Raw genomic sequence first — 72,089 nt, forward strand, 5'->3', positions numbered from 1 at the left:
GCACTGCAGAAGTAAGTGGTCTGGACTACCTCATTTATAACACTTCCCTGAACCAAACATACATGCTCCAGGATGGCGACGTGAGCACTTAGGGCAAACTGGGTGCTCAAAAGTCCTCGGGGCTGGGCGTCCCCGCTGCTGCTGCTGCTGACCTCTGTTTCTAGGTGGCCCGTAAAAAGGTCCTATTGTGCTGCTGCTGATGCTGCTGAGGAGGAGGGCGGTGTGGTACCTTGACTGGGCGCTTCCCTGGCGGTCTCTCTCGAACTTGGCTTTAGCATCATTCGCGATCAGGGGCACAAAATGACAACCCCTCTCAAACTTACGGATAAACTCTGTAACAGTCAGATCTCCCTGTCTCAGGCTAATGAATTCCGTGGTCAACCTTGTGCGCACCTCCTCAATGAAATATTTGGAGTAGAATACCTCCGTGAAGCATGTCCAGCTCAGCGTAGCCAAGTTCAGGGCCATTGACGCTCCTTCCCACCATAAGCGGGCATCTACTCCGAATAAGTAGGTGGCACATCGAACTCTGTCTGCATCTCCAAGCTCCATGAACTCGAAGATAACCTCGAGGAACTTGATCCAGCCCTCGACAATCATGGGGTCCGTCGTTCCTGAAAACTCCTTAGGACGCATCTTCATGAATCTCTCATAGACAGCCTCGAGCCCTGTCGGCCTGGTCGCCATAGCATGGTTCCCCGCAAACTGTGCGAAGAACTGAGTCATCCTTGCTAGCATCTGGGCATTCATGTCCGGTGGAGGTAGAGGTGGTAAATCTCTCTCCTGCCTCTGCTCCTCCCTGTCCTCTTGGCAAGGCTCATCATTTCTAGTGCGCTCGATAATGCGTCTAGGGGGCATACTGTTCCATACATAACCAAAACATAACCAACATGTAATGCCCGAGATTTGAGTGTGATACTTATGAATTGGTATATATTATGAATAAGGCGATAGAAGAACAGACGGGAAGAAGCGGCGTTGCAATTTGAGTGTTTTGGCAAAGAGAGACCGCACCCGCGCCAAGAAATTCTACCACATCCGCGGTGACTGGCCAGTAGGGTACGTTATTGGTGAAAGAAGACAACACACCCGTGGTACCAGACAGAGTGCCCCCGCGGTGTTGCTACAGTAAGGTGAACGCACCCGCGGTATAAAGCATAGCGCACCCGGGTTCTTGCTTCTGGAAAAATTGATGTATATCAGTACACCGAGCGCACCCGCGGTCCAAGGTATAGCGCACCCGCGGTGCAACGTGCAGTATGAAGATTTAGCCACATGTTTTACATGCAATTGAGATATATATATAGATCTTGATTCCGCACGATTTCAGCAGAAGAAATCGTGATTTTCCCTCAGCAAATTCCTCAAATTTTCCCATACCTTTAAATCGTGATTTTGAAATATCCGTGTATCAGAATTTGAATCTGAACGCAGTATCGTGCTCCTCTCGCTATCAGCTACAACTGGACGTAAGTTTTACTACGTTTTGATATGATTTAAAAATATGAGGTTGATGGAATCGAATAGGATTCATATATGGTGTTCTAGACATAGTAGACATCGTAGAATCGAAACTGGATTGAAGAACATATATGGTATGGAATTATTATGAATTTCAGAATATATTGAGTAGGAATCGATATCAGATTTGTATTGTTACTGATTATGAATTGAGAGTTGATTATTATTATGTGTGCTGGATTACTGATCAGTATGTATTTGAAGTCAGATCGAAGAACAGACTGTTTATACAATTGTTATAATTTATCAGATTTGATAGGATTGAAATGATGCCGATTTAGTATCAGATTATGTTAATCGATTGATTATGAGTTATGGAGATTGATATACACAGATCTGTACTATCGGTACTTGGAAATTGGACCATTGTGCCATCAAAATTTGATAAGACTGAGAGATCTTAAATTGAATTGAATATTGATACAGTAGATTGGATATTAATCAGAACAGAGTTTGAATTAAGCTATACATTGATACAGTGTATTCGATATTGTTATTGCCAGATTGTTTTGGACAGGCAGTGAGTTTGACACTTCGACAGAACGAAAAGAAAGGTATAAGTCAGTGTTAACCGGGAGATCGACTTGAGTCAGATTAGACTTGAGTTTCCCTAAACCACATACGTGTATGTTATTGTTTTCATATTTTTGTATGCTTTGTCTAAGTATGTTGATTTTATTGATGTATATAGAAGCAGTGAATAACAGATAGTTATTGAGTGTGAGTCACTGACAGAGGGGCTAGATTTTGACAGAGCGATCACTGGCCCATTGCACCTTGTCAGAATAGGATTGGCAGACATGCCAAGTCTTTGGCAGATCTGCGAAGACACTGGACGTCTGTTGTATCGACGTGCTTAAGAGACAGAGCAGGTCCTTATTGCTGATAATTCGATACAGATCAGACCAAAGTCCAGAAATAGGAACGTACCGCCACCGCGAACGGGAGGGTAGGTGGGAGACTTGCTGCGTTCTTATTCAGACCGGAATCCCTAGATGAGAGATGAGTCGAGTCTGAGAGATTGAGTCAGAGTCTTAGAATCACAGAGTGTGATTCAGAGTCTATATTGATTTTTATTTCTTATGTGATACATGTTCAGAGTATGAATTACTGTTTGATATCAATTATGATTTCAGATTATGATACATGTCTTGATATCTATTTCATGCTTTTATATATGCTGTTATATGAAATGCATGTATACATGATTTATACTGGATTAAATTCTCACCGGAGTTATCCGACTGTTGTCTTGTTTGTATGTGTGCATGACAACAGGTGGGACATGATCAGGGTCGAGAAGATGATGAGAGATCGAGATTAGAGTGGTGATTCCGGACTTTGATGTAGATAGGTTTCATTACTTGATTGTAGTAGTTGAACCTTAATTTGGAACTAGAATGCATGTTGTACAAAACTTGTAGTTTTATACTGTTTGTATATTAGATTAATCCCATTACGTTCCGCAGTTTAAAGAAAAAATTTTATGGCCCTAATTACTTGATTAGTAAATTGATCCTAATAACGATTAAGAAGATAATTAGATAATTAGCGTCCAGATCCCCACAACAGGTGGTATCAGAGCGATAGATCCTTTAGATTGAGATAGAAGATAGAATGAGCGGGGTAGATTGAGTTTTCTTTCCTTGCTCGTGATTGCTAGCATGATTTATTGCTTTAATACTTGATTTCATGAATATCTGAATTGATTTGATAATATATATGATTGAGAATGAATCGGACCCGATTCTTGATCAGCTGTAAGATGATCGGAGGAGGATTGAAACAGAACTGTTATATCTGGTTACTGATGATTTTGATAATCAGATCTATCTCCTCGAGGAATCACAGAACAGGGAAGTATCTTTGATTGATCAGATGGATGTGTCAGAAACTCTGATGGAAACACAGTTACAGAGGTTTCAGTCATTTCAACCGTCGATTTTAAGGGGTACTGAGACATTTATTGATTGCAAAAGTTAGCTAGATGATATAGAGATACTGTTTGATTCACTTGAGTATCCAGAGGAACGAAGAGTTAAACTGATTGTACATCAGTTACGGGAAGTCGCAAAGAGCTGGTGGATTGCAACCAAGGAAGTCTTAGAACAGCGTGGTACAGTGATTTCTTGGAAGATCTTCAAAGTTGAATTCTATCGAAGGTTTTTCCCAGCTTCGTACCGAGAGGACAAGAAGGCAGAATTTGAAAATTTGAAACAGGGTCAACTAAACATTGCAGAATATGTTGCCCACTTTTCTACTTTGCTACGTTTTGCTCCTCACGTGGCTGAGAATGATGAAGCTGTGACTGATCGTTTCATCAAGGGATTGAATCCTGAGATATTGACATTGATAAGTGTGAGCCGACCCTATACTTTTATTGATATTTTGAGTAAAGCTAAGAGAGCCGAAGCTAGTCTAATGAGACGGAAAGGAGCTTCGTTTGTACTTCCAACATTGAGACCACAACAACCACCTCTCAGACTTGAGATTGGTGGCAGCAATGGTGGAAAGAGAGATTATTTGGAAGCCAGTGGAAGACAGTTCAAGAGGTCTGGCAGCAGTTTGTCTGGTTCCAGTAGTTCTAGCCAGAGTTATACTTGAGTTTATTGCAGCGCTTGCGGAGGGAGACATCCCACAGAGCAATGCCAAGGAGTACTTGGTAGTTGCAACATTTGCAAACAGCAAGGACACTTTGCTAGAGTATGTCCACAAAGAGATTCCCGAAGAGTCCAGGGAACAGAAGCATCTGGTGACAGTGACCGAAGAACAGACCCCGGATGCACTTGATGATATAGTGACAGGTAGTTGTTCTTTATGATTATCCTGTATTGGGATTGATAGATACTAGTGCATCCTATACGTTATTTTTGAACGAATTGCATTGATTTATGTATTATCTGTTAGTACTTATCTGCTGTAGTAGTTTATCTCTTCAGTTTTGGGAAGCGATTTGATATCAGTAAATTCTGTAAGCATCGTATACTACAGTGAGGTGAGAATGAGATTGAGTTAGCTGGTATTGTACTTGTGTGTCTGAGTATGACTGCATTACTGATATGGCTATGCTGATCAAGTACAGAGTTACCATAAACGGATTTTAGAAGATGGTAAGATTCGGACCTGAAATGGCCGAAGAATGAATATAGTACGGTAAGGATTCTAGATTTAGAATTCCTTTGATATCCGTGTTATTTATGATTTGAGTATTATCGAAAGGATCAGAGGGACTCCTTATGTATTCAGTTGATTTACTGAAGCTATGTTCATTTTTGGTTAATTTACCAGTAGCATGAGAGTTACTAATGTTTTCTTCAGATAAGACTCCAGGCTTGTTTCTAATCAGGAAGATTGATTTCAGTCTTGATTTGGGACTAGGTACTGTTTTATTTTTAAAACATCGTACCGAATGATATTGACTGAATTGAAAGATTTGAAAGAGCAGATAGAAGAATTATTAGCCGAGAATTATATTTGATTTAATGTTTTTATTTTAGAGGTATCAGTTATTTTTGTGAGTTGATAAACTCTGTGCTCAGAATATTTTGATGATTTTCTGATTAGTTGATCTATGATATTCTGGTATATTCGAAGAATAGGACTGATTTTGTTGAATATTTGAAGACGGTATTGAATATTTTGAAAACGGAGATATTGTATACAGAAACTGTTAAAATGTGAATCTTGATTGAGACAAGTTATATTCAGGGCTTGTTATATTCAAAGATGATATATCTGTTGATCTTAGCGGAGTGAGATTGTGATTAATTGGTCAAAATTGACGTCAGTGTTAGATATTGGCAGTTCTAGGAGTATTAGCAGGCTATTATCTATAACTGATGTTCTGAATTTGATTTGATATTTCGGTTGTTCAGAATGAATATTTGAAACAGATGGTAGACTGTAGAAATTTGATATTGTGCCAGTTGAATCAGAACTGATTTTGAGAATTAAAGCGACTCAGAAAGTTGATCAGAATGTTCAGAAATTGATATCGATAGTTGGAACGGGGTATCGATCAGAATATCAGGTATGTGGTACCGTATAGTATGTGAATAACTGACTTATTGTGTCAGATGTTTCGGATTTGAAACGAAAGATATTGTCAGATATGTACATAAGTAATTCAGTATTCATCCTGGTGATCGAAAGAAAGAAACCAGGAAATTGGTTATATAGTTTATCGATTCCTTAATGGAAATAAGATCACATTTCCAGGGAAATCGTGATGAAGCTATTGCAATGCTGCCAAAAGAGAGCATTGATTTGAGTTAAGAATGACCAAGTCTGCGAATTTTAATTCGTACATAAGAACGTACAGACAGGACCCGATGACAGAGATTTATGTCAGAAAAGTGGTCAGATTGAATGAAATGCCGGAATTGATTGGATTAGATCATAATTTTCGGTTTATTTGTACATTGGCACAGTTTACAGTAGGTTCTAGGTACAAAGTTACAGCTGAGTACCATATATCATCCTCAAACCGACAGATAGTAAGAGTCGACTATCTAGACATTAGAAGATATACTTAGAACTACAGTGCTTGATTTTGGCACTAGTTGGCAAGATTCTTTGCCATTTTGTGAGTTATCATACAGCGCAGCTATCAAACGAATATTGAGATGGAACCGTTGTACAGAAAGAAGTGCAGATTCTCTATTTATTGCGATAATATCTCTGTGGTACCTGAGATTGAACCTGACATAGTCAGAGATATAACAGAAAATTGGAATTGATTCGGAAGAGGATAAAGACAGATCAGTATAGACTTGATAAATATGCCGATATCAGTCGACAGCTGTTGGTAATTACAACAAGAGTTTAAATATTGAATGGATTTGGCACTAAACAGACTTGGTAACAGATGATGGTGTTGATCTATTTTGAGTTGTTGATTAGTATATACGGATATGGTATAGCCAGTATTTTGATATCGATTATATCATAATTACCTCAAGTCGTATTATGACATTATACTTCTTGAATTAATATTCCAGATTGGAATCAGAATCAATAGAAGAAGAATAATTCAGAATGAAGACTATTCCACTGCTGAAAATTCAGTAGAATTATTAAGGAATTGAAGAAGCTACTTGGGAAACAAAATCTGATATGAGACAGGAATTCCAAGAATTATGGCTCTGATGTGAGTATTTAATTCAGCTTCTATTATTTCTTCCTGTTTATTGCATTGGATCTTATTGCTTAGGAGATGATTGTCTGTGATTTCGAGGACGAAATCATTTCTTAGAGGGGGAGAAATGTAATGCCCGAGATTTGAGTGTGATACTTATGAATTGGTATATATTATGAATAAGACGATAGAAGAACAGTCGGGAAGAAGCGGCGTTGCAATTTGAGTGTTTTGGCAAAGAGAGACCGCACCCGCGCCAAGAAATTCTACCGCACCCGCGGTGACTGGCCAGTAGGGTACGTTTTTGGTGAAAGAAGACAGCGCACCCGCGGTACCAGACAGAGCACCCCCGCGGTGTTGCTACAGTAAGGTGAGCACACCCGCGGTATAAAGCACAGCGCACCCGCGGTTCTTGCTTCTGGAAAAATTGATGTATATCAGTACACCGAGCGCACCCGCGGTCCAAGGTATAGCACACCCGCGGTGCGACGTGCAGTATGAAGATTTAGCCACATGTTTTACATCCAATTGAGATATATATATAGATATTGATTCCTCACGATTTCAGCAGAAGAAATCGTGATTTTCCCTCAACAAATACCTCAAAGCTTCCCATACCTTTAAATCGTGATTTTGAAATATCCGTGTATCAGAATTTGAATCCGAACGCAGTATCGTGCTCCTCTCGCTACGAGCTACAACTGGACGTAAGTTTTACTACGTTTTGATATGATTTAAAAATATGAGGTTGATGGAATCGAATAGGATTCATATATGGTGTTCTAGACATAGTAGACATCGTAGAATCGAAACTGGATTGAAGAACAGATATGGTATGGAATTATTATGAATTTCAGAATATATTGAGTAGGAATCGATATCAGATTTGTATTGTTACTGATTATGAATTGAGAGTTGATTATTATTATGTGTGCTGGATATACTGATCAGTATGTATTTGAAGTCAGATCGAAGAACAGACTGTTTATACAATTGTTATAATTTATCAGATTTGATAGGATTGAAATGATGCCGATTTAGTATCAGATTATGTTAATCGATTGATTATGAGTTATGGAAATTGATATACACAGATCTTTACTATCGGTACTTGGAAATTGGACCATTGTGCCATCAAAATTTGATAAGACTGAGAGATCTTAAATTGAATTGAATATTGATACAGTAGATTGGATATTAATCAGAACAGAGTTTGAATTAAGCTATACATTGATACAGTGTATTCGATATTGTTATTGCCAGATTGTTTTGGACAGGCAGTGGGTTTGACACTTCAACAGAACCAGATCGACAGAACGAAAAGAAAGGTATAAGTCAGTGTTAACCGGGAGATCGATTTGAGTCAGATTAGACTTGAGTTTCCCTAAACCACATACTTGTATGTTATTGTTTTCATATTTTTGTATGGCTTTGTCTAAGTATGTTGATTTTATTGATGTATATAGAAGCAGTGAATAACAGATAGTTATTAAGTGTGAGTCACTGACAGAGGGGCTAGATTTTGACAGAGCGATCACTGGCCCATTGCACTTTGTCAAAATAGGATTGGCAGACATGCCAAGTCTTTGGCAGATCTGCCAAGACATTGGACGTTTGGTGTATCGACATGCTTAAGAGACAGAGCAGGTCCTTATTGCTGATAATTCGATACAGATCAGACCAAAGTCCAGAAATAGGAACGTACCGCCACCGCGAACGGGAGGGTAGGTGGGAGACTTGTTACGTTCTTATTCAGACCGGAATCCCTAGATGAGAGATGAGTCGAGTCTGAGAGATTGAGTCAGAGTCTTAAAATCACAGAGTCTGATTCAAAGTCTATATTGATTCATATTTCTTATGTGATACATGTTCAGAGTATGAATTACTGTTTGATATCAATTATGATTTCAGATTATGATACATGTCTTGATATCTATTTCATGCTTTTATATATGCTGTTATATGAAATGCATGTATACATGATTTATACTGGGATTAAATTCTCACCGGAGTTATCCGGCTGTTGTCTTGTTTGTATGTGTGCATGACAACAGGTGGGACATGATCAGGGTCGAGAAGATGATGAGAGATCGAGATTAGAGTGATGATTCCGGACTTTGATGTAGATAGGTTTCATTACTTGATTGTAGTAGTTGAACCTTAATTTGGAACTAGAATGCATGTTGTACAAAACTTGTAGTTTTATAATGTTTGTATATTAGATTAATCCCATTACGTTCTGCAGTTTAAAGAAAAAATTTTATGGCCCTAATTACTTGATTAGTAAATTGATCCTAATAACGATTAAGAAGATAATTAGCGTCCGGGTCCCCACACAACATGCATAATTCCATAATTTATTTAAATTTAAATACTGAACAATGAAAATATGGACGTAAAATATTTCATGAAAACATGCTGTTAAATAATTCATGCTTTGAATAAAATGCATAAATGTAAAACTTACAGACCTAAGACGTGACTTCATGAGCTTCTCATGGTCAGTAGTAGTACAACCCTTTACAGAACCATTGCTCTGATACCAGCTATAATGGCCCGAAAATTCGTGCTTGAAAATTTGCGGAAAAATTAAAAATTTTCTTTGTAAAATAATTAAAATGCCTCATTCACAAAATAAATTGATAAATCAAGTTTAATGTTTAAAAAAATAGCAGCGGAAGAAATTATTGCTCACAAAATAGCAAGTAAAGTAATCCAAAAACTGATAAAAATGTTTGAGCATAAAAATGGCAAGTACTATAAATGAGGTCCTCGGGTTCCACTACTGCCGACCCAAGCTAGCTCACTGGTCCCCGCCCTCGACCCCGACATCATCAGTACCTACAACAATCAAGTCTAGTGAGCCTAAAGACTCAGCATGCATGTATCGTAAATAACGAGTAAATAATATAATAAAGTTGCATGGGAGTAAAAATATCATGTCATGAGGCTTAACGTGAAAATAACTTATCATGAGCAATTATAATAAGTGCATAATTGTGTGGGGACCCGGTCTTTAACTCAATTCTTTTCGGGATTAATCGGATCCTCGTTCAAAAATACGGGTCAAAATTTTGCTTTTAACATTAAATCAAATGTTTATAACTCAAGTACAAAATAGTTCTTTATTTTATTTCAATAAACATCATTACATGTCTTGTTTTAATACATTCATACAAACTAGTGTTCAATCCCAACCAAAATCAAAATATGGTACATGTCTAGTAAAAGAAACCACTAGTAATCTGCTGCGCCCGAAGTCACCACGCTATCTCGATCTCTCATCTCTGTCGTGACCCTGATCCTGCCCCACCTGTTGTTATGCACACATACAGACATAACAACAGCCGGAAACTCCGGTGAGAACAAATCCCAGTATAAAACATGTATACATGCTGATACGAAATCATAAATCATGCATGAAAGCAATAACAAGGGCTTCATAGTCTATGAAACCGATCTATCTAAACATGCAACTCAAATCAAATCATGTCTTGACTCGAATCGACTCTACTCTAGGGATCCCGGTGTGAATAAGACGTCACTGTCTCTCACCTACCCTCCAAATAGGGGTAACTGTACGTCTTATTCCTAGACTTCGGTCATGTCTGTATCGAATGTCTACAATCGGAGGATGTCTGCTCCTATGCGTCGATACACCGAACGTCTAGAAGTTTGGCAAATCTGCCAATGACTCTCCTATCTCAAATGCATGAATATAAATCTATAAATGCATAATCATATCAAAAGATTTGAATACAATCCATAAACAAATCATAATCATGTCAAAAGACAAGCAACTAATCTAGTATGTGGTTTTGTTGGGAAACTCAAATTGAATCTTATTTGAGTCGTGTCTTCCCCAAACAAAACATGCATTATACCTTCTTGTCGTTCGTAGCAGTCGAAGTCTCATTGTCGAATCTGTCAATATCAATCTGAAACGACATACTCAAGACGCATTCTATCAATCTCTAACTCAATTCAGTACACATACGGATCAATATTCAATCTCAGTACAATTTAACGGCATAACGACGTAATCTTGCGATACCGGTCGTCCAACTATCAACATATATCAATAATTCATAGGTCAATCATCATAGGTATATGATAGTACTCAAAATCTGCACAAGTTAACTCTCTAAATATGATGGAAAATAGTTACAATAGCATACAACGTCCGTTCTTCGATCCGGTTGTGTATATACTATGCACAATATGTCAAGAACACGATATAACTATCATATTATAATTCTTTCAACATATGGAATCTAAATCATGCTGAAATTTAACCAAACTTACATCCTTAGATAGCTCTTGATACAAGGAACACAAATTTATGCTTGTATTGAAGTTTGGATGAGTATCTTTTGCACAACTTCAAGTCTAAATGAAAGAACCCTTTCACTTCTTATGGAATGGCTCTCGATTTTCTCCAGCAAGTCTGAAGAAAGAATGACTCAGCACAAGTGTATATATATATATGCCATGCGTCTTCCTAAGAATTAAGGGTGGCTTTCTCGCAAGCAGCATCGCGGGTGCGGTCACTCTTCACCGCGGGTGCGCTGTGCCCACGACATGCCTTTCATTTTTTTGAAATTCGACGACCGCGGGTGCGGTACATATAAGACCGCGGGTGCGGTGACATTACCGCGGGTGCGGTTACGTTTGCACCGCGGGTGCGGTTTCATTTCTGTAAATACTTTCCAACTCTCTGTCCATCAACCGCGGGTGCACTCCTTCTTGGACCGCGGGTGCGGTGACCCTACTGTAACATGACCAATTTTCTGTCCACGCACCGCGGGTGCGGTGATTCTCTAGGCGCGGGTGCGGTCCCTTTCTTCAAGCAACACTTCATCTTTTCATTTTATCCACATCCAATCTAGGGCATTACATTTCTCCCCCTCTTAGATATTAGTTCGTCCTCGAACGTGAAATCAATTAATCAAAGTATGTAAAAACAGCAGTAAAATCAAAAGCTGAATAAATACTCACATCATGAGAATAAATCGGGATATTTCTGTCTCATATCTGCTTCTGTCTCCCAAGTCGCTTCTTCGGTGCCATGACGACTCCACTGGACTTTCACTAGGGGAATAGTCTTCGTTCTGAGCTGTTTCTCTTTCCGATCAAGAATCTGTATCGGTTGTTCAACATAACTCAATGTCTGATCCAGCTCAGCTTCGTCCGGCCGAATGACATGGGAACAATCTGGCATGTATCTACGCAGCATCGATACATGAAAACGTCATGTATCCCGGATAGAGAAGGAGGAAGAGCCAGTCGATATGCTCGATCGCCAATCTTTTCAAGAATCTCGTATGGACCGATGTATCTAGGAGACAGTTTCCCGCGTTTGCCAAATCTGACAACACCTCTGAAAGGAGAAATCTACAAAAATACTCTGTCTCCCTGTTCAAATACTAACGGTCTACGTCTGATATTGGCATACTTGGCCTGTATATCCTGTGCTGTCTTCATTCTTTTCTGAATGATCTTCACCTTCTCAGTCATTTCCCGAATCATATCAGGCCCAAGTTCTGGTACTTCAGATATATCATCCCAATATAAAGGAGATCTGCACTTCTTGCCATATAACGCCTCAAACGGTGCCATCCCTATGCTCGTTTGTTGTACGAGAATTCACACAACGGTAGTGAATCTTGCCAACTAGTGCCAAATTCTAGCACTACAGCTCTCAACATGTCCTCTAAAGTCTGGATAGTCCGCTCTGACTATCCATCTGTCTGGGGATGATAAGCAGTGCTCAGGTGTAATGTCGTACCTAAAGCCTGCTGCAGGCTGTTCCAAAAGTGAGAAGTGAATCGTGGATCACAATCTGATACGATAGACTTCGGCACACCAAGTAATCTGACTACCTCTCGGACACATATCTCAGCCATCTGATCATGTCTGTATGTCATTCTGTACGGAATAAAACACGCTGATTTGGTATGATATCTCTGAGGCACCAGAACTTGGGCCTGATATGATTCGTGATATGACTGAGAAAGTGAAGATAATCCAGAAAAGAATGAAGACGGCACAGGATAGACAGGACAAGTATGCCAATATCAGACAGTAGACCGTTAGTATTTGAACAGGGAGACAGAGTATTCTTGAAGATTTCACCTTTCCGAGGCGTTGTCAGATTTGGCAAACGCGGGAAGTTGTATCCTAGATACATCGGCCCATATGAGATTCTTGAAAAGATTGGCGATCGAGCATATCGATTGGCTCTTCCTCCTTCTCTATCCGGGATACATGACGTTTTTCATGTATCAATGTTGCGAAAATATATACCTGATGATTCTCATGTCATTTAGCCTGACGAAGCTGAGCTGGATCAGACGTTGAGTTATGTTGAACAACCGATACAGATTCTTGATCGAAAAGAAAAACAGCTCAGAACGAAGACTATTCCGTTAGTGAAAGTCCAGTGGAGTCGTCATGGCATCGAAGAAGCGACTTGGGAGACAGAAGCAGATATTGGAAAGAAACATCCCGAGCTATTTACATGTTGTAAGTAATTCTTCAGTTTTGATTATATTACTTTTTATTTATGATTCGATAGATTGCCTGCAATTCGAGGACGAAATCATTTCTTAGAGGGGGAGAAATGTAAGGCTTGAGATTATTAGTCTTCATTGATGTGATACTCGGAAGATATGAGTATGCATGACATGCAACGGGAAGTATTAAGTGAGATGAGATGAGGAAATATTCAAAATAGGACAGAACAGATGGCGCACATGCGCGAAGAAATGCGCGCACCTGCGCGACAATTCCAGAAGCATCGGCGCACATGCGCGAGATAAGGCGCGCATATGCGCGACATGTCCAGAGACATTGGCGCACATGCGCGTGATGAACCGCGCATATGCGCGAGGTGTTAAGATTTGCATTGCCGAGACCAGTAGGTCTCGCGCATATGCGCTGGTGATGTCGCGCATATGCGCGAGACGTGTACTCCAAAGGATGAGCCATGTGTTCTTAGCCATGCAATATATATATATATGGATTTGTTTCATTCTTCCTCAATTCATCAGCAAGAACCGAACGACTCCTAGAGAAAAGCTTCACTTTTCTTAGGCTCTTAAATTGTGATTTTGAAAGATTCATACATCCAAACTTTAATCCGATTTCGGTTTTGATCTCCTCTCTTCAAGGGCTACAAGAGGATGTAAGTATCTTTAAATTTCAACATGTTTTTAAATGTGAAAGTTGAGGAAAGATTGATATTGTGGGGACCCAGGCTCTAACTCAATTCTTTACGGGATTAGTCGGATCATTGTTCAAAAATACGGGTCTAAATTATGCTTTTAACATTAAATCAAATGTTTATAAGTCAGGCAAAAGATAATTCTATATTCATTTCATTACAACAAACATAATATACATGCTTCGTTTTATTCATATTCTACAAACCAGTAATTAAATACAGTGCATATCAAAAGTACAACTACTAGTTCGTCAGCTACGCCCGTGATCACCATGCTATGTCCATCTCTCATCTCTGTCGCGACCATGATCCTGCCCCACCTGTTGTTATACACACATACAGACATAACAACAGCCGGAAACTCCGGTGAGAACAAATCCCAGTATAAAACATGTATACATGCTGATACGAAATCATAAATCATGCATGAAAGCAATAACAAGGGCTTCATAGTCTATGAAACCGATCTATCTAAACATGCAACTCAAATCAAATCATGTCTTGACTCGAATCGACTCTACTCTAGGGATCCCGGTGTGAATAAGACGTCACTTTCTGTCACCTACCCTCCCAATCGGGATAACTGTACGTCTTATTCCTAAAGTTCGGTCATGTCTGTATCGAATGTCTACAATCGGAGGATGTCTGCTCCTATGCGTCGATACACCGAACGTCTAGAAGTTTGGCAAATCTGCCAATGACTCTCCTATCTCAAATGCATGAATATAAATCTATAAATGCATAATCATATCAAAAGATTTGAATACAATCCATAAACAAATCATAATCATGTCAAAAGACAAGCAACTAATCTAGTATGTGGTTTTGTTGGGAAACTCAAATTGAATCTTATTTGAGTTGTGTCTTCCCCAAACAAAACATGCATTATACCTTCTCGTCGTCGAATAAATCGAAATCTCGCAGTAGGGATATCGAATCTGTCAATCCAAATCTGAAATGACAATGTTGAGATGCACCATATCAACTTCTATCTCAAAAGGATACACATATGGAGCAATATTCAATCTCGGTACGTTTTGGCGGCATAACGTCGTAGTTTCTCGGTACCGGTCAACTCAAACTTCAATAATCAGTAACCATAACTCATAATCCTCATCATAAACACATGATAGTACTCAAAATCTGCATATCTTAACACTAAGCATGCTGGAAATAGCAACAATAGCATAAAATGTCCGCTCTTCGATCCGGTTACGAATATACGTTGCTTAAAATCTCAAGAACATATTATGGAGCTCAATTCATCATTCTCCCAACACATATATATCAAAACATGTTGAAAGTGAACAATACTTACATCCTTTTGTAGCTTTTGATGCCAGGAGCATAAATCCATGTTTGGATTGAAATTTGGTTGGTTGGATGTTGCACAATCTAATTTCTAAGACATGATGAATACTTGAGCTTTCATGGAGTTCCTCTCGATTCTCATTCTGTTGAGGAAGAGTGAAGGAAAGACAACACACCTTATATGCATGTCCAAGGACACATGCTTTATTCTTCAATCAACACGTATTACCGCGGGTGCGGTAGTTCATGGACCGCGGCTGCGCTCAAGCTTCGGCAGTCCATCCAACTTTGCATAAACGTCGACTGCGGGTGCGCTACATATAAGACCGCGGGTAGCGGTGTCATTTCTGTAAATACTTTCCAACTCTCTCTGTCCATCAACCGCGGGTGCACTCTGTCTTGGACCGCTGGTGCGATGACCCTATTGTAAAAATGGTTAACTTTCTGCCCATGCACCGCGGGTGCGGTGCTTCTCTAGGCGCGGGTGCGGTCCCTTTCTTCAAACAACACTTTATCTTTTCATTTTATCCAGATACAATTTAGGGCCTTACATTTCTCCCCCTCTTAGATATTAGTTCGTCCTCGAACTGTGAAATCAATTAATCAAAGTATGTACGTACAGCAATAAAGTCAAAAGCTGAATAAATACTCACATCATGAGAATAACTCGGGATATTTCTGTTTCATATCTGCTTCTGTCTCCCAAGTCGCTTCCTCGGTGCCATGACGACTCCACTGGACTTTCACTAGCGGAATAGTCTTCGTTCTGAGCTGTTTCTCTTTCCGATCAAGAATATGTATCGGTTGTTCAACATAACTCAATGTCTGATCTAGCTCAGCTTCGTCAGGCCGAATGACATGAGAACAATCTGGCATATATCTACGCAGCATCGATACATGAAAAACGTCATGTATCCCGGATAGAGAAGGAGGAAGAGCCAGTCGATATGCTCGATCGCCAATCTTTTCAAGAATCTCGTATGGACTGATGTATCTAGGAGACAATTTCCCGCGTTTGCCAAATCTGACAACGCCTCTGAAAGGAGAAATCTTCAAAAATACTCTGTCTCCTTGTTCAAATACTAGCGGTCTACGTCTGATATTGGCATACTTGGCTTGCCTATCCTGTGCTGTTTTCATTCTTTTCTTAATTATCTTCACCTTCTCAGTCATCTCTCGAATCATATCAGGCCCAAGTTCTGGTACCTCAGATATATGATCCAAATATAGAGGAGATCTGCATTTCTTGCCATATAACGCCTCAAACGGTGCCATCCCTATGCTCGTTTGATAGCTGTTGTTGTACGAGAATTCACACAACGGTAGTGAATCTTGCCAACTAGTGCCAAAGTCTAGCACTACAGCTCTCAACATGTCCTCTAAAGTCTGGATAGTCTGCTCTGACTATCTATCTGTCTGGGGATGATAAGCAGTGCTCAGGTGTAATGTCGTACCTAAAGCCTGCTGCAGGCTGTTCCAAAAGTGAGAAGTGAATCGTGGATCACGATCTGATACGATAGACTTCGGCACACCAAGTAATCTGACTACCTCTCGGACATATATCTCAGCCATCTGATCATGTCTGTATGTCATTCTGTACGGAATAAAACACGCTGATTTGGTTAATCTGTCAATAATGACCCAAATCGCGTCACAGCCTCGGGATGATCGAGGTAACTTCGTCACGAAATCCATGGAAATGTGATCCCATTTCCATTCTGGAATAGACAAACTCTGAAGTAAACCTCCGGGCTTCTTTCTCTCAGCCTTCACCTGTTGGCAATTTAAACACTTAGACACAAATTCGGCAATGTCTGACTTCATCTGTTTCCACCAGAACTGTGTCTTCAAGTCGTTGTACATCTTTCTGCCACCAGGGTGAATGCTGAACCGACTACAGTGCGCTTCTGACAAAATCTGTTGCTTCAACTCTACAACATCTGGCACTACAAGACGGTTATTCACATACAGAACAAAATCATGTACCTGGTATTCTGACTGATGTCCTGATCTAACAATCTGAATCGACTTCTGAATATTCTGATCAGTTCTCTGCGCTTCTTTGATTCGCAAAATCAAATCTGGTTCAACTTGAATCGAAGCAAGTAGCAATGGTCTACTACTTGTATCAAATGCTAATCCAGACAAACAACAGTCTTCAATCATATTAGTCACACCTATGGTCGATAATGATAAAGCACAAACCTTTCGACTCAAGGCATCTGCTGCTGCATTTGACTTCCCTGGATAGTACTTGATCTCGCAATCAAAATCTTTCAGTAGATCAAGCCATCTACGCTGCCTCATGTTCAACTCTGACTGAGAAAATAGATACTTCAGGCTTTTATGGTCAGAGTAAATCTCAAATTTCTCACCATAAAGATAATGACGCCAAATCTTCAGTGCAAAAACAATAGCCGCCAATTCAAGATCATGAATGGGGTATCGAATCTCGTGTGGCTTCAGCTGTCTAGAGGCATATGCGATCACCTGACCACGCTGCATAAGAACACATCCCAGCCCTCTGTGAGATGCATCACAATATACAACGAAATCACCAGTACCCGAAGGAATCATCAAGACAGGTGCACTGGTCAGCCTCTTCTTCAACTCTAGGAAACTAGATTCACAATCCGCAGACAACACAAATGGTGCATTCTTCTGTGTCAACTGGGTAATCGGCTTCGCAATACTGGAGAAATCTTTAATGAATCGTCTATAGTACCCTGCTAAACCCATGAAACTGCGTATCTCTGGCACAGAAGTCGGTCTCGGCCAACTGATCACAGCTTCCACTTTACTCGGATCTACAGAAATATCGTCTCCAGATATGATATGACCCAAGAAGACAACCTGTCTCAGCCAAAACTCACACTTTGACAGTTTCGCATATAATCTTTCATTTCTTAGTGTTTGCAACACAATTCTCAAATGATTGGCATGCTCATCCAAATTCTTTGAAAACACCAAAATATCATCAATAAAAACAATCACAAACTCATCTAAATATCTCTGAAAGACACGGTTCATCAACCCCATGAACACCGCTGGAGCATTCGTTAACCCAAAAGGCATGACAATAAATTCGTAATGTCCATACCATGGTTCGAAATGCTTTCTTCGGTATATCAACGTCTCTAACTCTCAGCTGGTGATATCCCGATCTCAGATCAATCTTGGAATAGGTAGAAGATCCCTGCAACTAATCAAATAAGTCGTCGATACGAGGCAAAGGATATTTGTTCTTTATCGTTGCCTTGTTCAGCTGCCTGTAATCTATACACAATCTCATAGAACCGTCTTTCTTTCGCACAAATAGCACTGGTGCGCCCCAAGGAGATACACTGGGTCTGATATATCCCTTGGCTAGAAGATCTTCTAGTTGTGCTTTCAATTCCTTCAACTCTATAGGCGCCATCCTATACGGAGCTCGAGATATAGGAGCGGTACCTGGAATAAGATCAATGCTAAAATCTACCTCTCGGGCTGGGGGCAACCCTGGAATCTCGTCAGGAAATACATCTGCAAACTCCCGTACTACTGGCAAATCTGCCAATGTCGGGCTCGGTTTCAGTAAGTCTACTTAATAAATAAGGAACCCTCTAGAGGCTCCTTGCTGCAACAATCTACTCATAGTCAGAGCAGATACTAAGGGAATCCGAGATCTGGAACCCTTACCATAGAATTTCCACTCCTCTGTCATTTCAGGTCTGAATCTAACAATCTTGTGAAAACAGTCTACGGTGGCTTTGTACTTAGTCAACATGTCAATCCCGACAATACAATCAAAATCAAATAAACCAAGTACAACACATTCTAAATCGATCTCATGCCCTTCAAACTGTAGTACACAATGTCTAACTGAAGTCACAGATATCAGACCACTTCCCAACGGAGAAGAAATAGACACTACAGTAGACAATGACTCGACAGGCAATGCCTGTGTCAATGCAAAACGTTCTGATATGAACGTATGTGATGCACCTGTATCTATCAATACATATGCAGGATAACCGCAAAGAAAACAGTTACCTGCAATCACATCGTCTGGTGCATCTTGGGCTTGCTCTTCCGTCAGTGCAAACACCCGAGCCTGCTGTCTAGGAGGTTGGCTCACTGTCTGGCCACCACTGGCTCTAGGCTGGGATTGTGCAGATGGTGGCTGGAATGAATGTACAGATGTCTGTCTCTCAGGCTGAGTCACTGATGCTGATGACCCTGCACTCTGAAATCTCTGTGCACCTCTCTGGGGACAGACTCTAGCAAAGTGTCCCTGTTGCCTACATAGGTTGCATCTGCCCATCACTCCCTGACACTGCTCAGTGGCATGCCTACCACCACAAGAACTGCAATAAACACCAGTATACTCTGCACTCTGGCCAGGACCTCTCTGTCTTGACCCACTGGAGCTCGACGAACTGCTCCCTGACTTCTTAAACTGTCTGCCCTTTGCCTTCAGAAAATACTTCTTGCCACTACTACTGCTTCCACTATCAAATCGAAGAGGAGGTGGTGGAAACTGTGCGGCAGACTGTGGCGATCTCTGACCCTGAACACTATAGGAAGCTCCTCGCTGTCTAATCAAGCCATCCTCTGCTCCCTTCGCTCGATTCAGCGCCTTAGAAAAAGTGTTGGGTCGCCCCGTGTTCACTAGGGTAAAAATGTCCGGATTCAAACCATTTATGAATTGATCTGCAACTGCCTCATCATTCTCTACTACGTGTGGCGCAAATCGGAGCAAAGAAGAAAACTTGGCAACATACTCTTCTATGTTCCATTGCCCCTGTCTCAAGTTGGCAAATTCGGCCCCTTTGTCTTTTCGATACGACACTGGAAAGAAACGTTGATAAAATTCATCTTTAAATACTTTCCAAGTAATATCAATACCTCGATGTTCTAAGGCTCGTTTCGCTGTTAGCCACCAACTCTTGGCCACTTCTTGCAATTGATGTCCCACCAGCTTCACTCTACGTTCATCTGTATAGGCAAGTGATTCGAATAACATCTCTATATCATCCAACCAGCTTTCGCAATCCACTGCATCTTCTGTGCCCTTCAAGGTAGGTGGATGGAATGATTGAAATCTCTTCAACAAAGTCTCCATCGGTGTCGCAGAAACGTCCATCTGAGTACCTGACGTACTACCATGTTCCGCCACTTGACCTGCAGCTGGTTGTGGTATTCTTCTAGGCGGCATATCTGATTATCAAACAGAATAGGATACAATCTGTCTCAGCCCTCCTCTGATCATATACCTCTGATCCAGAATCGGTTCTGATTCAGTCTTGACAATTATATGCTGTAAATCAACTCAGATACAATACAACATATAATAGGGAAAGCAATAAATCATGCTAGCACATCAAAAGCAAGGAAGAAGACTCGATCTACCCCCGCTCATTCTATTCTATCTCAGTCTACAGAACCTACGGCTCTGATACCACCTGTTGTGGGGAGCCGGGCTTTAACTCAATTCTTTTTGGGATTAATCGGATCCTCGTTCAAAAATACGGGTCAAAATTTTTCTTTTAACATTAAATCAAATGTTTATAACTCAAGCACAAGATAGTTCTTTATTTTATTTCAGTAAACATCATTACATGTCTTGTTTTAATACATTCATACAAACTAGTGTTCAATCCCAACCAAAATCAAAATATGGCACATGTCTAGTAAAAGAAACCACTAGTAATCTGCTGTGCCCGAAGTCACCACGCTATCTCGATCTCTCATCTCTGTCGTGACCCTGATCCTGCCCCACCTGTTGTTATGCACACATACAGACATAACAACAGCCGGAAACTCCGGTGAAAACAAATCCCAGTATAAAACATGTATACATGCTGATACGAAATCATAAATCATGCATGAAAGCAATAACAATGGCTCCATAGTCTATGAAACCGATCTATCTAAACATGCAACTCAAATCAAATCATGTCTTGACTCGAATCGACTCTACTCTAGGGATCCCGGTGTGAATAAGACGTCACTGTCTGTCTGTCACCTACCCTCCCAATCGGGGTAACTGTACGTCTAATTCCTAGAGTTCGGTCATGTCTGTATCGAATGTCTACAATCGGAGGATTTCTGCTCCTATGCGTCGATACACCGAACGTCTAGAAGTTTGGCAAATCTGCCAATGACTCTCCTATCTCAAATGCATGAATATAAATCTATAAATGCATAATCATATCAAAAGATTTTAATACAATCCATAAACAAATCATAATCATGTCAAAAGACAAGCAACTAATCTAGTATGTGGTTTTGTTGGGAAACTCAAATTGAATCTTATTTGAGTCGTGTCTTCCCCAAACAAAACATGCATTATACCTTCTTGTCGTTCGTAGCAGTCGAAGTCTTGTTGTCGAATCTGTCAATATCAATCTGAAACGACATATTCAAGACGCATTCTATCAATCTCTAACTCAATTCAGTACACATACGGATCAATATTCAATCTCAGTACAATTTAACGGCATAACGACGTAATCTTGCGATACCGGTCGTCCAACTATCAACATATATCAATAATTCATAGGTCATCATCATAGGTATATGATAGTACTCAAAATCTGCACAAGTTAACTCTAAACATGCTGGAAAATAGTTACAATAGCATACAACGTCCGTTCTTCGATCCGGTTGTGTATGTATTATGCTCAATATGTCAAGAACACGATATAACTATCATATTATAATTCTTTCAACATATGGAATCTAAATCATGCTGAAATTTAACCAAACTTACATCCTTAGATAGCTCTTGATACAAGGAACACAAATTTATGCTTGTATTGAAGTTTGGATGAGTATCTTTTGCACAACTTCAAGTCTAAATGAAAGAACCCTTTCACTTCTTATGGAATGGCTCTCGATTTTCTCCAGCAAGTCTGAAGAAAGAATGACTCAGCCCAAGTGTATATATATATATTTCATGCGTCTTCCTAAGAATTAAGGGTGGCTTTCTCGCAAGCAGCACCGCGGGTGCAGTCACTCTTCACCGCGGGTGCGCTGTGCCCACGGCATGCCTTTCATTTTTTTGAAATTTGACGACCGCGGGTGCGGTACATATAAGACCGCGGGTTCGGTGACATTATCGCGGGTGCGGTTACGTTTGCACCGCGGGTGCGGTGTCATTTCTGTAAATACTTTCCAACTCTCTGTCCATCAACCGCAGGTGCACTCCTTCTTGGACCGCGGGTGCGGTGACCCTACTGTAACATGACCAATTTTCTGTTCATGCACCGCGGGTGCGGTGCTTCTCTAGGCGCGGGTGCGGTCCCTTTCTTCAAGCAACACTTCATCTTTTCATTTTATCCACATACAATCTAGGGCATTACAAATTGACTGAAAATCATAATTGAAATGTTTGCTCCATAGAGCCCTGTAACGAAATAGCATGTAATAATTTTCTGGTGAGATTATGGTCTACGCAAGTGGCCCCTGCACTGAACTGAACTGAACCGAATTGACCGATAACAGGCGACCGGGTGAAATAATGAACGTCTGATCAGACTAATGCCACAGTATACTGGGTGGAACTGAACTGAACTGACCGGTAACTGGCGACCGGATAATACAATGATCCCATGATAGTGAAATGGCCACAAGCAATATCACATAAATCTCAAAAATGAATATTTTATATTTTTATGCACGTAATATAATTAAATGGCATGATGAAATATCCTCTATTATTTTACCACATGGATTGGATCGTTCCCAGGCTCGCTGTGACCTAAATTTATCATGAAAATATGCAAATGAATTTCTTGACCAAACTTTGTAATTGAATCCAAAAACGAGACAATTACGCCCAACGACTTCGTATTTAATCATGACTCCGTGCCAACCCGAACCAACACCAAACCATCATTTAGTCATGATTAAAATACACCTAAAATGACGAAATAATGCTCCAAAATTGATGCAAGTCGAAATTTTTGTGAATAGAGGCCAAAACATGAAACGCTCTTTCGAGAGTCAATTTGGCACATCGCACCGTAAATTCTCGTACGATCTCTAAAATGATCCAAATCACAAACGGCCAAAAACATGACCTTCCCAACTTGATGAGGCACTATCCAGTCTAAGGCCATAGGCTAGAAGCCAACCAATAACTCGAACGAGCCTCTGAACCAACGTACCACTTGCTGTCCACAAAATACTGCAGCCGTGCCTTCGCTTCCTTGTGTCGTTTTAGAGACTATCGGCCATTGGGGCTTGCACCACCAACCAAAGCTCTTACAAAAATCCTAGGGAATGATTTGAACCATGGCTAAGGGCCATAGGCCAGCCACAATTTGCACCACACCCGAAACCAACCGAAAAGTCCCACCCGAGAGCACCCTTGCGTGCGTGTGGTGTTTTGCTTCGTTTGCTATCTCGTGTTGTTCCAATGGCCATTTGATTGACCATGGCACAATCTAGACATCAAGAGGTAGGGTGTGAACCGTGGCTAAGGGCCAGAGACCAACCAAGATCCACACCACTCCCTAAAATCGAACAACACATGAAATAAGAGGAAAGGGCCGAAAATCTGTTCTTGTTTCTTTTTGATTTGAAAACCAATTCACCATGGACCAAGCCTCAAAAGGGCGACTTGGTCATGTCTTATACATGATAGGGAAGCGTTCTAATCTTGGCTATAGGCCCCTAGGGCAGCCAAGATCAGAAACTACCTCCCTTGACAACAACTATACAAATCGAGACTCAAAGGGACACATTTGGGGTGTTGCTGTCACATGCGAGTTTCCACCGTGTATGGGACTGAACGAATGGACCAACATGGTCTTAACACACTTTAGTGCATGTCTAGGAGCAGCCTTGGAAGCCTGGAATCGAACCAATACCTGAAACAATGAAAACAAGCCAACCCGTGAAGCATGAAATGGAAAGGAAATCGTGCAGAATTTATTTCTTGTTCTTGTTGCTGAAATTTTCGGTTTTCTCCTTCATGATTGATGCACACATGATGTTTTAAAATATTAATATGACTTAATTGAAGAATCAATAAAAACATATACATGCCTTGGTTCGTTTTGAAAAGAAAACGAACGAAACGACGACGCGGCGCAGAGGAGGCGGAGTGATCTTCTTGATCTTCCTTCTACTCAATTATTTTCTCTCTTAATCTAGCTATGAGGCTCACATTTTTTACATTGAATAGCTCTCAAATTTTTGGAGATAGGGGAGAGGAAATGATGGTTAGGAGAGTGAGGGGAGTTCCAATAATAAAGGCATTCAAATGGCATGACCAAGTCTTGCTCCCTTTTGAATTTGAAATGGTTTGATATCAAAATGATTGTTGGAGAGGGATGACCGATTCTTCATGCTAAACTAGGCTAGGGTAATGATCTAATATTAATTAATGGGGTTTAATAGATGAAAGGATTATCATGCCAAGAAATAATAAAAGAAAGGGTCAAAGCTGGTGAGTTGTCAAAGAATTATTGTCTCACTATGGGGTGGCCGAAATTTAGTCTAATAAGTGGAGGAGAAATATTGTTTAGTTAGTGTATTTTAAATCTTTAGAGCCTTACCTATCCTTTAAATAATTTAGTGAATTAACACCTTAATTATGGAACCCAAATGAACTTATTTCCTACTTACCTCATGTTACTTAAATAATTCCTTAAACCTCCTTTTAACTTAAATTAACTTACTAGCTAGCTAAAATAAACTCTGGGAATGTTTTCTTAATTTTAAATTTTATCTCAAAACTACAAATCCAGTCCGGCCTCACTGAATTAACTGAAAAGATAAAAATTAAACTACTGCATAAAATAATTAGATTTAAAGGAAAGAATAAATACTCATGCAATAATAATAAAAATCTTTTTACTTTAAATGCTAGAAATTATGCATGACTTATACGTAGTCCAATTTACGGGTTCTACAAAGAGCGTCTAGTAGCATGGCCATATGATCCCTTAGGTATCACTGTTATTGCCTGCAAGAACCTAGTTATGATTAACGTATAGTATGATCCCTTTATATCATATATCCCGAACGAATATGCTACCATTGATATATTGATCGTAAATGAATTCGATAACGATATGATCATATATCTTTTAGTAATATCAGTGACAAGATATGTGCAACTGAAGAAACACCTTTTCAAAATGCGCAAGTCTTACTGTAACGTACAGTACTTTTGAACAGACTTAAAATTTGCGGAAAATAAAAATTTTTCTTAAATAATTAACCATCTATCAAAATACACTTGTAAATAAAATGCTTGATCAATTGTTTGAATGTAAACGAACTTGCAACAAGTACTTGTTTAAAACAACATAAAGTAATTCGTTAAAATCAATGTAAATGAGTTCAACATGCATAAAAATCCTTAAAACTTAAGCGGTCCTCGAGTTAGCCCTCCGCCCATTCCGAGCCATCTCATTGGTCTCCGCCTCTCGTGTCCTCAAACTCGTCCTCACCTGCATCGATCAAGTCTAGTGAGTCTAAAGACTCAACATGTATAAACTGAGAATAGCAAGTAATACATAAGAAATCCACATGCATTTTAAAGTAGCCCAATACATATTTAAACACTGAGCATACTTTCATAAATATAAATGTGCTATCATTTTATAAACGTTTTGCTTGCAACATATATAATCATCATCATTTTGCGTAGAGATGGGTTTCAAAGAAAGTGACATATAACATAATGTGTCTGATCAGACTAAACCACAATACTGGGCTTGCAGGGATGTCCACTGCCACATACATAAGATCCCCCCGGTCATGCTTTACCGAGTGGATTGCTCCATGGTCATGCTTTACCGCTTCTCAATCCTGATCATAACACGATCATGTTTTATCGGGGTGGAGAGGTCACCGGACACGTTCTCCGGCTTCCAAACCCGTTCATAATTGGTCACAAGACAATTCGCATACCTCAAAAACATAAAACATTTTCTTTGCACGTCGAATATACTAATACATTATTCATGCCTGCCCAAGACAAAAATTTAAATTTTTTTTAGAAAACTTTGTGCTCGGGCGGTAACTTCTTACCGCTCGAGCACGCCCGTCCAGAAGACCTGGCGCTCGAGCGGTAAAATCTCGTGCACGAGCGCTGCCTTGCGCGAAAAAATTTGAAAACTAATACAATTAAGCAATCACACGAGAATGATCATAACTCACTCATATCTTGTCAAAAAATTACGAATTTACTGTTAAATCGAAGATATCAAAAAGTGTTACGTTTTGTATTTAAAATTTTTTCAAGAAAACCGACCGAAAATTTGCAGGATTCGAAGCGACAGCAGATTTGGTTTTTGAGATCTAAAAACTTATTTGAAATCGTTGCAAACATTTCCGCTCAAACTTTGTATCAAAAACAAATTTTTACACACCATACGCATCAAAATACTTACTACGAAAAGATCGATGTAGAAATAAAATAATATACATGCCTTTGCGTTAGAACGCATGAAGATAACAAATACCGACGTGGTGGACTACGAGAGATGACTGGGAGATGCTTGCTACACGATTCTTGCTAGAAAAGGGACGTAAATCTCCAAAAAATTTTCAAGGGAAAGGGGTTGAGATGATGGCTGCTGAAAGAGGCTCAAGAACCCTAGATTTTTCCCTCAAATTCTATGATTGTGTATGTGTGCATATTTGTGTGTGTGTAAAGCATGTCAGTGTGAGTGATGATTAGGAAGATATTTATGGATTAATTAGCTTTAATAAAAAAATACTAATAATAAATTAACATGCTAAATAAATTACTAATCCCCCAAATTTTAATTAAAATACCACATGTCAAGTTTCAAGGTTTTAAAAAAATCCCCAACTAATCAAATTAGTTTTTTGAAAAGTTTAAAACCTTAAAATCACCTAATAACTTAAATTAGGCTTTAAAATGCTTAATATTTTTTAAATCGACTAAAATACCAATTTTCTTGACTTGAAATAAAATACCATATTAATCGTAAATTGATTAAATCATCACCGGTCTATTTTTCCGATCTTGTATCGAATATTCACCTAAAATATAAAACTCAATAAAACATTTTAATGTGCTTCAAATAAACATGTAGTAATTTAAAAATAATGCAAATCATAAATCATGCATCGTTAAAAATCATTTTAAAATTAAATAATCAATTTAACAATTTAATAAATGCATGGGTTTTCGTTACTGATTTTTGGGCTCCACAATTCATCCCTCACTTAAATAAATTTCATCCCCGAAATTAAATCTTACCAAACAACTCCGAGTAGCGGCTTCTCATATCTACTTCGGCCTCCCAAGTGGCCTCCTCCACTGATTAATTCAGCCACTGAACTTTGACCAACTTGGTCGCTTTGTTCCGAAGTCTCCGCTCCTGCATGTCTAGAATTTGGACAGGTCTTTCTTCATATGACATATCTAGAGCAAGCTGCAATGGCTCATAACTCAAAACATGCGAAGGATTTGCCATATACTTTCTCAGCATCGAAACGTGGAACACATTGGGTACTCCGGCCAGATTCGACGGTAAAGCTACACGATAAGCAAGTGTCCCAACTATGTCAAGAATTTCAAATGGTCCAATGAATCTCGGACTCAACTTGCCTCTCTTCTCAAACCTCATAACACCCTTCATGGGTGCTATCTTCACGAGTACGTGATATCATACGGCAAATTCGAGATCCCTTCTCCTCTTGTCAACATAACACTTTTGGCGACTCTGAGCGGTCTTCATCCTGTCTCGGATCTTGACCACCACGTCTAAAGTCTGCTGAACAATCTCTGGGTCAAGTTCTGAGCTCTCACCGACTTCATCCCAATGAATCGACGATCTACATTTCCTTCCATACATAGCTTCATAGGGAGTCATACTTGTAGACGATTGGAAACTGTTGTTGTAGGTGAACTCCACTAAAGGTAGCTTCGATTCCCAATTCTCATGGAAATAGATCACACATGCTCGCAACAAATCTTCCAAAATTTGAATCACTCGCTATGACTGGCCATCTGTCTGAGGGTGGAATGTTGTACTGAATAGTAACTTCGTCCCCATAGCTGAATGTAAACTCTTTCAAAAGGTCGCTGTGAATCTCGGGTCCCTATCAGACACAATAGAAACTGGGATCCCGTGCATTAGGACTATCTCCCGGATATAGAACTCTGCATACTGAATCATGGAGAAAGTTGTCTTCGCCGGTAAGAAGTGTGCCGATTTAGTAAGTGGATCCACTATAACCCAAACGGCATTAGATCCTCTGACTGACCTCGACAATCCAACAACAAAATTCATGGTGATATTCTCCTATTTCCACTCGGGAATAGGGAGTGTCTTAAGCATTTGATGCGCTGCTTTCACTTGCTGACAAGTGAGGCATTAAGATACAAATCGGCAAATGTCCCGCTCCATCCCTGGCCACCAATACGACATATGTAAGTCTTTGTACATCTTGGTATCCCTGGATGGATAGAATACGGAGATGTATGTGCCTTTTTCAAAATATCCTCTCTGATCGAATCAACACTAGGCACCCACATCCTTCCTCTGTACCTCACGATACTATCGGACACTTGTAGAGTACACTGCCCTTGGCTTCATCCTTAAGTCTCCATTTATGTTATTGTTCGTCTAAAGGCTGACCTCTATGGATTAGTTCTAGCAAAGAAGACTGGACTGTTAGATTAGACAACTTAGAAACTCTGCCCTTAGGTTAAACTTCTAGGCCAAACCTCTGAATCTCTGACTGAAGAGATCTTTGTGCTGGCAGCTGTGCTGCAATTGCTACTTTCCTGCTCAAATCATCTGCCACAACATTAGCTTTCCCCGGATGGTAGATCACAATCGTACGTAATCTTTTACTAACTCCAACCACCGTCTTTGCCTCATGTTCAGCTCTTTCTGCGTGAAGAAGTACTTGAGACCTTTGATCAGTGAATATCTTGAATTTCTCGCCGTACGAATAATGTCTCCATATCTTCAACGCAAATACAACGGCAGCTAACTCGAGGTCATGAGTCGGGTAGTTCTTCTCATGCACTTTCAATTTTCTGGATGCATATGTTATAACCCGACCGTGCTGCAACAATATTGCGCCTAAACCAAGCTTAGAAAAATCGGTTTATAGCACAAAATTTCCTTCCCCTGATGGCATGGCTAAAATTGGCATTGTGATCAGAGCTTGCTTCAAGGTATCGAAGCTCTTTTAACATTATTTACTCCATATAAATTTAGCATTCTTCTTAGTCAATGAAGTGAGTGGCACTACAATCGAGGAAAATCCCTGAATAAATTTCTTGTAGTAGCCTGCCAAGCTTAAGAAACTACGGATCTCTGACGCGTTCTTCAGCTGTGGGGACCCGGGGCTCTAACTCAGTTCTTTACGGGATTAATCGGATCGTTGTTAGAAAACGTGGGTCAAATTTTTGCTTTTTAACATTAATTCAAATGTCTATAAACAAGCACAAGGTCTGTATTTATTTTATTACACAAACATAATATACATGTCTTGTTTTATCCATATTCTACAAACCCGTAATTAAATACATTACATCTCCAAAGTACAAACTATTAGTGATCTTCTGCGCCCGTAGTCACCACGCTATCTCGATCTCATCTCTGTCGTGACCCATATCCTACCCCACCTGTTGTTATGCACATATACAGACATAACAACAGCCGGAAACTCCGGTGAGAATATATCCCAGTATAAAACATGTATGCATGCTAATACATAATCGATTATAAATCATGCGTGAAAGCAATAACAATGGGCTCCATAGTCTATGAAACCAATCTATATCAACATGCAATTCAAATTAAATCATGTCTTGACTCGACTCGACTCTACTCTAGGGATCCCGGTGTGAATAAGACGTCGCTGTCTGTTACCTACCCTCCCAATCGGGGTAACTGTACGTCTTATTCCTAGACTTCGGCCTTGTCTGTATCGAATGTCTACAATCGGAGTGAATCTGATCCGAAGCGTCGATATCACCGAACGTCAAGTTTGGCAAGTCTGCCAATGACTCTCCTATCTCAAATGCTTGAATATAATTCTATAAACAAGGCTTCATCATATCAAGAGATTAGAATATAAGTCCATAAACAAATCAAAATCATATCACAAGATAGAATACAATTCTAGTATGTGATTTGGTTGGGAAACTCAAATTGAATCTCATTTGAGTTGTGTCTTCCCCAAACAAAACATGAATTATACCTTTCGTCACACAATTTCTGTCGTAGTCGAAGTTTCGAAGACGAATCGGTCAATATCAAATCTGAAATGGAAATGTTGAAACATATTCTATCAATCTCTAATCTCAATCAACACATATCCAATTCAATACTTGACCTCGATACCATTTGACGGCATAACGACGTAATTTCTCAATATCGGTCAATCCAACTCTCACATATATCAACAATTCATAAGTCTCAACTCATAATCATCATCATAAGCATATGATAGTACTCCAAATCTGCATAACATAACTCTAAACATGCCGGAAAATAGTTACAATAGCATACAACGTCCGTTCTTTGATTCGGTTGCGTTTCTACGATGTCAATAATCTCAAGAACATATAATTTCAATCATATCTGTAATGCCCTAGATTGTATGTGGATAAAATGAAAAGATAAAGTGTTGTTTGAAGAAAGGGACCGCACCCGCGCCTAGAGAAGCACCGCACCCGCGGTGCATGGGCAGAAAGTTAACCATTTTTACAGTAGGGTCATCGCACCCGCGGTCCAAGACAGAGTGCACCCGCGGTTGATGGATAGAGAGTTGGAAAGTATTTACAGAAATGACACCGCACCCGCGGTCTTATATGTAGCGCACCCGCGGTCGACGTTTATGCAAAGTTGGATGGACTGCCGAAGCTTGAGCACAGCCGCGGTCCATGAACTACCGCACCCGCGGTCATACGTGTTGATTGAAGAATAAAGCATGTGTCCTTGGACATGCATATAAGGTGTGTTATCTTTCCTTCACTCTTCCTCAACAGAATGAGAATCGAGAGGAACTCCATGAAAGCTCAAGTATTCATCATGTCTTAGAAATTAGATTGTGCAACATCCAAGCAACCAAATTTCAATCCAAACATAGATTTATGCTCCTGGCATCAAAAGCTACAAAAGGATGTAAGTATTGTTCACTTTCAACATGTTTTGATATATATGTGTTGGGAGAATGATGAATTGAGCTCCATAATATGTTCTTGAGATTTTAAGCAACGTATATTCGTAATCGGATCGAAGAGCGGACATTGTATGCTATTGTTGCTATTTCCAGCATGCTTAGTGTAAAGATATGCAAATTTTTTGTACTATCATGTGTTTATGATGAGGATTATGAGTTATGGTTACTGATTATTGAAGTTTGAGTTGACCGGTACCGAGAAACTACGACGTTATGCCGCCAAAACGTACCAAGATTGAATATTGCTCCATATGTGTATCCTTTTGAGATAGAAGATGATATGGTGCATCTCAACATTGTCATTTCAGATTTGGATTGACAGATTCGATATCCCTACTGCGAGACTTCGATTTATTCGACGACGAGAAGGTATAATGCATGTTTTGTTTGGGGAAGACACAACTCAAATAAGATTCAATTTGAGTTTCCCAACAAAATCACATACTAGATTAGTTGCTTGTCTTTTGACATGATTATGATTTGTTTATGGATTGTATTCAAATCTTTTGATGTGATTATGCATTTATAGATTTATATTCATGCATTTGAGATAGGAGAGTCATTGGCAGATTTGCCAAACTTCTAGACGTTCGGTGTATCGACGCATAGGAGCAGACATCCTCCGATTGTAGACATTCGATACAGACATGACCGAAGTCTAGGAATAAGACGTACAGTTACCCCGATTGGGAGGGTAGGTGACAGACAGTGACGTCTTATTCACACCGGGATCCCTAGAGTAGAGTTGATTCGAGTCAAGACATGATTTGATTTGAGTTGCATGTTTAGATAGATCGGTTTCATAGACTATGAAGCCATTGTTATTGCTTTCATGCATGATTTATGATTTCGTATCAGCATGTATACATGTTTTATACTGGGATTTGTTCTCACCGGAGTTTCCGGCTGTTGTTATGTCTGTATGTGTGCATAACAACAGGTGGGGCAGGATCAGGGTCGCGACAGAGATTAGAGATGGACATAGCGTGGTGATCACGGGCGTAGCAGACGAACTAGTAGTTGTACTTTTGATATGCACTGTATTTAATTACTGGTTTGTAGAATATGAATAAAACGAAGCATGTATATTATGTTTGTTGTAATGAAATGAATATAGAATTATCTTGTGCCTGACTTATAAACATTTGATTTAATGTTAAAAGCAAAATTTAGACCCGTATTTTTGAACAATGATCCGACTAATCCCGTAAAGAATTGAGTTAGAGCCCGGGTCCCCACAACAGGTGGTATCAGAGCAGTAGGTTCTGTAGACTGAGATAGAATAGAATGAGCGGGGTAGATCGAGTCTTCTTCCTTGCTTTTGATGTGCTAGCATGATTTAATGCTTTCCCTATTATATGTTGTATTGTATCTGAGTTGATTTACAACATATACTTGTAAAGACTGAATCAGAACCGATTCTGGATCAGAGGTATATGATCAGAGGAGGGCTGATGCAACCTATGTAGGCAACAGGGACACTTTGCCAGAGTTTGTCCCTAGAGAGGTGCCCAGAGATTTCAGGGTGCAGGGTCATCAGCATCAGTGACTCAGCCTGAGAGACAAGCTTCGTCTGTCCATTCTTTCCAGCCCACGCCTACACAGTCCCAACCTAGAGACAAAGGTGGCCAGACAGTGAGCCAACCTCCTAGACAGCAGGCTAGGGTGTTTGCACTGACGGAAAAGCAAGCCCAAGATGCACAAGACGATGTGATTGCAGGTAACTGTTTTCTTTGCGGTTATCCTGCATATGTATTGATAGATACAGGTGCATCACATACATTCATATCAGAACGTTTTGCATTGACACATGCATTGCCTGTAGAGTCATTGTCTACTGTAGTGTCTATTTCTTCTCCGTTGGGAAGTGGTCTGATATCTGTGACTTCAGTTAGACATTGCTTACTGCAGTTTGAAGGGCATGAGATCGATTTAGAATGTGTTGTACTTGGTTTATCTGATTTTGATTGTATTGTCGGGATTGACATGTTGACTAAGTACAGAGCCACCGTAGACTGTTTTCACAAGATTGTCAGATTCAGACCTGAAATGACAGAGGAGTGGAAATTCTACGGTAAGGGTTCCAGATCTCGGATTCCCTTAGTATCTTCTCTAACTATGAGTAAATTGTTGCAACAAGGAGCAGAAGGGTTCCTTATTTATTCAGTAGATTTACTGAAATCGAGCCCGGCATTGGCAGATTTGCCAGTAGTACGGGAGTTTGCAGATGTATTTCCTGACAAGATTCCAGGGTTACCCCCAGCTCGAGAGGTGGACTTCAGCATAGATCTTGTTCCAGGTACCGTTCCTATTTCGAGAGCTCCGTATAGAATGGCACCTATTGAGTTGAAAGAATTGAAAGCACAGCTAAAAGATTTGCTAGCCAAGGGATATATCAGACCCAGTGTATCTCCTTGGGGCGCACCAGTGCTATTTGTGCGAAAGAAAGATGGTTCGATGCGATTGTGTATTGATTACAGGCAACTGAAAAAGGCAACGATAAAGAACAAGTATCCTTTGCCTCGCATTGACGACTTATTTGATCAGTTGCAGGGATCATCTATCTATTCCAAGATCGATCTGAGATCTGGATATCACCAGCAACGAGTACGAGATATTGATATACCGAAGACAGCATTCCGAACCAGGTATGGACATTATGAGTTTGTTGTCATGCCTTTTGGTTTAACGAATGCTCCAGCGGTGTTCATGGGGTTGATGAACCGTGTCTTTCAGAGGTATTTAGATGAGTTTGTGATTGTTTTTATTGATGATATTTTGGTGTATTCAAAGAATTTGGATGAGCATGCCAATCATTTGAGAATTGTGTTGCAAACATTGAGAAATGAAAGATTGTATGCTAAACTGTCAAAGTGTGAGTTTTGGCTAAGACAGGTTGTCTTCTTGGGTCATATCATATCTGGAGATGGTATTTCTGTAGATCCGAGTAAAGTGGAAGCTGTGATCAGTTGGCCGAGACCGACTTCTGTGCCAGAGATACGCAGTTTCATGGGTTTAGCAGGGTACTATAGACGATTCATTAAAGATTTCTCCAGTATTGCGAAGCTGATTACCCAGTTGACACAGAAGAATGCACCATTTGTGTTGTCTGCGGATTGTGAATCTAGTTTCCTAGAGTTGAAGAAGAGGCTGACCAGTGCACCTGTCTTGATGATTCCTTCGGGTACTGGTGATTTCGTTGTATATTGTGATGCATCTCACAGAGGGCTGGGTTGTGTTCTTATGCAGCGTGGTCAGGTGATCGCATATGCCTCTAGACAGCTGAAGCCACACGAGATTCGATACCCCATTCATGATCTTGAATTGGCGGCTATTGTTTTTGCACTGAAGATTTGGCGTCATTATCTTTATGGTAAGAAATTTGAGATTTACTCTGACCATAAAAGCCTGAAGTATCTATTTTCTCAGTCAGAGTTGAACATGAGGCAGCGTAGATGGCTTGATCTACTGAAAGATTTTGATTGCGAGATCAAGTACTATCCAGGGAAGTCAAATGCAGCAGCAGATGCCTTGAGTCGAAAGGTTTGTGCTTTATCCTTATCGACCATAGGTGTGACTAATATGATTGAAGACTGTTGTTTGTCTGGATTAGCATTTGATACAAGTAGTAGACCATTGCTACTTGCTTCGATTCAAGTTGAACCAGATTTGATTTTGCGAATCAAAGAAGCGCAGAGAACTGATCAGAATATTCAGAAGTCGATTCAGATGGTTAGATCATGACATCAGTCAGAATACCAGGTACATGATTTTGTTCTGTATGTGAATAACCGTCTTGTAGTGCCAGATGTTGCAGAGTTGAAGCAACAGATTTTGTCAGAAGCGCACTGTAGTCGGTTCAGCATTCACCCTGGTGGCAGAAAGATGTACAACGACTTGAAGACACAGTTCTGGTGGAAACAGATGAAGTCAGACATTGCCGAATTTGTGTCTAAGTGTTTAAATTGCCAACAGGTGAAGGCTGAGAGAAAGAAGCCCGGAGGTTTACTTCAGAGTTTGTCTATTCCAGAATGGAAATGGGATCACATTTCCATGGATTTCGTGACGAAGTTACCTCGATCATCCCGAGGCTGTGACGCGATTTGGGTCATTATTGACAGATTAACCAAATCAGCGTGTTTAATTCCGTACAGAATGACATACAGACATGATCAGATGGCTGAGATATATGTCCGAGAGGTAGTCAGATTACTTGGTGTGCCGAAGTCTATCGTATCAGATCGTGATCCACGATTCACTTCTCACTTTTGGAACAGCCTGCAGCAGGCTTTAGGTACGACATTACACCTGAGCACTGCTTATCATCCCCAGACAGATGGACAGTCAGAGCGGACTATCCAGACTTTAGAGGACATGTTGAGAGCTGTAGTGCTAGACTTTGGCACTAGTTGGCAAGATTCACTACCGTTGTGTGAATTTTCATACAACAACAGCTATCAAACGAGCATAGAGATGGCACCGTTTGAAGCTTTGTATGGCAAGAAGTGCAGATCTCCTCTATATTGGGATGATATCTCTGAGGCACCAGAACTTGGGCCTGATATGATTCGTGATATGACTGAGAAAGTGAAGATAATCCAGAAAAGAATGAAGACGGCACAGGATAGACAGGCCAAGTATGCCAATATCAGACGTAGACCGTTAGTATTTGAACAGGGAGACAGAGTATTCTTGAAGATTTCACCTTTCCGAGGCGTTGTCAGATTTGGCAAACGCGGGAAATTGTCTCCTAGATACATCAGTCCATACGAGATTCTTGAAAAGATTGGCGATCGAGCATATCGACTGGCTCTTCCTCCTTCTCTATCCGGGATACATGACGTTTTTCATGTATCGATGCTGCGTAGATATATGCCAGATTGTTCTCATGTCATTCGGCCTGACGAAGCTGAGCTAGATCAGACATTGAGTTATGTTGAACAACCGATACAAATTCTTGATCGGAAAGAGAAACAGCTCAGAACGAAGACTATTCCGCTAGTGAAAGTCCAGTGGAGTCGTCATGGCACCGAGGAAGCGACTTGGGAGACAGAAGCAGATATGAAACAGAAATATCCCGAGTTATTCTCATGATATGAGTATTTATTCAGCTTTTGACTTTATTGTTGTACGTACATACTTTGATTAATTGATTTCACGTTCGAGGATGAACTAATATCTAAGAGGGGGAGAAATGTAAGGCCCTAAATTGTATCTGGATAAAATGAAAAGATAAAGTGTTGTTTGAAGAAAGGGACCGCACCCGCGCCTAGAGAAGCACCGCACCCGCGGTGCATGGGCAGAAAGTTAACCATTTTTACAGTAGGGTCATCGCACCCGCGGTCCAAGACAGAGTGCACCCGCGGTTGATGGACAGAGAGTTGGAAAGTATTTACAGAAATGACACCGCACCCGCGGTCTTATATGTAGCGCACCCGCGGTCGACGTTTATGCAAAGTTGGATGGACTGCCGAAGCATGAGCGCAGCCGCGGTCCATGAACTACCGCACCCGCGGTCATACGTGTTGATTGAAGAATAAAGCATGTGTCCTTGGACATGCATATAAGGTGTGTTGTCTTTCCTTCACTCTTCCTCAACAGAATGAGAATCGAGAGGAACTCCATGAAAGCTCAAGTATTCATCATGTCTTAGAAATTAGATTGTGCAACATCCAACCAACCAAATTTCAATCCAAACATGGATTTATGCTCCTGGCATCAAAAGCTACAAAAGGATGTAAGTATTGTTCACTTTCAACATGTTTTGATATATATGTGTTGGGAGAATGATGAATTGAGCTCCATAATATGTTCTTGAGATTTTAAGCAACGTATATTCGTAACCGGATCGAAGAGCGGACATTGTATGCTATTGTTGCTATTTCCAGCATGCTTAGTGTTAAGATATGCAGATTTTGAGTACTATCATGTGTTTATGATTAGGATTATGAGTTATGGTTACTGATTATTGAAGTTTGAGTTGACCGGTACCGAGAAACTACGACGTTATGCCGCCAAAACGTACCGAGATTGAATATTGCTCCATATGTGTATCCTTTTGAGATAGAAGTTGATATGGTGCATCTCAACATTGTCATTTCAGATTTGGATTGACAGATTCGATATCCCTACTGCGAGACTTCGATTTATTCGACGACGAGAAGGTATAATGCATGTTTTGTTTGGGGAAGACACAACTCAAATAAGATTCAATTTGAGTTTCCCAACAAAACCACATACTAGATTAGTTGCTTGTCTTTTGACATGATTATGATTTGTTTATGGATTGTATTCAAATCTTTTGATATGATTATGCATTTATAGATTTATATTCATGCATTTGAGATAGGAGAGTCATTGGCAGATTTGCCAAACTTCTAGACGTTCGGTGTATCGACGCATAGGAGCAGACATCCTCCGATTGTAGACATTCGATACAGACATGACCGAAGTCTAGGAATAAGACGTACAGTTACCCCGATTGGGAGGGTAGGTGACAGAAAGTGACGTCTTATTCACACCGGGATCCCTAGAGTAGAGTTGATTCGAGTCAAGACATGATTTGATTTGAGTTGCATGTTTAGATAGATCGGTTTCATAGACTATGGAGCCATTGTTATTGCTTTCATGCATGATTTATGATTTCGTATCAGCATGTATACATGTTTTATACTGGGATTTGTTCTCACCGGAGTTTCCGGCTGTTGTTATGTCTGTATGTGTGCATAACAACAGGTGGGGCAGGATCAGGGTCGCGACAGAGATGAGAGATGGACATAGCGTGGTGATCACGGGCGTAGCAGACGAACTAGTAGTTGTACTTTTGATATGCACTGTATTTAATTACTGGTTTGTAGAATATGAATAAAACGAAGCATGTATATTATGTTTGTTGTAATGAAATGAATATAGAATTATCTTGTGCCTGACTTATAAACATTTGATTTAATGTTAAAAGCAAAATTTAGACCCGTATTTTTGAACAATGATCCGACTAATCCCGTAAAGAATTGAGTTAGAGCCCGGGTCCCCACAATATCAATCTTTCCTCAACTTTCACATTTCAAAACATGTTGAAATTTAAAGATACTTACATCCTCTTGTAGCCCTTGAAGAGAGGAGATCAAAACCGAAATCGGATTAAAGATTGGATGTATGAATCTTTCAAAATCACAATTTAAGAGCCTAAGAAAAGTGAAGCTTTTCTCTGGAGTCGTTCGGTTCTTGCTGATGAATTGAGGAAGAATGAAACAAATCCATATATATATATATTGCATGGCTAAGAACACATGGCTCATCCTTTGGAGTACACGTCTCGCGCATATGCGCGACATCACCCGCGCGCATATGCGCGAGACCTACTGGTCTCGGCAATGCAAATCTTAACACCTCGCGCATATGCGCGGTTCATCTCGCGCATGTGCGCCAATGTCTCTGGACATGTCGCGCAGATGCGCGCCTTATCTCGTGCATGTGCGCCGATGCTTCTGGAATTGTCGCGCATGTGCGCGCATTTCTTCGCGCATGTGCGCCATCTGTTCTGTCCTATTTTGAATATTTCCTCATCTCATCTCACTTAATACTTCCCGTTGCATGTCATGCATACTCATATCTTCCGAGTATCACATCAATGAAGACTAATAATCTCAAGCCTTACATTTCTCCCCCTCTAAGAAATGATTTCGTCCTCGAAATTGCAGGGAATCTATCGAATCATACATAAAAAGTAATATAATCAAAACTGAAGAATTACTTACATCATGTAAATAGCTCGGGATGTTTCTTTCCAATATCTGCTTCTGTCTCCCAAGTCGCTTCTTCGATGCCATGAAGACTCCACTGGACTTTCACTAACGGAATAGTCTTCGTTCTGAGCTGTTTTTCTTTCCGATCAAGAATCTGTATCGGTTGTTCAACATAACTCAACGTCTGATCCAGCTTAGCTTCGTCAGGCTGAATGACATGAGAATCACAGGTATATATTTTCGCAATATTGATACATGAAAAACGTCATGTATCCCGGATAGAGAAGGAGGAAGAGCCAATCGATATGCTCGATCGCCAATCTTTTCAAGAATCTCATATGGGCCGATGTATCTAGGAGACAACTTCCCACGTTTGCCAAATCTGACAACGCCTCGGAAAGGTGAAATCTTCAAGAATACTCTGTCTCCCTGTTCAAATACTAACGGTCTACGTCTGATATTGGCATACTTGGCCTGTCTATCCTGTGCCGTCTTCATTCTTTTCTGGATTATCTTCACTTTCTCAGTCATATCACGAATCATATCAGGCCCAAGTTCTGGTGCCTCAGAGATATCATCCCAATATAGAGGAGATCTGCACTTCTTGCCATACAAAGCTTCAAACGGTGCCATCTCTATGCTCGTTTGATAGCTGTTGTTGTATGAAAATTCACACAACGGTAGTGAATCTTGCCAACTAGTGCCAAAGTCTAGCACTACAGCTCTCAACATGTCCTCTAAAGTCTGGATAGTCCGCTCTGACTGTCCATCTGTCTGTGGATGATAAGCAGTACTCAGGTGCAATGTCGTACCTAAAGCCTGCTGCAAACTGTGCCAAAAGTGTGAAGTGAATCGTGGATCACGATCTGATACGATAGACTTCGGCACACCATGCAATCTGACTATCTCTCTGACATATATCTCAGCCATCTGATCGTGTTGATATGTCATTCTGTATGGAATAAAACACGCTGATTTGGTTAATCTGTCAATAATGACCCAAATCGCGTCACAACCCCGGGATGATCGAGGTAACTTCATCACGAAATCTATGGAAATGTGATCCCATTTCCATTCAGGAATAGACAAACTCTGAAGTAAACCCCCGGGCTTCTTTCTTTCAGGCCTTCACCTGTTGGCAATTTAAGCACTTAGACACAAATTCGGCAATATCTGATTTCATCTGTTTCCACCAGAACTGTGTCTTCAAGTCGTTGTACATTTTTCTGCCACCAGGGTGAATGCTGAACCGACTACATTGCGCTTCTGACATAATTTGCTGTTTCAAATCTGAAACATCGGGCACTACAAGACGGTTATTCACATACAGGACAAAGCCATGTACCTGATATTCAAACTGATGTCCTGATCTGACCATCTGAATTGACTTTTGTACATTCTGATATCTTCTTTGAGCTTCTTTGATTTTCATAATCAAATCTGGCTCAACTTGAATCGTGGCAAGTCTCAATGGTCTACTATCTGTGTCAAATGCTAAACCAGACAAACAACACTTTTCAACTAAATTCGAAACACCTATCGTCGATAAGGATAGGGCACATACCTTTCGACTCAAGGCATCTGCTGCTGCATTTGACTTCCCTGGATAGTACTTGATCTCGCAATCAAAATCTTTCAGAAGATCAGCCATCCACGCTGCCTCATGTTCAACTCTGATTGAGAAAACAGATACTTCAGGCTTTTATGGTCAGAGTAAATTTCAAACTTCTCGCCATAGAGACAATGACGCCAGATCTTCAATGCAAATACGATAGCCGCTAATTCAAGATCATGAATTGGGTATCGGGTCTCATGTGACTTCAGCTGTCTAGAGGCATATGCGATTACATGACCCCGCTGCATAAGAACACATCCTAGCCCTCTGTGGGATGCATCACAATATACAATGAAATCGCCCGTACCTGAAGGAATCATTAAAACAGGTGCACTGGTCAGCCTCTTCTTCAACTCTAGGAAGCTAGACTCGCAATCCTCAGACCACACAAATGGTGCATTCTTCTGTGTCAACTGGGTAATCGGCATCGCAATACGTGAGAAATCTTTGATGAATCTTCTATAATACCCTGCTAGACCCATGAAACTGCGTATCTCAGGCACCGTAGTCGGTCTCGGCCAACTGATCAGAGCTTCAACTTTACTCGGATCCACAGAAATACCATCTCCAGATATGATATGACCCAAAAAGACAACCTGTCTCAACCAGAATTCACACTTGGACAGTTTGGCATACAATCTCTCTTTTCTCAATGTCTGCAATACAATCCTCAAATGATCGGCATGCTCAGTCATACTCTTAGAATACACCAGAATGTCATCAATAAAAACAATCACAAACTCATCTAAATATCTCTGAAAGATGCGGTTCATCAGTCCCATAAATACCGCTGGAGCATTTGTTAAGCCAAAAGGCATGACAATAAATTCGTAATGTCCATACCTGGTTCGAAATGCTGTCTTTGGTATATCAATATCTCGTACTCGCAGCTGGTGATATCCAGATCTCAAATCGATCTTGGAATAAACAGAGGATCCCTGCAACTGATCAAATAATTCATCAATGCGAGGCAATGGGTATTTATTCTTTATCGTCGCCTTGTTCAGTTACCGATAATCAATACATAATCGCATAGAACCGTCTTTCTTCCGTACAAATAGCACTGGTGCGCCCCAAGGAGACACACTCGGTCTAATGTATCCCTTGGTTAGAAGATCTTCTAATTGTGCTTTCAATTCTTTCAACTCTATAGGTTCCATTCTATACGGAGTTCTCGAAATAGGAACGGTACCCGGAATAAGATCAATGCTAAAATCTAACTCTCGAGCTTGAGGTAACCCTGGGATCTCGTCAGGAAATACATCTGCAAACTCCCGTACTACTGGCAAATCTGCCAATGCCGGGCTCGATTTCTGTAGATCTACAGAATAAATAAGGAACCCCTCTGCTCCTTTTTGCAACAATATACTCATAGTCAAAGCAGTTACTAAGGGAATCCGAGATCTGGAACCCTTCCCATAGAATTTCCACTCCTCTGCCATTTCAGGTCTGAATTTGACGATCTTGTGGAAACAGTCTACGGTGGCTCTGTACTTGGTTAGCATATCAATCCCAACAATACAATCAAAATCAGCCAAACCAAGAAAACAATGCAATCTAAGTCAATCTCATGACCCTCGAATTGTAATATACAATTTCTAACTGTAGTCACAGATACAAGACCACTTCCCAATGGAGAAGAAATAGATACTACAGTCGACAATGACTCAACAGGTAATGAATGCAATAATGCAAAACGTTCAGAGATGAATGTATGCGATGCACCTGTGTCTATCAACACATATGCAGGATAATCGCCAAGAAAACAGTTACCTGCAATAACATCATCTGGCGCATCCTGGGCTTGCTCCTCGGTCAGTGCAAACACCCTAGCCTGCTGTCTAGGAGGTTGACTCACTGTGTGGCCACCTCAGGCTCTAGGTTGGGACTGTGTAGGCGTAGGCTGGAAGGAATGGACAGACGAAGCTTACCTCTCGGGCTGAGTCACTGATGCTGATGACCCTGCACTCTGAAATCTCTGTGCACCTCTCTGGGGACAGACTATGGCGAAATGTCTCTGTTGCTTACATATGTTACATCTGCCCATCACTCCCTGACACTGCTCTGTGGCATGTCAGCCTCCACAAGTAGTGCAATACACGCCTGTCACATCTGTACTTTGGCCAGGACCTCTCTGTCGTGGCCCGCTGGAGCTCGACGAACTGCTCCCAGCTCTCTTGAACTGCTTACCCTTAGCTTTCAAAAAATCCTTCTTGCCACTATTACTGCTTCCACTATAAAATCGAGGAGGAGGTGGTGGAAACTGGACGGCGGCCTGTGGTGGTCTCTGACTCTGAGCACTATAGGAAGCTCCTCGCTGCCTGATCAAGCCAGCCTCTGCTCCTTTTGCTCTGTTCAGTGCATCAGAAAAGGTATTGGGTTGTCCCGTGTTCAAACCATTGATGAACTGGTCCGCGACCGCTTCGTCATTTCCTGCCACGTGTGGCGCAAATCGGAGAAAAGAAGAAAACTTGGCAACATAATCTTCTATGTTCCACTGCCCCTGTCTCAAGTTGGCGAATTCGGCCCCTTTGTCTTTTCGATACGACACTGGAAAGAAACGTTGATAAAATTCATCTTTAAATACTTTCCAAGTAATATCGATACCTCTATGCTCCAGGGCTCGTTTCGTTGTAAGACACCAACTTTTTGCCACTTCTTGTAATTGATGCCCAATCAACTTAACTCTCCGTTCGTCGGTATAAGCAAGAGATTCAAACAATATCTCTATATCGTCTAGCCAGCTCTCACAATCCACTGCATTCTCCGTGCCCTTCAAGGTAGGTGGATGGAATGATTGAAACCTCTTCAACAAGGTCTCCATCGGTGTCGCAGTAACGTCCATCTGAGTACCTGACGTACTACCCTGTTCCGGCACTTGACCTGCAGCTGGTTGTGGTATTCTTCAAGGCGGCATATCTGATTATCAAACAGATTAGTACAAAATCTATATACAATCTGTCTCAACCCTCCTCTGATCATATATCTCTGATCCAGAATCGGTTCTGATTCAGTCTTTACAAATACATGCTGTAAATCAATTCAGATAACAATACAACATGTAATAGGAAAAGCAATAAATCATGCTAGCACATCAAAAGCAAGGAAGAAGACTCGATCTACCCCGCTCATCCTATCTTATCTCAGTCTAAAGGACCTATCGCTCTGATACCACCTGTTGTGGGGACCCGGGCTCTAACTCAGTTCTTTGCGGGATTAATCGGATCGTTGTTAGAAAACGTGGGTCAAATTTTTGCTTTTTAACATTAATTCAAATGTCTATAAACAAGCACAAGGTCTGTATATATTTTATTACACAAATATAATATACATGTCTTGTTTTATCCATATTCTACAAACCCGTAATTAAATACATTACATATCCAAAGTACAAACTATTAGTGATCTTCTTCGCCCGTAGTCACCACGCTATCTCGATCTCATCTCTGTCGTGACCCAGATCCTACCCCACCTGTTGTTGTGCACACATACAGACATAACAACAGCCGGAAACTCCGGTGAGAATATATCCCAGTATAAAACATGTATGCATGCTAATACATAATCGATTATAAATCATGCGTGAAAGCAATAACAATGGGCTCCATAGTCTATGAAACCAATCTATATCAACATGCAATTCAAATTAAACCATGTCTTGACTCGACTCGACTCTACTCTAGGGATCCCGGTGTGAATAAGACGTCACTGTCTGTTACCTACCCTCCCAATCGGGGTAACTGTACGTCTTATTCCTAGACTTCGGCCCTGTCTGTATCGAATGTCTACAATCGGAGTGAATCTGATCCGAAGCGTCGATATCACCGAACGTCTAGTTTGGCAAGTCTGCCAATGACTCTCCTATCTCAAATGCTTGAATATAATTCTATAAACAAGGCATCATCATATCAAGAGATTAGAATATAAGTCCATAAACAAATCAAAATCATATCAAAAGATAGACTACAATTCTAGTATGTGATTTGGTTGGAAAACTCAAATTGAATCTTATTTGAGTTGTGTCTTCCCCAAACAAAACATGAATTATACCTTTCGTCACACAATTTCTGTCGTAGTCGAAGTCTCGAAGACGAATCGATCAATATCAAATCTGAAATGGAAATGTTGATACATATTCTATCAATCTCTAATCTCAATCAACACATATCCAATTCAATACTTGACCTCGGTACCATTTGACGGCATAACGACGTAATTTCTCAATACCGGTCAATCCAACTCTCACATATATCAACAATTCATAAGTCTCAACTCAAATCATCATCATAAGCATATGATAGTACTCCAAATCTGCATAACTTAACTCTAGACATGCTGAAAAATAGTTACAATAGCATACAACGTCCGTTCTTCGATCCGGTTGCGTTTCTACGATGTCAATAATCTCAAGAACATATAATTTCAATCATATCAATCTTTCCTCAACTTTCACATTTCAAAACATGTTGAAATTTAAAGATACTTACATCCTCTTGTAGCCCTTGAAGAGAGGAGATCAAAACCGAAATCGGATTAAAGTTTGGATGTATGAATCTTTCAAAATCACAATTTAAGAGCCTAAGAAAAGTGAAGCTTTTCTCTGGAGTCGTTCGGTTCTTGCTGATGAATTGAGGAAGAATGAAACAAATCCATATATATATATTGCATGGCTAAGAACACATGGCTCATCCTTTGGAGTACACGTCTCGCGCATATGCGCGACATCACCCGCGCATATGCGCGAGACCTACTGGTCTCGGCAATGCAAATCTTAACACCTTGCGCATATGCGCGCTTCATCTCGCGCATGTGCGCCAATGTTTCTGGACATGTCGCGCATATGCACGCCTTATCTCGCGCATGTGCGCCGATGCTTCTGGAATTGTCGCGCATGTGCGCGCATTTCTTCGCGCATGTGCGCCATCTGTTCTGTCCTATTTTGAATATTTCCTCATCTCATCTCACTTAATACTTCCCGTTGCATGTCATGCATACTCATATCTTCCGAGTATCACATCAATGAAGACTAATAATCTCAAGCCTTACATCAGCCCAACCCATTATTTTGCTACGACCACTTTAGCTGGATCCACCTCAATGCCACTGCTAGATATAATATGTCCCAAAAATGCTACTTTCTCCAACAAAAATTCACACTTACTGAATTTTTCAAACAACTTGCGATTCTGCAAGACTTGCAAAACTGTACCCAAATACTGATTGTGGTCCTCATGGCTCTTCGAGTATATGAGAATGTCGTCAATGAATACCTATGACGAACTGATCTAGGTAGTGCTGAAACACTCGATTCATTAGGTCCATAAAAAGCGCTGGAGCATTCGTCAGTCCAAACGGCATTACTAAGAACTCGTAGTGCCCATATCTAGTTCTGAAGGCCGTCTTATAAACATCTGCATCTTTTACCTTCAGTTGATGATACCCAAAACGTAGATCTATCTTCTCCCTGCAACCGATCGAATAAGTCCTCGATCCTTGGTAATGTGTATTTGTTCTTGATTGTTATCTTGTTCAATTCTCGGTAATCGATACACAACCTCATGCTCCCATCTTTCTTATTTACGAAGAGCACTGGTATGCCCCCTGGCGAGAAATTAGGGCGGATGAATTCTTTGTCTAGGAGCTCCGGAATTAGCTGTTTGAGCTCTAACATCTCTGCTGGAGCCAAACGGTTCGGGGACTTAGAGATTGGCACAGTGCCTGGCACAAGGTCAATGACGAACTCCACTTCTCTCTCGGGTAGAAGGCCTGTGACGTCGTCTGGGAAAACGTCAGGAAAATCTCTGACAACTGGTACGTCAGATATCGACGGGGTGGGTGCGTCAGGTGTTGAAATAATATTGGCCAAGAATTCCTGACACCCTTTATTTATAAGTCTTCGTGCTGGCATGCAAGAGATCATGCGATGGAAATTTCTTCACCTGTCTGGATCAAAAACGAATTGCTTCATGCCCAACAGTCTTACCAACAGTGACATTTTTTGAAAATCAATTAGAACTCTGTTCTTCGTCAGCCAGTCCATCCCCAGAATAACATCGAATTCTGGCATCGGCAACACAATCAGATCGATGTAAACTAGGTGGCCCTGTAGTTCAAGATAGACATCTCTGACCACGCTAGTAGCTGATAACTCCTCCCCTGATGGGACCGTAACGGAGTAGCTCACGTCGAGTCCAATGGACTTGACACCCAAATAAATAGCTAAGGTATCTGAGATAAAAGATTGAGTATCCCTGGAATCTAACAAGGCCTTCATGGCTACTCTCTTTATGAAGATATTTCCTGAGGCACGTTAGCACAACACAAACTTATACCCCAAAATACTAATCTTAACATCTTTCCTAGTTGGAAATTTCTATCAAAAGTCCCCAAAATACGAAAACGATATACTATTATACCCAAGTAAAAAATTTCAAAACATGCATGACCAAAAATAAATAATGTGCTTAATTAAACAGGTTACCAGTCAGTAGAGTAGTGTCTGGGTTCGCCTCCTCAGCTTGCATGGCGAACACTCTTCCCGGGGTAGGCTGCCTCAACTGCAGGTAGTCCTTCAGCATATGATCACTGGCTCCACACTTGAAGCATTTGTCAGAACCCCATAAACACTGCCCCATATGTTGACAGTTGCATTTCAGGAAGGGTGGGTACTCACCAGGCGCTTCTGAGGAGCCTCCTTCTGCGGCATAGGACCTTTATGTTAGGATCAGTTAACGTATCAAAAGTGTTTAGAAAGGGGGATTGAATAAACACTCACAATTAAAATTGATCTTTTTCAAATTTTGAGTTCAGTTTGGTGACAAACTGATTCTCGGAATCTTATTGATCAATATCAATTAGTTAAACTGAATCAGTTGCGGAAGGTAACTGACTGAAAGATAGAATACAAAAATAAAATGCGCAAGGGTTGTTTCTGGATGTTCGGAGATTTCAATTACTCCTACGTCACCCCTTCTATCACAAGGATAGGATATTCACTAAAAACTTTGATCAAATACAAGAATTGTACTGACCCACTTCAGCTTGGACTTAACACTGCCAAAAACTGAAACTCTTAGTATAACAGAATGTTCTCAGTGCTTAACTGATCTTAGCACTATCGAATTTCAATGATTATTACAACTTTCTTGTAAGCTCAAATTGTAGCCTTAACTTCTACGAATAAATTAAGTAAGAGGTGAGCTGAGATTTTGACAGAGTGACAGCAAGCTTTTTGAATAGTATTCACTTCGTTTTTTTTTTTGTTTTCAGCTGCTCTTCTGTCATATTTATATGCTTCTTTTCCAATGGTAACTTGAGATAAATTTGAATCTATGTATCCGTTTATTTCCACTTCATTATTCTTTGGACTTTGTTTGCGGCGTCTTAATTGCTTTAGCCGGAATGCGTTGTTCTAGGTAGTCTTGGTTGTGGTGCGGCGTTTCATATTCAGTTGTAATCTGTTATGTCTCTTTGTCGGTTGAAAGTTCTTTCCCGAGACATCTTCTGTGGAGAGATACTTAACTTTAAGGCATTCGGCTGGATGTATTAACTGATCGGTTTCCAACTGATCAGTCAGTCGATTTCAGTTATTAAGTCCAGTTGCTAAGTTCAGTTGGTTCGTATTTTAAGTTGGTTGATCAGTTTGTCAAACTCCAGAATTTAGTTTCCAACAATTTCCCCCTTTATGGTGTTTGACAAAATTAAGTAACTGAACCCTTTGTAGATAAGAGATTGATCAACTGAATTTCACGATTGATTGGACCCTTTGTAGATAAAATAAGAAACTGATCAACTGAATCAGTAACTTGATGAGTACAGTGAAGACTGCTACTGAAACCAGAATTTTTTCTGTTGTTCTAGCATTCCTTTGATTTCTTCCACCTTTTTGTCAAACAACGCAATCCTTCTCAGATAATTTTCGAACATCAGTTGAAAGAATTTTGACATCTGCTGAGATACTTGAGACAGCAGTTTGTAAACAGGTCTGCAGCAATTCCATTTTATTAGAAAAAGAAGTTTCTAATCGTTGAACTCGTTGACTAACTATATCCTGAGTTGTAAATAGGCTTTGAGCTACACCTTTCTTCATCTCGTCTACATTTTTGGTGAGAGAATCCATGTTTGCTTGAATTGCTTTCAGTTTTGCAGAGTCATATTCAATTGAAGAATCCAATTTGACAGTGTGAGATAATTGTGTAGATTGAATCTTCTTGATGTCAGTGATTATTTGCTGCATATTGTGCTGCATATTTTGGATCTCTACAAGAACAAGATCCATTTCTGTGGATTGAGGAGGAGGTGACTGATGAGGGAATTCCGGTCCCTTTGTGGTTTGATCAAATATAACCAACTCTTGGTTAGTTGCTACTGTTTCAGCAACATTCTGAACTGAAGTGATTGTTGCAGCAATGTCTTCTGGAACTTGAGGTGGAGAAAGTGGATGTTGATCAGCAGATGAGCTGCCTGGAGGAATAATAGAATCTGATGAAGTCAAAATTGGTGTCTCTAGAGGATGATCTTGGGGATCAATTTGCACATCAGTTGGAATAGTCTGTTCCGCAGGAGGATCTGGCTGAACTGGTGCTTCTGAAGAGATAGGCACCTCTGGATTGATTTGATCAACGGGATGATCAACATTATCAGAAATTGGTTCACTCAACTGGGATTCTTGCACCACTATCTGAATAATTTCATCAATGTTTGCGAAAGATAATTCTGCTTCAGTGTACTTTGATGTTCACCAGTTGGTGATTGAGACACATCCTGAACTGGCTCTTCAGTTGGAATAATAGCCAGTTCTGAGGATGACAATTTCTGCTTTGAGGGAAGTTCTTCAACTATTTCCTTTTCATCATCGTCTGAATCTCCTTTATGAAGGACTAACTCTTGATCCATTTCCCAAAACTTTATCTGAGATAGCAATCCCATCAGATCGGTGTCTAGCTGAGTGATCACCGCATGATCAGCATAGGCAGTAGGATTTGTTGGAACGTAGTTAGCCTTCAGTTTGTCAATAATTTGTGTTAACTTCTTTGCTCTCATCTGATCAAACAAATATGTTTTTCTCTCCATAGCTTGGGCAATGGTGGCAGCTTTGACTATCTTGAGGACAGAAGCTTCCAGTTTGATGAATTTGTTCAGTTGAGATTTCTTTCTTAGTTGCTTGGCAAAAATCTGTGTACGATAGGCTGTCCAAGCATCATAGAGTTGAAGTTTTGATGCTGCAAAATCATTAACCTCGTCCCAAACAAGGTAATTGTGGGTTTGAATGGGATTGGATGGCCTTGGTTCTTCAGTCAATTTTCCCTTGCCTTTGTCAGAACTGAGGATGTGTGGAATTTCCAGACCAGTTCGTGTATTAGCCACCCGTTCTATAATACTAATGCCCTTGGGTCGGGCAGGTGCCAGAGGAGTGGGACGAGTAATATTAATCAGAGGGGCTTTGATCCTAACTGTTTCTTTCTTTGCACCAATTGATATTTCTGGTGGGATGATCTTCAGAGGGACTGCTTCAATTGGCTGCTGAGCATCCGAAGATATTGGCTTGTCAGTAGGAATAGATTCCTCTGTAGTTATTGGTTTAATCCTCTGGGTTCTCGGTTTCTTGGTGATCTTTGGGGAAGGAATTTTCTCTGAATCGGATTCTTCCACAATTAATTTTCTTTTTGCTGACTTCAGTTGAGCCAATGTATTGGCCTTTTTTACTGATTTAGGAGCCGCCTGTTGAATCCCAATCTCCTGTTTTATCTTTACAAACTGATCAGGAGAGATATCCAATTTTGTCTTGGGTGGCATCGTATTCTTCGCATTAAAGACTTTGAATTTTGATGATTTTTCTGTATTATCTGCCACTAACCCCTTCACTTTCAGCAGATAGCTCAGTTGCACTGCAAAACCTTTGGACTGTTTGGATGATAGAAACATATTCTTTAAAATATAAGATGCTTCCAGTTGAATTTATGTTCAGCCATAATGATAGAAATAGCTTGAAATTTTTCCAAAGTAAGTGCAGCAAAAGATCCAGCTTTCGCCAAAATCCCTTTGGCGACTATATCAGCAAGTAACTGAACTTCGTGCTTCAGTTCCTTCTTTGGGTCGGAAACATAGATTTTCCGTCCTTCAGCAGAAAGTGGGGTTTGCATCTTTTCAATGTCAGATGCCTTAACATCAGATAAGTGTGCTAGTCCATCAGATGGTAAAGAAAAGATTTTTCCAAAGGAATCTTCGGAAATGGTCAGCAGCTGACCATTGATAGTAAAAGTGATGTTTCCATCAGAATTGATCGTACCATTAGAGTAGATTTCCTGAAGTTCTTTGGGGTAGATCTCTTGTGATGATTGTCCCAAGAATGTCCTTAACCCAGCAGTTTCGAGTTTTTGAAAAACGTTATTGACATTAGTGTCGCCAAAAGATAGAATTGATCCAAAGTTGATAGCCATTGCATTCAGCATATAAGCGGGAATTTGATTCGCCATTTTGATAGATAAAATGATCTGCAATTTGTAAACGAGAGCTCTGGAATTAGTATTCTCTTAGAAACTGATTGTACACATAAGAAGAAAAAAAACTGAATTGAAGCGGTGTGACACCTCTTACCCATTTTATAAAATAGCAGCGGAATTTAAAATTTTCTTAAAAATGGAGGAAGGATTCAAAATACATTTCATATATAATCAAAAGTATACACATGATCAATAAAATGATACAACAAAAAGCAAAATATCATTCTTGTGATCATGTCCAAAATGCCATCAAAATATCTTCTTCCTTCCATATTGGGTATGCATATGACTCCGGCCCACAATCAACGTCCCGGCTCATCGCACTTATCTGCATCACATGAAATAACTGAAATGAGTATAAAACTCAGCAAGTGGAACTCTTACATAGCAATGTACATAGCATACTCTGTAAAACATGGCTTTAAAAACATTAAACACCATCAACTCTGAATCATGAATAACATAGCAATAATTGTTATAAGATGGTATTTCTCTTTTCTCTGTTGGATTGATATCTATATAGTATCTCTGTCTCTGTACCTATATCCCATCGATATAAATCGATAACTCTGAGGGATATAAGCCTATGGTCGTTGATCAACTAATTTCATGCAATATATGACTATGTATCTATCAATTCATAAATCATTTTAAACTCTCTTTGGGGCATTTAATCAAACACTTTGTAAACTCTTTTCTCTTGTATTCCCTTTTTCACAATTGAGACATTCAATTGTCTCAAATATACAATCAAGTAATTCAATACATAATATGGATCAAATGGAAGGGAATAACATGTTAAAACCATTGAAACACAATACATATACTATCATGTGAGCACAAGAATGAGAATCCACTTACAACCACTTGGAACCTTGTATCTAATCTCTAGATAGCAATCCTACAACAATAAACCATGTATTGCACCATCAACATCTCAATAATCATAAACCCAAATCAATTAATCCATAAACCAACACCATCAACAAACCCATATCATCTCTAACACCAAAAACTAAGAAATAACCAAACCAAAAGCTTACCTTAGCTTCCTTGATCCCAAAATAATCTTGCTCTCAGCACAAATATCTAACAAGAAGCTTGGATTAAAGAAAAGAAAGGAGAGAAATTGGAACCCTAGTCTCCCAAGAGAAGAAGAAACGAAAAGTGAGAAGGAAGAATGAGAAAAATGAGACCAACTCTTGCATATAAACACTTAAAATCCGAAAACACGTTTTTGTACTGTGCCCGGCGCTCTGGCGGTCGAAAATTACCGCTCGGGCGCCAATGTTTCTTCCCGAAACCCAAATTTCCAGAAGTAGTGGCGCTCGGGCGGTCATATATTACCGCTCGGGCGCCACTCTGCGCACTGCCACGTTAAAGATTGCTTCAGAAACGCCACTTCCCTTCCGAATTAGAAAAAGTTGTAAACTACAAAGTTGTAGACCTTATGTCTTTCCTTGAATCTCTCCAAATTTCAGATCATTTGCAGGTCTGAGTAAAAAGTTATGCTAAATCTCCCAACATGTGTCACTGGAGGAATGACGAAACGCACGACACACTTCGGGGCTCTTTTGGCTTATCTTCCACAATGATTTGAACAAAACTCAAAATAAGAAAGTTACACCTCTATGTCTTATCTAATTACTCCAATTGGCCTCATACCAATTGGCTCAACATACGAATTATCATGAATTTAATCGTAACAACGCTACAATAGCTTTACACATCATCTATAACCAACCATACTATAAATCCTAAATCGAAACTCATAACATCCAAACTATACTTAAACTTGACCAAGTAGTCAATAAACTTATGAAAACTTAAACCGTACCGTACACCAGTCTTGGCTATTACAATCTCCCCTCCTTAAAGGAATTTCGTCCCCGAAATTAACGTCACTGCGCAAACAACTCGGGATACTTCTCTTTCATCTCATCCTCTGGTTCCCACGTGGCTTCTTCAATCAAATGATTCGTCCAAAGAACTTTAACAATGCCGATCTCTTTGTTTCTCAACACTTTAACTTTGCGATCCAGAATCTGGATCGGAATCTCTTGGTATGTCAAATTCGGCGTCAAATCCAATGGCTCGTGACGAAGAACATGGGAAGGATTCGCAATATACGTCCTGAGCATCAAAACATGAAAAACATTATGAACTCTGTCAAGATCTGGCGGTAGGGCTAACCTGTAAGCTCGATCACCCACTCTGTCCAAGATCTCAAATGGGCCAATAAATCTCGGACTCAACTTTACCTTCTTGCCAAACCGCATCACACCCTTGAGAGGTGCTATCTTCAAGAACACATGGTCGCCAACCTCAAACTGCAACGGTCTACGACGCACATCAGCATAACTCTTCTGTCTCGACTGCGCTGTCTTCATCCTCTCTCGAATAACAGCAACAACATCAGCTGTCTGTTGGACCAACTCTGGACCCAACATCTTCCTCTCACCAATCTCATCCCAATACAAGGGAGATCTACACTTCCTGCCATAAAGTGCTTCATACGGTGCCATGCCAATCGTCGCTTGGTAACTATTATTGTACGTGAACTCAACAAGAGGCAATTTGGAATCCCAGCTACCAGGATAATCAATAGTACAAGCTCTGAGCATATCCTCTAAAATCTGAATAACTCTCTCTGATTGACCGTCGCTCTGGGGGTGATATGCTGTACTAAATGCTAACCGTGAACCCATAGCTCTTTGCAAACTCTTCCAAAACTCTGAAGTAAATCTAGGGTCACGATCAGACACGATCGATACAGGAACACCATGAAGTCTAACAATCTCTGCTATGTACTCTTCGGCATGCTGGTTCATAGAATACGTCGTCTTGACTGGAAGAAAATGCGCTGATTTGGTCAACCGATCAACAATAACCCAAATAGAGTTAAAACCTTTCTGCGTTCTGGGAAGACCAGTCACGAAGTCCATCGTAATATGCTCCCATTTCCATTGAGGAATCGACAAAGATAGCAATGTCCCAGCAGGTCTCTGGTGCTCGATCTTCACCTGCTGACAAGTTAGGCACTGAGAAATAAACATGGCAATATCTTTCTTCATACCTGGCTACCAATAGAGTCTACGAAGATCCTGATCCATCTTGGTACCACCTGGATGTAACGAATATGGCGCGGTATGTGCCTCTGTCAAGACAGTCTCGCCGAATATCATCACCAACAGGAATACAAATACGGCCTCTAAAAGTCACCAAACCATCTCCATTCAATCCAAACTCTGAATTACATCTCTCCTCTGCTCTGGCTCTCAAATCTGTCAACTGTAAATCTTTGACCTGCTCTCTACGGATCCTGTCCGTCAATGTAGCCCGAATGACCAACGCTGACAAACGAGCAATGGTTCTCGGAACCACCAAAGTTATCTCCTCTCGCTGCAAGTCTAACAACAATGGCTTCTGAATCATAGAATTCAAAGAGGAACTCGACTTACGGCTCAAAGCATCCGCTACAACATTCGTTTTTCCTGGGTGGTAACTGATCGTCACATCATAGTCTTTGACAAGCTCTAACCACCGTCTCTGTCGCATATTGAGTTCTTTCTGAGAAAACAAATACTTTAAACTCTTGTGGTCCGTGAAGATTTCACACTTTTCGCCATATAAATAATGTCTCCAAATCTTCAGGGCGAAAACCACAGCTGCCAGCTCCAAATCATGCGTAGGATAATTCTTCTCGTAGTCCTTCAACTGCCGAGAAGCATAGGCTATAACCTTTCCACGTTGCATCAGCACTGCACCAAGACCCTTCTTCGACGCGTCAGTATAAACAACAAAATCCTCTGAACCACTGGGCAATGCAAAAACAGGAGCTGTCGTCAACTTATCTTTCAACTCTTGAAATCCACTTTGGCAATCATTGGACCACTCAAACTTCACAGTCTTCCTCGTCAGATTGGTTAACGGCAGGGCAATCTTGGAGAAATCAGAAATAAAACGACGATAATAACCCGCCAAACCAAGAAAACTGCGTACCTCTGATACAGTGGTAGGGATAGGCCATTTCTGAATCGCCTCGATTTTCATTGGATCAACCGCTATACCATCATTCGAGACAACATGGCCTAAGAAAGAAATCTGATCCAACCAGAACTCACATTTCTTCAACTTAGCATACAACCGCTTCTCTCTCAACAACTGAAGAACAACTCTGAGGTGCTCTGAATGAAGCTCTCTGGTCTTGGAATAAATCAATATGTCATCGATGAAAACAATGACAAAGCTATCCAAATACGGCTTGAACACTCGGTTCATCATATCCATGAAGACTGAAGGAGCATTAGTCAGACCTAAAGACATCACAAGAAATTCATAGTGACCGTACCTGGTCCGGAACGCCGTCTTAGGGATATCAGACTCCCTAACTTTCAACTGATAATAGCCAGATCGCAGATCAATCTTCGAGAACACTGTAGCCCTTGCAGTTGGTCAAAAAGATCATCTATCCGTGGCAACGGATATTTATTCTTGATAGTCACTTTGTTGATCTCTCTATAATCAATGCAAAGCCGCAAAGACCCATCTTTCTTCTTGACGAAAAGAACCGGAGCTCCCCAAGGCGAAGAACTCGGTCGAATGAAACCTTTATCCAAAAGATCCTGCAACAGCGTCTTCAACTCTTTCATCTCTGTTGGGGCCATTCTATACGGAGCCTTAGAAATAGGAACCGTACCTTGAACTAGATCCATCACAAACTCTACATCTCTGTCCGGCGGTAAACCCGGAACATCATCCTCAAAAACATCAGAGAACTCTCTCACAACATCAATATCATCAATATTCAACTTCACAATTCTATCCACATCCACAATCGAAGCCAAAAACCCATCACAACCTCTAAACAACAACTTCTTAGCCTCAAGAAACGAAATAAAAGGAAGGACCAGCGAAGTACGTGCACTGGCGAGCATACCTTCCTTATTGCCATCATCTGCAAATTTCACCGTCTTAGCAACGCAATCAATCACTGCACGATAGGTTGATAGCCAATCCATGCCAAGTATAATATCAAACGCAACCATCGGGATAACAATCAAGTCGGCATAAACCACTCGCTCATCAATTTGAACAGAGCACGCATACACAATAGATGTCGGGCACAACACATCCCCGAAGGCAATACAACATTAAACTGAAGGGGAATAACAGAAGGAACTGTATCCAAAGATCTTAAAAATAGTTCAGACATAAAACAATGAGTAGCACCTGTATCAATCAATGTCGTAGCTACTCTGCCTGAAATTAAAATAGTGCTAGAGATCACAGAAGAATTATGGTTTATACCTTCCTTCGTCATGGTAAAGATGCGACCCTGAACCTTCTCTTTACTTGTTCCTCTAGGACAATCTTTGGCAATGTGGCCTGCAGTGCCACATCGATAACAAGTGTAAGTACCAAATCTGCACTCTCCCCGATGATGTCTACTGCACTTGGGACACAATGGCTTCTCAGGATCAGATGGAACTGCCGGTGGTTTAGGACTCGGCTCTAACTTGCCTTTCCCCTTGAAACGATCCTTTCCTCTTTGATTCGAACCCTGGCCTCTCTGAGCAATGGCCTGCTGCCTCGCCTGTCTTTCCTTGGCAATGTCTTTCTCATCTTGTTCGGCCAACAAGGCCTTAGCCACAATCTCTTTGAATGTCACCGCCTTCGACATATTGATGTCCCTTCTGATTTCTGCTCTAAGGCCTCGAATGAAATGAGCACCCTTGTCTTTGTCGTTGGAAGCAATGTATGGGGCAAACAGACAGCCTTCCTCGAACTTCAGAATATACTCATCAACATTCATACCTTCTTGTCGAAGCTCCAAGAACTCAGTCACCTTCCGTGCTCGAAGTGCATCTGGGAAGTACTTGTCATAAAAGTGATCAGTGAACTCTGGCCACTTCAATGTCGAAACATCCACACTAACTTTGGTAGCATTCCACCAAATGCGTGCAGCCTTGACTAACATGAACACTGCACAACTGATTCTGTCTTTGTCTTCGTAGTTGAGATGATCAAAAATCGCCTCAAGTGCCTTGATCCACTCTACGGCCACTAACGGATCAGTGCTTCCTGCGATTTCAGGCGGATCCATCCTCTTGAAAGCAGAAAAGATCTCATCGGTTCCCACTGCCTGAGCCACTTGGCCTCTACCCTGTCCTCTACCTTGGCCTGTACCTTGCATACGTAGCAACTGTTGGATCTGCTCACTATGGACCTTGGCTTGCTCTTTCAACAACTTGCCGAACTCATCGACAACTCTAGAGGAAGAACTATCCTCACCCTCTACGGCTTTTCTCTTAGGAGGCATCTATTCCTACAATGTGCTCACACAATACAAATCAATAGATAACAATGAATAGATGTAGAAGAAGACATACCCGGACCGTTGAAAGTAGACGAAGTCATATGCATTGGTCCGAAGAACGGTGCTCTGATACCACTAAATGTGACACCTCTGACCCATTTTATACAATAGCAGCGGAATTTAAAATTTTCTTAAAAATGGAGGAAGGATTCAAAATACATTTCATATATAATCAAAAGTATACACATGATCAATAAAATGATACAACAAAAAGCAAAATATCATTCTTGTGATCATGTCCAAAATGCCTTCAAAATATCTTCTTCCTTCCATATTGGGTATGCATATGACTCCGGCCCACAATCAACGTCCCGGCTCATCGCACTTATCTGCATCACATGAAATAACTGAAATGAGTATAAAACTCAGCAAGTGGAACTCTTACATAGCAATATACATAGCATACTCTGTAAAACATGGCTTTAAAAACATTAAACACCATCAACTCTGAATCATGAATAACATAGCAATAATTGTTATAAGATGGTATTTCTCTTTTCTCTGTTGGATTGATATCTATATAGTATCTCTGTCTCTGTACCTATATCCCATCGATATAAATCGATAACTCTGAGGGATATAAGCCTATGGTCGTTGATCAACTAATTTCATGCAATATATGACTATGTATCTATCAATTCATAAATCATTTTAAACTCTCTTTGGGGCATTTAATCAAACACTTTGTAAACTCTTTTCTCTTGTATTCCCTTTTTCACAATTGAGACATTCAATTGTCTCAAATATACTATCAAGTAATTCAATACATAATATGGATCAAATGGAAGGGAATAACATGTTAAAACCATTGAAACACAATACATATACTATCATGTGAGCACAAGAATGAGAATCCACTTACAACCACTTGGAACCTTGTATCTAATCTCTTTATAGCAATCCTACAACAATAAACCATGTATTGCACCATCAACATCTCAATAATCATAAACCCAAATCAATTAATCCATAAACCAACACCATCAACAAACTCATATCATCTCTAACACCAAAAACTAAGAAATAACCAAACCAAAAGCTTACCTTAGCTTCCTTGATCCCAAAATAATCTTGCTCTCAGCACAAATAACTAACAAGAAGCTTGGATTAAAGAAAAGAAAGGAGAGAAATTGGAACCCTAGTCTCCCAAGAGAAGAAGAAACGAAAAGTGAGAAGGAAGAATGAGAAAAATGAGACCAACTCTTGCATATAAATACTTAAAATCCGAAAACACGTTTTTGTACTGTGCCCGGCGCTCCGGCGGTCGAAAATTACCGCTCGGGCGCCAATGTTTCTTCCCGAAACCCAAATTTCCAGAAGTAGTGGCGCTCGGGCGGTCATATATTACCGCTCGGGCGCCACTCTGCGCACTGCCACGTTAAAGATTGCTTCAGAAACGCCACTTTCCTTCCGAATTAGAAAAAGTTGTAAACTACAAAGTTGTAGCCCTATGTCTTTCCTTGAATCTCTCCAAATTTCAGATCATTTGAAAGTCTGAGTAAAAAGTTATGCTAAATCTCCCAACATGTGTCACTGGAGGAACGACGAAACGCACGACACACTTCGGGGCTCTTTTGGCTTATCTTCTACAATGATTTGAACAAAACTCAAAATAAGAAAGTTACACCTCTATGTCTTATCTAATCACTTCAATTGGCCTCATACCAATTGGCTCAACATACGAATTATCATGAATTTAATCGTAACGCCGCTACAATAGCACTACACATCATCTATAACCAACCATACTATAAATCCTAAATCGAAACTCATAACATCCAAACTATACTTAAACTTGACCAAGTAGTCAATAAACTTATGAAAACTTAAACTGTACCAGTACACCAGGCTTGGCTATTACAAGCGGGCTTAGTACAGTTGTTCGTGACTGTTTAAATTCGGGACACGTGTCAGTCCATTAAAAATTTGAGTAAAAATGTGTGTACGTGTGCTATAAGCGTGTGAACAATTTAAATGGTTCAAATACTTCCACGTTTTCAAAATAGGATTCATCATTAGATAGTAGACAGTCACGTCACTTGATTTGGAATATAATTTGTTTTAATCAGTTAACTTATATGAGAAGATTAGTGAAATTCCCAACTGAAAGATCAGTTGAAAGACTGTGTCCTTTCAGTTTGAGAATTTACTAACATTTGTCTTCTCAGTTAACCTCTTAAAACCATTATTCCCCCTTAATTAGTGCATAAGATAATTAAAGCGAATAAATTCAAAGATTAGAAAGATTATCGGTCTGCTGAAATGTTGACGGCTCTTCAGCTTCCTTGATATTCTGCTATAAATAGACATAACACGGTTAGTTTCAGTTATATTGGTGAAAAATATTCAAAACTAAAGAATGGCAGATGCGAGTAGCTCGAGTGCTTCGCCATTTTCTCTGGAAGCTAGGAAGACTGCCATAGAAGACGAAGTCTTCTATAAGAGTCTTCCCTACTGGGAAAGGTTACAGGAGCTAGAGTTCCTGTATAATTCTGGAGAGGCTGCTACTCCCAAGCTGATGGCAGAGTTGAGAGAAGTGCGGGAGCACTTGAACATAGCTGTGTGGGTGGACGTCTTTAAGGAAGGTCATATGTGAGGCCCGGGGCCGAAGAGGGCGGGGGGTGATCGCCGGTGCCATCAGTTGCACGGACAATGAACGGCTCCTGGCAGGCTTCTAGGTGGAGGGAACATGAATGAACCGACCCACACGGGAATGAGAGGGATTCCGAGACTGTTCAATGTAATGGACTGTACAGTTGAAGAGGGCTTAAAATATTTGATTTGTACTACTCATATCACGAAGGTGCATCTTCTTTTCGGTAGCTCATCACATAAGAACTCCAAAGTTAAGCGTGCTTGACTTGGACTAATTTTGGGATGGGTGATCTCCTGGGAAGTTTTCAGGGTGCGTGTGAGTGAGGACATAAGCACGCTGGAAAGACACGTCTTGATACAGTGAGGACAGTCGTCGAATCTAGAGCGTTACAGTTGGTATCAGAGCCGACCTCTCTTAGTACGGTGTGGTTCGGGGACGAACCAAGCGGAAGCTGGTGGGCATGTGAGGCCCGGGGCCGAAGAGGGCGGGGGGTGATCGCCGGTGCCATCAGTTGCACGGACAATGAGCGGCTCCTGGCAGGCTTCTATGTGGAGGGAACATGAATGAACCGACCCACACGTGAATGAGAGGGATTCCGAGACTGTTCAATGTAATGGACTGTACAGTTGAAGAGGGCTTAAAAGATTTGATTTGTATTACTCATATCACGAAGGTGCATCTTCTTTTCGGTAGCTCATCACATAAGAACTCCAAAGTTAAGCGTGCTTGACTTGGGGTAATTTTGGGATGGCTGAGACCTCCTGGGAAGTTTCCCAGGGTGCGTGTGAGTGAGGACATAAGCACGCTGGAAAGACACGTCTTGATACAGTGAGGACAGTTGTCGAATCTGGGGCGTTACACCCATCATAGACCGAACCATGTCCATCAACTCCGGTTACAACGCTCCGAAACACCATTCAACTGTGGTGTAGCAGGCGGAGTCCACTGCGAGAGAAAATCTCATTCTCCCTAAGATACTCTTGGAACTCGGAACTCAAGTACTCACCACCTCAATCCGATCGAAGTGACTTGATGCTTCGTCCCAACTGTTTCTCTACTTCACTTCTGAATTCTTTGAACTTTTCAAAGGCTTCAGACTTGTATTTCATAAAATTCACATACCCATACCTCGAAAAGTCATCGGTAAAGGTGATGAAGAGCCCACATAAAGAACCGACTTCTTTTTCTTGATGGTGGACTTAAAGGTAACAAGCATGTTCACCAACTCCTCAATGGTTGGCTCCATCTTGTTCATATTGAAATTCACCACAAAAGGATCAAATGAGCTAGGCAGTGACAAAAGCAACACGTCGGTGGTCAACTCCGAAGGCAACATAAGATCCATGCCAACGAGCTTATCCAAGAGCCCAATCAACTTTAGGCCATGCTCATGGACCGAGGCCCCATCTCGCATGCGTAAAGTGATTAGCTCCTTGATGGTAGCATGCCTAAGAGGTCGAGTCTGCTCACCAAAGAGTTCCTTGAGATGCAAATGAATGTCAGCAGCACTCTTTGCATCCTCAAAACTGCCTCTGCAGCTCATCATTCATAGAAGCCTGCATATAACACCTGGCTTTCAAGTCATGGTCACATCATTCCTTGTAAGTCTGCAATTCCTCAGGATTGCAATCAGTCAGAGCCTCAACAAGGGGCGACTCAGTCAGTGTATATGCTATCTTTTCCAAATTCAAGATGATTTTTAAGTTTCTTAGCCAGTTGAGGTAATTAGGTCTGGTTAATACGTGTTTGTCGAGTATTGCAGATAGCGGATTGCGAATCGAAGAAATTTTCAAAATTTGTACTGAAAAGTAAAACAGATAAATGTTAATGACTATTTTGAAATATTTAGTAAGATATAAAGTATGGACTTTTACTTCATAAATATTTGCTCCCACTGTTTTGACATCTTTCACTACCCTCTAGTGAAAACAGGAAACTCCTTTCCTCAGTAGGTACGTAAGGTCCAATTAGCGAATTATGATCCCGAATAATATCAGCCAATCACAATTCCTAAAAGGTAGTTTCCAATTGCATCACAATGCAACCCTTCTACGTAAACTTTTGTCTCACGTTTGATTAGGATCTAATAATATGACGTCGTTCATCTTCACGTGTCAAGCCTTATCCATCGATGTTGAACCTTAATGGACGGTCGCCATGAGTTCCCCAATAATATGAGCCGAAATCATGGGAGTTCCACGTAGTTCACATCACCATGTCAATGGATTTCACCGCTTTCCGATGTCCAGGGCCCCCCCAATAATATGAGCCGAGCCCCGAACACGGGTAGCGTTCATCATGCACCCATTGTCGATGGAAGACATGGCAAATTATAAACAACTTTATAATTCTCATTCTCGGGCTTGATATCAATTTTGAATCTTATTCAAAATGAGAGTTTTTAATTTTGAAAGGTCTCATCATTAATTTTATTTAAAAGCTCGCCATGTTTGATCGTATGTTTGCCGGATTCATGCAACTTTGTTATTATCATAATAATAACGCACATACTCATTATTTATAACATATCATGAATATATTATAAACAGTAAACTAAACAAGGATGATCAATCGCCCCAAAACTAATGGTCTGTGTGAGCTAAGCATGGGCCTAGGTCCAATCCTAGGAAAATGCATGGGATGCAAATGCAAATTTTACATAAGCTTCCAATATTTACATGTTTTCGATCTTCATAATCATCAAGGACCACCATCTTCCAATATTGATCTTCCACTATACTAATATTTACAAATAAATAGCCATGGCAAATTGGGATACATCTCATGGGGTGGAACGGACCATAAACCAAGCCCACTTTATCAATTGATAATTATTACAATCATTCAACACAAAATGTCCTAGCACACACCTAGCAAATTGGGCTTGGGTTTTTTATCATCCTTCATGCATAATATAACATATTATACACCATCAATTAATTATCACAATAATCAATTGATCCAATATTATATATCTTGATCCAATCACTAACCGCCACGATTATAAACTAAATTAAAAAAGTACACAAACTCCTTTATCAACTCTCTAATTAATTTATTTATAACCGAATTTCTTGTAAATCACAATTTACTATAAATAATTAAAGTCTAACTTCAATTATTTATTTCATGAGAAAATATGTACAACTTTTGTAAATTTAAACTTAAGGGCCCAAAAATTCAATTTTCACCAAAAATTATTTTGCACATTTAAATTCACAAATTATGTTAGCCATCTAATGGCCCAACAAGGCCCATGACACTTTGATATTCCAAAACACTTTTTAAAACCCTAGTCGTCATCGCCGTTGCCGGAGCTACGTCACCGGAGCTCAGTCGCAGGATTACGGCCAACAAAAATTTTTTTTTCAATGGGGTGTTCGGGCTGCCCTTGCTGCCCGAAATGGACAACAACAAGCTGCCCGAAATGCCTCATTCATCGCCTTGTTTTTTGTTGCAAAAATTTATCTCATACGGTTAGAAATTGACCTCAATATAATATTATGTATATGCTACACAAAATAGTATCCTTAGCTCTTGATACCTACTTGAAAGGGGTCATTTAAGGTGCCCTAAAGCGCAACGGACGTTTCAAAATTTTTAATTAGCAAAAACCGAGCACCTCAACCACTATAGTGTGTAGCAAATATATAAAAACACATAATGACATTCATAGAGTGTTTAAAGAAATATACCTAAGCTCTTCAAAGGATGACAATCTACAAGCCTCCTTTGAACACTCCTTGCTCAAAATAAAGTCCACCACCAACAAGCTAGTTCCCCTCTAATTTTGCACTAGAAAAATTAGAGGATTTTTCTTTGAGAAGTGTTTTCTTTTCTCAACAATTGAAGAAGAAAATTGAGAGAATTTTTGAACAAAATTTCGGCCAAGTGCTTGTGGGAGAGAGAGAAGGGAGGAAGGCTTTTCTTGGTTGTGAAAAAAGTTAAAGCAAAAAGTTGCATGTGCATGTCATGCCATTAACTCAAAATTTGTTTCCAACCATTCACCTTCCAAGCATGTATTTTACTTAGGATCGTAACAATTATAAGGCCCATGAACTTTTATTTAAATGTTTCAAATACATTTGAGAGACCATTTAACCTTTATTTGATTTTACTCAAGCCCACTAACTTAATAATTATTTATAATTGGGCTCTACAAGGCCCAATGTTATTTAATTAATTTAACACTTGAATTAATTTAATTATTTGAACACTACTAGGCCCACTAGTGTTTAATTAATTCAACACTTGAATTAATTTAATTTAGTCCATAATAATGTTTATGAAAATCACAATTTTCAAATACATTATTTGTTTGACAACTTTTAATTTAGGAACACTTCCATAAACTAAAAGTTACATTCTCATTATAGAAGCCATACTTCTATTTTTATTTACGCTTATAAACTCCTTTATAAGCCGTTCAACATATTGAACTATTTTTCTTCTCAACGGGATCTAGTAAGCTAGTATTTGTGTGGCCCTCAATGGTCCATTGATACAACTAGCAGTGGGTTCACATCTCCATGTGATTCGGGGCTAAACATGTTCTTATTTGAGCATACCCCAATTGCTCCATTCTTACTTATCAACTCCTTGATAATAAGAACGTCAGAACTCAAGTCTGATAATACCCAACCAATCATGTTAAACGCCTAGCACCATCGCTTACATGACTCCCTAGGTATCAAATGATAGTGCCTGCAAAAACCATTCAATTATGGTTAGCGTACAGTTCGGTCCCTTCATCTCGTATATTTTGACCGATTCGACAATTATTGGTATATCGAAAGTTGTCAAAGAATCGATATTATGTGTCATGTCGTAGTTGCATCGATGGTGTAATCTATGAAACCCCTTTCATAATTATCACCATACTCTGATCAGAGATTTCATACTATATATACATGTGATCACATAGGATATTCATACCCGAATGTAAGCGGTGAATCCTCGACTACAATGCATCGACTCCTATATGTTTCGACAAAACAACCAACCTTGTCACCTGATGACCCCAAGAGAATCGGTAAACAAGTCAAAGTGCAATGCTAGCACATAGAGTCTCAATGTTGTCCCGGGTCATAAGGACTAATGGTGTACAACCATAAACTAGGACGTTTCCACTCGATAAGTGAGAACCACTTGGAAAGCCATTTATGAAGGGTTATTCAGTGCACTCTACAAGGAAGCACCTATCTGCATGTTCGGACATCACAATGTCCCCTACCAATGAAACATGGTACTCACATCGCAGATACTAGTCTCGAACTCGAGCGGCCTATATCCTTCTTAGCGGTGGCTGAATCGACTAGGAACTGTTTAGAATATACAGTATTCCAAATATGAGTTTCACGATACTCATCATATGAGCATCTCATATTCTTTCTACTATTTGTATATTCAAGAACTTTATCTATTCAACTAGCATGGGTATACAGATAAAGATGTGTCAAAACAATAATTTCAAATATTATTAAAATAAAGATTGTTTATACATAGAGTTTAAACATGAACCCTCGGCCAACACTTGGCTCGACGGGCACCTACTCTAAGACTCTTGATAACAAGTAGCACATCTGACCCTGTCTGCATCCTGCAGCTCCGTAAAAGCGAATATCACCTCGATGGACTTAATCCATCCCTCCGCTATCATCGGGTTGGTAGTCCAAGAGAACTTCTTTGGGTCCACCCTCCTGAACCTCTCATGCACTGCCTCTGGCCTTGGCCTCAACCTCGTGTTTACTCCAGCATTGTTCCCCGCAAACTGAGCGAAGAACTGTCTCATCCCTGCAAGCATCTGTGTGTCAAAGACTACATATACAAATTTATTGTCTTTGTGCAAAACTCACTCAACTATTCAATACGCTCAACTTCTCTGATATATGTGAGTGATTGTGTGTACGCGTATGCGAGAACAGAACAATGAATACCACACGAAGGTTTTCTCATACACTGATGGAAATAGGTCTCTATACTAAGCTGATAACACGTTGAAGTGTTTCCTCTCTTCTTCACGCACACACTTGTTCTATATCTATCTATGTAAGTCTTCACTGATCTTCTATTTATAGGCGGAAAACTAATCGTACAGTGAGACTCAATAATTGTATACGTTGCAGCTTGAATGTGTTCCTTGAGATTTGTGTCTCGACATTTCCGACAACCATTCTGGAACATTTTGGCATTATGCTATGATGCAACATCCATTATTGTTCTATTGATAGTAGAGATGTTCTTGTACCCTTGTGCGTAGCTGGAATCCACTTAGATAAGCTTGTCTTTGATCTGCAACTGATTAATTCCTAACTGATGCTCCTAACTGGTCATCTGAACTGATCTTCAGTTGGGCTGGTCAGTTGAACTGATTTCACTCTTTCAGTTGAACTGGTCAGCTGGGCTCATTTATTTCACTCCTTTCAGTTGAACTGGTCAGTTGCGCTCTTCATCAGCTGAGCACTTCATCAGCTGGTCGAGCTTCTGAAGTTTTCCTGCTAAACCACCTATTAGCTAGACAATCAGTTGAACTGTTCTTTGTTATATTAGTTGAGTTGATTCAGTTTAGGCAATCCGCTGGAACTTTCAGTTTGTGTCTCGATAGCTTCAGTATTTGGATTGGTTAACTGATCAGTTCTAGGCTTCCTGTACACTACGATAAATCATTAGAAACAAAATAACAAGTTTTGTTAACATCAAAATAAAGTTTGCGAATATGAAATGTTCCAACATGATCTCTATGCATTGATGTATGTCTCATGTCAGTCAATGGAGGCGACGATTGATTCATGTGTGAAGGACCACCAGTTGGCCGAGAAGATTTTCGGACTTTATCTTGAGATGATCTGGAATATGTTTATCTGAATCGCTAGGGAAACTGTTGATCCTCAATCTGTACACCCATTTCATCCTCTGGGTCACCCAATGGATCTTTATTGCACACTACTTTGATACTCTGTCTAATCAACTCTGTAATGCGATTGACTACCACATTATTAGAATCAACAAAATCGTTAGTCATATAATGCACATACAGCAGCTCCTCCGTGGTGGGAATAAGCATCCCCAAAATATCGTATATTAATCATTAACATTAAACATGAAAATTAGTTTACAGTTAACCAAAAATGTATAGATAATAAAAAAGTAAATAAAATGAATTTTTGATATTTACCTTGGTATATATGTTTTTAAATGCTTTGTTCACATCATCAATGGAAGGAGAATGGTTCTTACTGACACATCCAATGTATCGATACATTGGGACCTTCCCGACGTCTAAAAAACACTCCAGCTATTGCTGGAAAATATTCATTTGCCAAATTATAGCACAAAAAAGTAAATACATTTATTAGTATGATATAAAATAACAACTATATTTCATAAAATGAACAATATTTAGTTGTCCTGTAAAGGATGAATAAATCCACTTATGTGGAAGCTACCGCACCAACTGGCATCTAGATCATTCCCACGACGTGCGAACAAATTTTCATAGCTTATAAACTTAGTTTCGAGATCCTTTATAAGTTCATACTTCCTCGAAAGCTATTCTATCCCATGGATAGTTAATAAAACTATCAAAGTTATTAACTAATCTAATCCATTCTTGCTCCACTGTATCATTTTTATTTTTCTTTGTCTACCCAATACTCCTGCCACGAACAAAAGACTGGCCAATTTCAACTTCTTTACTTCTATTTCTTCCCCTAATTCATTCTCATACTCATCCATTCTAACTATGAAATCCCCCAAACCTATACTTTCTCTTCCACCAAAATGCCTCCACCTAAATTCATCTTCATCAGCTATCAATTTTGAACAATTTAGCTCCGTTAGCAAACAATAATCTAGCAATGAAAACCGTAAAGGTCGTTTAAGATATACAATCCAAAATTCATTACATCCACAATCATAAGTCTGTCTACTCATCAAAAACCATAACAATTGATTCGAATTGTTATAATTCTTAGCACATATAATTAAAAATATTTCTTTCTCATTCAAAAATGATATTATCTTCATAAAAATCTCACGTATTTTGATACTAACGTTAAGTTACATTCAAATAATTGATTCCTTCCAAGTTTAGTAGGGAAGTAAATCTGCAAAAAAAAAAAAATTGTTATTGCTTTTCAAATTTAAAATTGAATAGTGTTCATCTAAAAAATTGGTTCGTGTCACTGAAATTGGGGTGAAATAACAATTGACTCGACCAACTCTCGCCACATCGCGCCTTCGACCCACCTCGACCCAGGTGTGAAGATGGTGGGTCAAGGTGACGCACTCTTCACACCTCGACGCACTCTCGTGGGTCGAGGTGGTCGATCTAGTTACGAACAAAAAATTTTGGTAGCAATTTATGTGTGTGTGTGCTGGATATCAAGTAATGAACAAAATAGATCTGTAACATCCTATTCAAATTCATGAGTCGAGTTCGACCAGTAAAATTCAAATAAATAGTTGATTTCTTACCAATATGTGATTCTCTCGTTGGATATCTTGCATACTAATACCTTGTAGACTCATTGTAAACTAGAAACCAAATAAATTAGAATGGATAGTAAGGAGGGTTGAGAAGAAGAAGATATTGTGAAGATCGAGAAGGAATGAAGTGAGATGTGGCTTGGGTTGAGTTGGGTGGGGTTGGGTCGTGTAAGTTTTTTATTTAATTAAATTATAAATTTTATTATATATAAAATAAAAATAAAAATTTAAATACACGAATGAAAAAAAATTAGATTTTAAACATATTAAAAAAATAATAAAAAAGTAAATTACATTTACTCATTTTTTTATTCACTCACTTTTTTTAATAAACGCTTCCAAGAATCTCTTTTTCCTCATTTTTCCATTTACAAACAAATGGTAGATAAAAAAAAGTTAGCTCTGGTATCAACGTTGGAGTATCGTGTTCTCGCACCCAAGGACTAGCGGAAGTTTTTTTTAAAAAAAAATTGACGTTCAAAACGTTCATTGGACATCATATGATTTAAAATATTAATATGTGTTTAGATATGTTTACCTTTGTGCATTTAACACTGGACATCAAACTAGTCCGAGATTAGCGGAGTTGATCTTTCTTGTAAATCGCTTCGAATATATCTTCTTCATTCTTTGATCGTCAAATAATATCAATGATCAGATACTGAGCTTCTCGTATAGATCGCACTAGAGATCTAAACGATTTAGAATCGAGAATGGATCGTCGGAATTTCAGAAATCCGGCGGTGTTGCGGCGACACGATGGAAGAGGGTGGCCGAATTTTTCCTTCAAAAATTCAAGTTGGCTGAAATTTTTCTTGTCTAGGAGAGGAGAATTTTGTGTATTTTTATTGTATGGTTATCTTTCATGTTATCAAATTTTGATAATATGTTAATAAAAATACAGTAACCATAGGACTCATAATTCTAATCTCAATAGAATTTCTTCTTTTTTTCGTTAATTAAAATTCTCATTAATTATACATCATACAAGGTCAACTCTTAATAATGTATAGGGCCGAACCTTTTATGAGGCCAAGGAGGCCACCGCCTAAGGGCCCGGTTCTTAAAAGGGTACAATATATATATTTTGATTTGATCATGACACGCAAATATTTTTTTTTTGGCCCAATATTAAATAAAAAGATGAGTAATTTGAATATTTTTGTTTATAATTGATCAAATTCGATTTTTTTTTCAAGTCAGGTTTGAACAATTTAAACAATATCAAGAGACTTTGGGGCATTTGTTGAGTTTGGTGAAGTTAAACGAGTTAGTCTTTAACTAACTTGATGAAGTATTGTATAGAATTTCAACAACTTTTTAAGATGTTAAGGGTTTGGCAAAATTGAATGATTTATTCTCAAATACTTATATTACCTATAAGATTTTATTAAATATCCTATTAACAGTTGTATAAGAAGAAGTAAGATTATCGAATTTGAAGTTAATAAACACTTATTTTCGATTAATAATGTCACAAAATAGACTAAATATTGAATTAATTAATCAATTCTAAATTCTTTTAAAATATTTCATGAGAACCATGTACATATAGTAATAATTTCTACTAACAAAATTATTTAATCAATAGATTCTAAATTCACTAAATAAATAATTGTGAACTTATTATAATCATAATAGACGATCAGACTGCAATGATTTATCGAGGATACAAATATTGTTCATATAATGAAAATTAAAAATTTCGAAGGACAAATTTCTACTAATCCATTTTTTGTAGCTGTCAGTTTTATGAACCCCTTCACTAAAATAGTGTGTTCCACTCTACTCACTTAATTTGCGATTACGCTAACTTCCACAATTTCCATTGCATGAAATATAATTATAATTTCTTTATAAGCAATCTGTTAGACATCCATCAAACTACAGTCGTCAAATTCAACTCCTTGAATTTGACTATCTCAACGGGAACACATAATATGATACTTGTGTGTCCCTCAATAGTTCAGAGATACAACTAGCCGTAGGTTCACAATTACATTGTGATTCAGAATAACATTTATTCTTATCCAGAATTACCCTTATTAGCCTAATTCTTTTCATCAACTCCTTGATAAAGAATGTCAGAACTCAAGTCTGATCAAACCCATCGGATCATGGTAAGAGCGTCTAGTAGCATGGCCATATGATCCCTTAGGTATCACTGCTAGTGCCTACAAGAACCTTAAGTTATGATTAGCGTATAGTATGATCCCTTTAAATCATATATCCCGATCAAATATGCTACCATTGATATATTAATCGTAAATGAATTCGATAACGATATGATCATATATCTTTGACTAATATCAGTGACATGATATGCAACTGAAGAAACAACTTTTCAAAATGCACAAGTCTTACTGTAACGTACAGTAATTTTGAACATACTTAAAATTTGCGGAAAATAAAAATTTTTCTTAAATAATTAATCATCTATCAAAATACACTTGTAAATAAAATGCTTGATCAATTATTTGAAATGTAAACGAACTTGCAACAAGTACTTGTTTAAAACAACATAAAGTAATTCGTTAAAATCAATGTAAATGAGTTCAATAAGCATAAAAATCCTTAAAACTTAAGAGGTCCTCGGGTAAGCCCTCCGCCCATTCCGAGCAATCTCACTGGTCTCCGTCTCTCTTCTCTTCAGACTCGTCCTCACCTGCATCGATCAAGTCTAGTGATTCTAAAGACTCAACATGTATAAACTGAGAATAGCAAGTAATACATAATAAATCCACATGCATTCATAAACGTGCTTGCAACATACATACTTAAATATACATAATCATCATCATTTTACGTAGAGTTGTGTTTCAAAGCAAGTGACTCATAACATAATGCGTCTGATCAGACTAAATCACAGTACTGGGCTGGCAGGGATGTCCACTGCCGCATACATATGATCCACGGTCATGCTTTACCGGGTGGATTTGTCACTGGTCATGATTTACCGCTTCTCAATCCTGATCATAACCCGGTCATGTTTTACCAAGGTGGAGAGGTCCCCGGACAAGTTCTCCGGCTTCCAAACCTGTTCATAATTAGTCACAAGACAATTCGCATATCTCAAAAACATAAAACACTTTCTTTTTGCACGTCGAACATACTAATACATTATGCGTTCCTTCCCAAGACAAAAATTTAATTTTTTTTTCAGAAATCTTGGCGCTCGGGCGGTAACTTCTTACCGTTCGAGCACGCCCATCCAGAAGGCTTTGCGCTCGAGCAGTAAAATCTCACGCCCGAGCGGCGCCCTGTGCGAAAATTTTGAAAACTAACACAGTTGAGCAGTCACACGAGAATGATCATAACTCAATCATATCTTGTCCAAAGATTACAAATTTACTGTCAAATCAAAGATATCAAAAAGTATTACGTTTTGTATT

The sequence above is a fragment of the Primulina tabacum genome, chromosome 18 (assembly GCF_025594145.1).
Source record: "Primulina tabacum isolate GXHZ01 chromosome 18, ASM2559414v2, whole genome shotgun sequence".
Lineage (NCBI taxonomy): Eukaryota > Viridiplantae > Streptophyta > Magnoliopsida > Lamiales > Gesneriaceae > Primulina > Primulina tabacum.